The 66182-nt window shown below is 41.5% G+C and overlaps 2 protein-coding genes across 5 annotated transcripts; both read left to right on the top strand.

Annotated features, from left to right (window-relative positions):
- The first annotated feature begins 3395 nt into the window (after window positions 1-3395).
- Window positions 3396-15372, top strand: TAGLN3 (transgelin 3). 3 transcript variants are annotated; one of them, XM_063349070.1, is made up of 5 exons: window positions 3396-3777; window positions 4153-4382; window positions 5243-5417; window positions 10532-10634; window positions 14823-15372. In XM_063349070.1, exons 2-5 carry the CDS (start codon window positions 4203-4205, stop codon window positions 14962-14964), a joined length of 600 nt encoding a protein of 199 aa, XP_063205140.1. In that variant the 5' UTR covers window positions 3396-3777; window positions 4153-4202; the 3' UTR covers window positions 14965-15372. The 3 variants fall into 3 exon arrangements, with proteins under 3 accessions (XP_063205140.1, XP_063205125.1, XP_063205132.1); XM_063349055.1 differs by having other exon boundaries at window positions 3397-3777; window positions 4201-4382; XM_063349062.1 differs by lacking the exon at window positions 3396-3777 and having other exon boundaries at window positions 4020-4382.
- Window positions 15373-27812: 12440 nt separating this feature from the next.
- TMPRSS7 (transmembrane serine protease 7) lies at window positions 27813-64760 on the top strand. 2 transcript variants are annotated; one of them, XM_063318950.1, is made up of 19 exons: window positions 27813-27869; window positions 28144-28205; window positions 36788-36980; window positions 37844-37974; window positions 40427-40494; window positions 41281-41474; window positions 42372-42410; window positions 45779-46007; window positions 47406-47536; window positions 48771-48883; window positions 50541-50647; window positions 54819-54955; window positions 56168-56275; window positions 56916-57026; window positions 58177-58293; window positions 59786-59963; window positions 60142-60410; window positions 62213-62349; window positions 64557-64760. In XM_063318950.1, the coding sequence occupies exons 3-19, from the start codon at window positions 36809-36811 to the stop codon at window positions 64725-64727; spliced, it is 2412 nt and encodes an 803-aa protein (XP_063175020.1). In that variant the 5' UTR covers window positions 27813-27869; window positions 28144-28205; window positions 36788-36808; the 3' UTR covers window positions 64728-64760. The 2 variants fall into 2 exon arrangements, with proteins under 2 accessions (XP_063175020.1, XP_063175106.1); XM_063319036.1 differs by lacking the exons at window positions 27813-27869; window positions 28144-28205 and having other exon boundaries at window positions 36870-36980; window positions 37849-37974.
- The last annotated feature ends 1422 nt before the right edge of the window (window positions 64761-66182 follow it).

Here is a 66182-nt window from a genome sequence, read left to right as displayed (position 1 = left end):
CTCTGCAACTCTAGAAAGCGTGACATCATGACACAGGCGTATATGCAGGGAGCATCTTTCAGCAGCCCTTCAGAAGTTTCCCTGTGAAGGGAGGTGCTGTAAACTGTTCTATAGCTTTGGAAAATTTCATTACTTTTTTTTTTTTTTTAACTTTGTTATGAAAGGTCCATTATGGCACAGTGGCAGACCTGGGAAATGAAACCTGGACTTCCCAGGTACTCTAATTGCTGAATAGCTTTATCTGTTGGGAACTGACCCAGCATACCTTGATAGACAGTGCTTTAGGATGGCTGAAATACCAGGCTCTTTCTAAGGAAGGACTTGCCAAACAGCCATCTAACGAAGGTTAAGGGTTGCTCTGTAGCAGTATAAGTTTTGCTTTTCCCTCTGTGTTCCTGTTGGAAGGCATTGAAAGCTATCGAGTTACCCTGCATCTAAACATGAGTAGTGGGCTAATTAATATCAGTTTTGTTGTTGTTGGCAGTGTTCCTGCCCATGGCAGGGGGCTTGGAACTAGATGATCTGTAAGGTCTCTTCCAACTCGAACCGTTCTATGATTCACGAAGATTTTTAAACTTATAGGATAATATTGTGATTATCTGAAAGCATAAGATGAGCCATAGTGCTTACAGGCATGAAATCCTACTTCAAGTATTCAAGCTTCATCTCTGTTTTTAGTCATAAGTTCCAATGTCGTGTTACCAAGAAAAATAAGAGGACAAAATCAATCAGAAGCAGTAGGTGAAGTGTTCTAACGGTAGTACTTTTGCTGCTGAAAACCTACCCTTTTCTTCCACATCACATTTCTAGCCATCAGGCTTAAATATGCCTGTGTCCAACAGAAGGAACTCGAGTTCCTTCAGTTCTTCATTGCTTTGTAGCCAAATGTGCTGCCATTTCTTAACTTCTGGTTTTGGTGAGCTAAACGGATAATCCTTCTGAGGTGATTACTGTAAAGGCTCTAATTTTCAGTCCTCTGGTTACTGGAGAGACTACTTTAATTTGCTTACTTCTTTCACCACTCTTTCCTGGAGAGTGATTGTCAGAACTGGGTATGATATTCCCATTGCTGTTGTACCTCCCGCATTTTATTCAGCCAAGCTCTTCGGTTGCAGCGTTTTACTCGGTGTCTGTGCCCACCTGCGTACCTTCCATCATCCTCTACTGTTTTTTTTTAACATCTGCTTTTTCATAGGACAGAGTGCTACGTTCTGAAAAGCACTTTTCTTGACGATGGCTAGACTTTGGCTGCAATGAGACATGTTTTTACTTGCTTCCAGGTAGACTGTTTTCAAGGAGTTTTCTTTATCTTTGTTTACTTAATACAGCTTGCATGAGCTCAGATCTTCTTAGGAGTCTGGGCTTTTTTTGGTGACTTCTAATAACATATTAAATAGCTCAGGCCTGGGAACACATTCTGTACAAACTGAATAAAAATCTATAATCATGAATGATTTTTCAGTTACGGTCATGTTATAGGACCTACTAGTTAGCCAGCTTTAATCTCTTTAATGTGTCATGTTGTTCTGGAGTCAGTTTAGTTCCCTAATCAGCGTACCGTGCAGGTAGCCAACGCTAATGTATTGCAGAGCTTTTAGTAAATTGCATCAACACTATTGCTTAAAAAAAAATAATTCATTCCGTTGTTTTTCCGAGGATTGATGGTACAGAGGCAGGCTTATGATTTGATTAATCGTACTTTGGAAATATATTTGGGGGGGCGGGGGGGGAGGCTGGCATTTTTCCAATCCTCTGCAGCTTTGCTGGTTTTCAAATCCTTATTAAAAATTGATATTGATGGACAAGCTTGCTTTTCAGCTTTCACGGTAAGGAATGGTCCCTCGAGAACAGGTTGCGTAGCCAACATCTGTGAAGGGGGAGACCTCTGCTCTGCAGCTTAGCAGAGTTAAATTACCCATCCCTGCCCCTGAAATGAGGTCAGAGACTGATGCAAAGGTAGGTGGCTTTCATGAAATCCCATTGCTAGCGAGTACCGAAAACCCTGCTGTGACCAGAAACAGCCAAGTGACCTAGGTAGCTCCCTTCTAAACAGAAGAACGCAAAAAAATATGAAAGTACGAAAAAAAGCTTCATATTCTTTGTGGGTCTGGCCAACGACTGTAAGGCCTGGCCCATAACAGTTGCTTGAATGGAAAGGACGTCAAATTCATGTCCTGCCTTCTGCTGTTGCAGCTGCGGTTTACTCCTCCTCTGATCACCAGGCTTGGTTTACGGTCTTGGTTCCTGCGCATTTGCTATGCCTTCAACAGTGTGTTCGCTGGGACGGAAAGTGCTCAAGTGGTGGCCCTGTCACGTAGCATGCTCTGAGTTATGTAATCACATATTTCATAGGGTTTTAAAACTACCAGTGCAGCGAAGAGAAAGGACTAAATGAAATGCCTGTGGAGGACAACAATGAATTGGGTCATCTATTAGATTTTTCATCTCCTGAGTCTGCTCAAGCCCAGCAGCATCCGAAGCTGTATAAATCTGAGAGTTCATGGTCTTGAAATGAGAAAGTAATGGATGAAGAAGCCATTATGAGGTAGACAGATATACAACGAGCTGTATTCCTTCCCCCCCCGCTTTTTTTTTTCTTTATAAATGCAGCAGGAGGACTTTTGTTGGCAAAGCTGATTGTGTATCCACCTCAGGTTAATCAGCCTCCTTTCATATGAATCATTTGCCAAAAGGGAAGTATTTCGTAGCAGGTTAGGTAATGCAGCATGGATGAAAGATATTTGACAAAGTCTGATGCAACTCAGAGAGGAGCAAAATTATTTAATAAAGGATAAATCTGTACAAATGAGACTGGAAGAAAAGTCTCTGATCTTAAAGCTCCTTCACCTCTCATCTCCCACCACTGCAGTGGTATAATCAAAATTTAAACTACCGTACATGGGCATAGCTCCCTTGCTATCACTGGAAGTATGCTGACTCATACCAGCAGAAAATACGATCCTTGTGTTTTATGCTAGGTTTGCTAGTTTTCAGTGATTTCTCCTTGTTTTTAGTGGTTCACATTGTTTTCTTGGGACACTATTGCCCTATTTGATAGCCTAATATATGCTAATGATAGGGTAATAATAATATTCTACTACCTGCCTTACCTTCCTTGACTTTTCATCCTGTTGTCCTCTTGTTGAAACTTTTTATCAGCACTTGAACAAGGAAGAAGGGAAATTATTTTTCATACGGTAAGCCTGTTAGCATTGTGATGCAGAAGGGAGAAAAAGGGTTTACTTCTGCTTTGTGATTTAAAATAAACAAGATGTGTAGTAATTTCTGTTACCTTCATTTAACAGAGTGAAGTCTGGTGAAGTCCCTCTGTTTGTATTTCCAACTGTCTGGCACTGGGATGCTCGGTGCAGCTTGGGCTGATGCAGACTAGGTGGAGTAGAACGGAGCCTGTAGGGTGAACAGCGCAGGGCTGAGGAAGCGTGCATGAAAACAGACTGCAGATGGGCGAGATAAACAGGATCCCCAGGCTGTGACTGAGTAGGCAGGCCTCTTTAATGGCTCTTAGCAACGCCCCTGCTTTGACCCTCCTCATATGTGAGGAAAATCAAATCAATACACACTGTTCTTCAAACCACGATGCTGCAGCAGCAGCAGGGCATTGTGGCAGCCTTCGTCTCTTGAATTCATCAGCGCTTTTCTATTTGCTGATCTCTGGATATCCATCCCTGCATCTCTGCCGAGGAAGACTCTGACTGCATCTTTAGTCGGATTGCTTGAGCTCCCATGTACAGCCTTCTTCTTGTTAGCAAGTATTAGGTAGGCAATTTTAAAGTGTTTTTGGATTTGCAGGCAGCTTTAACATTGATCTGAGAACTCTATTGTATTCTCTGTAAACATAGCAGAAGCCTCTCTTTAAAACCTACTCTGTTTTAAATCTTGCTTTTCTTCTGTTTTTGTGGTTGGGCAGGGGGGACTGCTGTTTTTTTTTTCTTTTTAAAAAAAAATGCTGTAGCTGATTTGTGCTTTTGGAAAAGGATATTCCCTCGTTGATCCCTCCCCTGTTCTGCAGAACAGCTATAACCGGTGCCATACAGTTACTTTCAGTGTTGATGAACATCTGTTCAACTGTCTAACGTATAGGGCAGGCTGCTCACTCTTTTATTCTTTAATTTTCCGGTGCATACTTCAAAGCTGCAGATCAGGACTCTACCCACTAAGTAAGTTCTGCTTCGGTTCCAGAGATGGCTAACAGAGGACCAAGCTATGGCTTAAGCCGAGAAGTTCAGGAAAAGATTGAACAGAAATATGACCCGGAATTAGAGTCTAGGCTGGTAAACTGGATTATTGTACAGTGTGGAGAACAGATAGAACACCCTCCGCCTGGAAGGCAACATTTTCAGACCTGGCTGATGGATGGAACGGTGAGTATTTTATCCAATTGCATACTTGCATGTGTTTATATGCACAGTGTCCTTATTTTCTGTCCTCATCTAGCTAAATTGGTCAGAGCTCACGGCCAGTGCAGAAATCTATGCGTTAGTATTTGATTTATTTCCTTTTGACCAGGAATCTTAATCTTGGAAGATAATTATTCTACCAGTGTACTGGGATTAGTACAGTACTTATGATTCTTATGAGTCATGCATGTTATATATGAGCATGACTCATTCCTTCAGCACCTTTTCTCATACATTTAAATGAGATCTGTTCTAAAATCAGATGTATACTTTTGTCTTTAAGGAATAATCGGTGTTGACGGGGAAAGGTTGAGAGATATAGAAAATTTGGAGGATTGGATTATGTCATAACTGTTTTCTTCTTAGGAATAATTCTGTAGCTAAAACATTGTATTCCATTGGTTTATTGAACAACAGGCAGATGCTGCTGTTTGCAGTGGGCTGTAAGAATACGCTAATTGTTGAATCTCTGCCAAAGTGACTTTAACAATATTTCAATTGACATTGCTTATTTTTTTTGGCTCGGGCATGTGGTTTCTTCTCTGTCAGTTGTTATATAACCTTTACCAGTGATTGCTTTGTTGTTTCTAGCAGATTAGGATTTATATGCTCAGGCTATTGCCATCAGTTAATGAAAGCTTTAAAGCATTTCTAATATACTTTGATTATTAAACAAACTCACTTCTTTGTTTTTAATTGAAGGAATTATGTCCCTGACAGAAACTGGCCAGGTCAAAAGCATTTTGCAGCATCATTTCATGTGCAGAAATTGCCTTCCAGTTTGGTGACTGCTTTCTAATTTTGTGTCTGTATTTATCTCTCAGCTGTTATGCAAGTTAATAAACAGTTTACATCCAAAGGGAAATGAGCCCATTGCAAAGATCTCTGAATCGAAAATGGCTTTCAAGCAGATGGAACAAATTTCTCAGTTCTTAAAAGCTGCTGAAATCTACGGAGTAAGGACAACAGATATTTTCCAGACAGTGGATTTATGGGAAGGTAAAAATAATAAACTGGAAGTCAGCTTACAGTCTTCATTTTACTTTGCTTTGATGTGTTGTGTTGGTGCGTTTTGTCTAAGGCATATTCTCTAATGTAATTATCTTTTGTTTCTGTTTGCCTTACCTCATTACCATGTTCTTCCGGTGGTGCATTATCTCCTCTGGGGGATTTATACTGCCCTGAGGACAAAACGGAGCCTTTCCAAGCTCATCTGTTATCCAAAAGCCCATCATTCTGATAGAAATCCTCAGACCTCATAAAACAAATGTTCTCTATGCTAATTATTTCCAAGTAAATAGCTTCTAATAGCAAATATGGAGACCCCTTATTTTCAGATGACAAGATTTTATTGCAGTTTTCAAATTATAAGCAAAGCTTAAATTAGAGCTATAAAAGGCATTCCCAGGAGCATATATGCCTCTGTGAAGCTTATGAGGGCTCATTTATGACTAGCGAGAAGCAAAACTCACTGCTATCACCATGTTAGCTGAGCATCTCTCTCTAAGGATACAGTCTTTTAAGAGAGGTCACTATGGTAACAGCAAAAAAAAATCAGAGGGCCCCTGTGGTTTTGCAGTAGCCCAGGTGAAGGCTACCTCCATCCCATGCTCGAAGGGGAAACTGCCTGTTCTAGTTCCTGAGGAGCTGAGTCATTTGTGCGTTCATATGGCTGGTTTTGCCCACTTCTGTGGTGGTGCATCTCGTCCTGGCGCTCTAACCAAATACACTCTGTATCCCGCACCTCTCCAGACAAGGTGATGCAAAACGCTTTGTGTGAGGGCTCAAAACAAGGACAGCGGTAGGGTAGTGAAAGGGTCAAAAATCTGCCATGAGAATGAAACTGTGGAAAGAGGAAAACAATCCATTGAGAAAGCTGGTCATATAGTTTGTGTAGGAACACACATGGAGTGAAAAAAGTGGCGTCTGTTTTCACAGGCTGTCAGGATACGTGGAAGAGATCACTTCCCTGAAGGACAGCTCGAGGAAGGAAAGACTAGGGGACTCTGCAGATGGGTTAGAAGGGAAGGATATACTGACAGCTGGAGTTACTGGGATCTGTAATGTTCTCAGGGTGCCAGATTTGCCTGACAAATCCTACCTTTGGGCACAAGGGCACGCTTGTTTCTTCCAGTTCAGTCTTTAGTGTTTCATCCAAGCTACTGGTAAATGAAGGGATTTTCACTTCCCTGAACACCCTCCCCTCCCTCAGCCTAGCAGGCTACTGAAAGAGAAGCTCCATCTATCTTGTGAGGGATGATAATAGCTCATTTCAGATGCTGTTCTTTGCAGTCTTTTGCATCTCATAATGGCTTCACACCATGCAAATCAAAGTAAGGTCGATGAAAACGACTTGCTTTGGAGACAAGAAGCTCCTAATGATGGTGGCTCTCTCCTCGTTTCTCTTCCTTTCACTCATCACCTTTTCTCAACAGATGTAAGGAAAAAAGCTAGTAACTTCCAGAGAACAGGAAGTCAAAACACAACTCAGAACCTAGGAGGGAGGCATGTGAGACTTTTCTCCACTATTATTTTAGGACTTCACGAAACTTGTCTGTGTCTCCTCACTTTCCCACTCCTTTTTCATCTCTCCTGCTGCTCATTTCAGTGCTGAAATGAAACAGTATGTCTCCCCAGCAGTGAGTCACCACAGGCTTTTTGTGTCTACCATAACTCTGACCTCTAGCATCTGTATTGCTTCAGGGCTGCACCGTCTGAACCTGCATGCATTAGCTGGACGGAAAGGACAGTCTCTTTTTCACTATTTCATAGTGACAGCACTCCTACACTTCAGGCCATAACCTCTTTAGAAAGAGAGGAGATGTCAGTGTATGTTTATAGGGAAAGAAAAGTATGTGTGACTGACAAACAGCTTTTCTCTGGCACTAATTGTTTTCTGAAAGCTTTTGCTTTGAAATTCTTAGTAATGATTAATGAAAATGTTTTCGGATGCAATCTGCTGTTGGCTGTTTCAAACTCACTTAGTCCATCTGGTGCATTTTTCTTCACCTCTGCAAATTCTCGGGCCGAGAGAAGTATCACCTCTTTTTCAATCCTTTCTTACTTAATGTACTGTGCTGAGCAGCTTTCCCTAATCCATGCCCAAGATATTATGTTCGTTGTTTTTTACAGATACCTCCCCGGTATATTTCCGGGCAGACAAGAGGCAGCTGTACCTCTGGGTACTTGTTCAGCCTTTACAAAACAGCATTTCAGGAATACTGTGCAGAGCGCTTCTCTGCCTTTGGGTTTGAACCTTCCTCTTTCTGGACCTGGAGGAGACAGCCCTCCGGTCAGGTTTCCCCAAAGAGAGAAAGGCTTACTATGAGAAGTGACTAGAGGCCCCTTTCTCCTTGTACGGGCAATGGCGAGGTCCTCTACAAGGCCATGCTATTCAAAGCACGCTGCAGAGGACACTGAAGATGCAGAAGAAATGCCGTCGGCGTAGGTCCCTGCGGCATGATTCAGGGAGGCTGGGGGTCGGGCAGGCGGCCCACGTGGCTGCCAGTGAGCAAGTGCTGGAGCTGAGGGAAAGCACTGCCTGCGATTTTCTGCAGTGCCAGAGTCAAGCCTGGTTTCAGAGCATGCGGATTATCCCTTCTGTCAGGTAGCTGCAGTGTTAGCTGACTTTCTCAGTGGAAATTTTAAAATTTTCACCATCCTTTTTATGCTGACCACCGAGCCCCTTGTATCCTTTGCTGGAAGAGGGCAAATGTCACAAGACCGCATGGATTTGGGGTCTTCCCTGACCCACAGAACCCCTCATACGCACCAAGGAGGCTCTGTAAAGCAGAGCCGTGGCTGTGGCTTTGTTTTGTCACGTGGCACTCGGCTCCCACTCGGTCTGTTGTTCCCCTGCAGCATCTCCCACTCGCCACTGACAAATAAAGCAGCGCTGAGTGCGGAGCGTGGGGGGGCTGCCAGATGGCTCTGCCAGGCTGATTGTCATATTTTGCTACCTGTCTTTTGTTTCTTTTTCTTTTTTTTTTTCTTTTTCTGCGCTTGCCGTCATTATGCAGCTCATTCACTTTTAAATCCTTCTTGTCATCCCTCTTCATCCCAGTCAGTCACCGCGCTCCTCGTTGTACGGGAGGCATCCCAAGGACGTTGTATGTGGCATCTGTTACAGCATATGGTACATCTGCTGCTTCGGGGAGCTCTGAGTGTCTCTGCCTTGCGCTCTTCTGTGCGCCTGTGTGAGATGTCGGTTCTTCAGCTGCCCTCTTAAGCGAGGACCCCGTCTGATGCAGTTTGCGTTAACAAACACACTAAAACGAGGGTTCTGGATGGCTGACAATTTATTTTCTGAGCAAACAGTCCCCTGCAGATAGAGATTGCTGTAAACTTTAGTAGGCTGTATGACAGCCGCAGTTGGAAGCTGCGAGATGTTTTCAGCTTTGGGGTGGCTTCGTCACCTCAGCCAGCGCGTTACGCATTTAGGTTTGCCTGAACCGAAGCCCTGAACTGCATCTGCCTTTAATCAGGGTGATGCGCGGCATAAACACAGAATGTGCAACGCTCACTTCCCGCTGCACTCCAGCTGGTTTATAGTGATTTTCATTAATATTGGTCTACTGGAGGTATTTCCGAATTCTGTTACCGTAATTATGTCTCTAGTATCTCATGGACTTATTTTCCCATGTGAAGAACTCACGGTCAAAATTAGATCTGTTAACTAGATAAATTATTTTAAGAAAGAGGAAGAACCGGAACAGAAAGAAAGGGAGGGGAGTCGCAGAAACACTTATGGAAGGATTTCAGAGCAAAGGAGAGGCAAAAGGCAGATTTTCAACAGCTGACCACCTCACACAATGGAAATACGTGCTGCAACTCATTTTTGATAGCAAGTTTTTCACAAGTTATCGTGTCTGGATTGGGTAATGAGTTAGAGTCTATCCGACTCTGATGTCTTTATGTTCCCTGCCCTTTTCACTTCAAGTGACAAAGTGCAAGGGAAGAACTGAAAAAAAAAAAAAAAAAAAAGGAGTAATATTTATTTTTTAAAAATGTCTGGTGTCCTTTTTTTTTCTAATTCACTGGAGGAATCAACAAAAGATGTTGATTAGAAAGGAAAATGTATTTATTGTCTTAATTTTGGAAGGAGAGACAGGAGGAGGGGATACCGTTTTTTAAATGCAATCCCCTATTGAAAATGAGCCTAATATTTCAAAGGTGTAAGGTGCCCTCTTGGAAACCTGGTGAGTTTTCAGCTAGGTGGAAGGTGTGCCTATCATGCAAGTGACAGGCAAGTTCACTCCTCCCAAAACAGATAGAATAAATTATCCACTGAGAAGCTTTTCTCTCTCTGTTTTTTATGGAGAGAACCTAAAAAACTAGTGATGACCAGATACGTAACTTTTGCTCGGCTAAAGATGAGATGAGCCCTGAGTTTCTGAAATGAGGAATGACGTGAGGTAATATGGGGAGGGAGAAAGTGGAAGAATAGTGAACTGGCTGGCAGGAACTGGAGGTATGAAACTGCAGAGCATCAATTTTTGGCAGCCTGAGAAAAGAAACCTGTAGGAAGGATTTGGGAGGTGATCTGATGGTCAAATTGGGAAGGACTAATGCGAGTCTTCTGCTCAGGAGCTCCTCAGGACTGCCGTGAGCTCTGTTAGCGTAGGGACAGACTGTAAATAAATACCAGGGGTTAAACGGCGGGATCGGTCTTAACCAGTTTACAGGTGAAGAAACTGAGACACAGCACAGTTATTTACCACATTGTTCTCCTTCAGCCACGTTTTACTGAGTATATTACCGTTCTTTGTACACCAAAATGATCTCGTCTTAGGAGAAAATTTTGTCAAAAGGATTGTCTAGAAGGACTTAAATAGTATGGTGGAAGGCATTGAAATAGCCAGAGGCCTGGAAACCTGGAAATGTCTGAATTGTTAAGTTTTGCTTTAACACTGCCCCTTTGATGACTTTTAATAAGCTCTTGCATGTAGTACCTTCATTCAGAACTGTAAAGTAGCATTTATAATGCTGTTAATGCATTTTTTCAGGGGAGCTGAGGGAATTAGTTAATACATTGGATAAAAGTGTTTATCAGTGTGTCAAGCTATTTGTAGTGCAAGGATTTCTTACAGTAATTTCACTCTCTGGCTTTCTAGGGAAGGACATGGCAGCAGTGCAGAGAACCTTAATGGCTCTAGGCAGTTTGGCAGTCACTAAGGACGACGGCTGCTACAAAGGGGATCCTTCCTGGTTTCACAGGTAAAATACACAGCACAGCTTCCCAGAGCTGTCTTCCCAGGGAAACTGGTAATATGGTGTGTAAGGAAATTTAAAGGGAAAAGGAAAGGAAGGTAAGAATCTTTCCAAAATTTCCTTGTAATGGAGAGATTTTCTCTCTGGAATCTGGAGGAGGGAAGCAAAGACCCAACCAGGCAGCAACATTTTCTAACCTTCACCGGTTTCCAACTTTGTCAGCATCACTGCAAAGTCCACAGCTTGCCATAACTTGTCAGCCCAAAGTTAGACCACAGTTGCTGGTGAGGAGCTCTGTGGGAGCTGTGTAGCAGGGCTATGCTGCTGCCTTTTCTTATGTAGCCCCACCTCACCACACCTTACGTGTCCCTTCTGCCCCAGAGCTGGAAAAGCACTGCTGGTACAGGGATTAAGGAGCACATCACCCATGGCTCCAGCTCTGGTTTCCTCCTGGAGGCACGCACACATTTCCAACAAGGCTGGTACAGGCTGTGTTGGCGTGGACGTGTGTGTGCACGTGTGGGGACCCTACTGGAGCGCTGGCTTTTGGTGGTGCACACGGGTAGGAGTGCAGCATCCTGCTCTAGGCGCCTTTGTAGCATATCCCTCTTGCTGCATGAGGGGCCCATTCTGATCACTGAAGAAGACACGTAATTTTCTTGTCCGCTGATGTTATCCCTGATTTTTATTCCTCGGAAGGATACTTAGGACACTCAGGCACCAGTGTTGATGACATTCATCTATTTAGCAGCTTCAGCTAATCCTCTATATCCATTCATGAAGAAAAGGGAACAAAAATGGGAGCAGCCGTGCACATGTGTGTGTCATAAGAGTATCTGGTAGGAAAGGTGCACTTTTACCTTGCATCAGATAATGGACAGAAAGAGTCCTGAAGACAAGGCTGTCACAGATGTCAGCAAACCCCCATAAAGTGACCCCTTTACTGAGCAAAAGAGAAGGCAGGAAGCCCATTTCCATTTTTCATCAAACCAAAAATTATTTCATTTCCTAGTCATCTTTTTTCTTGGGGAGTACCACTTATCTGTAAAGAATTCTCTGCCTTGGCAAAGCTGTTTATTTGCTCTAAAATTCCGCTTGTTTTGGCTAGGGAGGCTGTGAAGAGGGGACAGGAGGAAAAGGAAATCCTCCCACAGTTATCCCTCCTGCCCCACAGGCATATTATTGACACGAGATTCCACCATCCAAGAGTATGTCTTGTGCCGAAATGCCTGAGACATGTTAGCAAAAAGAGTGCTGGCTGCTTGTCTTTGGTCTTCTTGATTTTTCCAATGTTTAGGTGATGCTCAGCAAAAGCAAAGCAAACTTCACTTGCTTTGCCTTAAACCCTGAGGTGATTTAACTGAGGCTAAGAGAGACTTGAATTTTAGGTGAATGAGTGCAAACTCCTATGCATCCTTTGTATGAAATTAGTTTAAATTAACTTAATACAGTCTACAAAGAGATTTGTATTTATTTAATATAATTGGGTTTCAAATTCAAATCCAGTTACAGGCTTTAATATAAACCAGACATGAAATCACTATGACCCAGACAGGCTTATTTGTTTTTTGTAACTAAAACAAAGTCCTACATGGAAAAATTAATTTTCATCTGGACTCTTAATTGTAGGTGGGAACAGTTTTCATTGGCATAAATGAAGATGTGATCACCTCCCTTCTCCCCTAGCTGTCTGTCCTCCTGCTTGGATAGCCAGTCCATATCTCTTGCAGCCCCTAAAATAGCATATTATAGCCACTGCCTTAAGGAAAACTGATTTTATTTCTCTAAGGAAATAACATATGGCAGATGAGAAGCTGTTTTCTGAGTAGCTTACCCATCCCTTCAGGCAGATCAAGCCCCCTCACTGCCACCCAGTGTTAGTCGTGAGTCAGGGCTTTCAGGCTGATTCTTAATCGCCTTAAATTAAATTGAAAGAAGTCTCGATTAAATGGAATGAGAGTATCCATGCAGGGATCTACAGTGATTAAGATGATACCCACACACAAGCTAAGCCGTTTAACTTTCCGTTGCCAGTGTCTCACATACCCAGTCCCACCAAGCCTCCCTTGCGTGCCCGAGCAGGTTCATGGACCCGTGGCTGTTTGTTATCATGCAGTTTGGCAGCCACCAGCGCTGGTGCAAAGTTGGCACGAGAAGTTAACAGATCTGCCTGGTGGGCTCAGATTGCAGTAAGGGTGATACCAGCTGACGGCAGACAGGCCAAACAGAACTTGAAATAGGGTGAGACACTGACGGTAATAGACTTACCCTCACCAATTTTCCTACAGTCTCAGTTAAGGCCATTTCCACCAACCTAAGAGCAAATCGTAAGTACGTGTTGTTATCTGTAAGACCATCACATACTAAATGCAGTGCTTATGGTGGTAACATAACACTGTATGATCCAAACTATTTATGTAATCAACTTTTATTAGCATATCCAGACTTCCCTTTGGTCTCTCTTTTTATTTCCTGTCTACAGTTCACATTTTTTTCCTGTTCAGAGTTAACTTTTCAACTTGCTGTGGAATTGCTCCACAACACAGCTGAAAATTCTAGGAGGAAGGAGAGAAAAATAATAGAATGTGTTCCTGGGATTTTAATTAAAATAACAGCAGACACAGTGAACCTGAGATTCAATTAGGTAATAGGGGTAGTTCTAAAAACATCCTCTCTTGGAGATCCTGGCAGTAGTTCGGTGCCCGTGTAAGGATTCTGGAAAAGAGATTAAGCAGCAGTGAGAGGGGGTTATTTTCTGAGGCGTCCCAAGTGCTGTGTGCCTCCCTCCAAAACAGCACGCTTTTCTGGCAAGAGCTGTGGGATCTGAGAGCCTTCTATAAGCCCTCTTGTTAGTCTGTACATTGGCACTGGAGACCAACGCTGAAAAATGACAAGTCGGTACTGGTTTTCTCTGGACCTTTCTGGTTTGCTGGGCTTTCATGCAGACGTGGGCTCTTCTGCAATGTCCTGAACACCCTGAGCCTAGCAAAGCGTTCAAGGGCTTTTTTGGACTCAAGCCAGGGCGCTCAGCACAATGCAGGATCAGACCCTCGCAGAGAGGATCATGTTGATGGTTTTCAATCACAGCAGGCACCTAATCTAGCATTCTCATCTAGTGATGGGGTGGGGAGAAAAGGGGAATTGAAACTCGATGCGATATTGCAGAGTAACCTGATCCCAGGACAGACAGACACCACAGGGAGAAGGATTGTACCTGAGTGGGAGTCGAGTCTGGTTGATTGAAAGCCACCCTCAGTCTGGGGCTCTGCCGATTCTTACGGCTTATTTGGCAGCAACAGACTGGTCCTTCTCCCTTGTTAATGACTTGTTTTCCCCACCTTGTATAAATTAAAGATTAATCTAAGATGAACAGTTTCTCTCAAGGCAGCAGAGCACAAAGTTTTATGCTGCTTCTTAACCGCCACTTTTGCCCTCGGTGCTATTTTCGGGGGAAGGAGACTCCTTTTAAACTCCAACAAAGGTTCATTGATCCAAAGGACTTTTGAGACCAGGGACAGCGATCAAAAGTGGTCAGTATGTTTTGACAGAAGATAAAGGACAGTCATACAGTTAAGACACAGGTGCAAAGGGCAAAGTCTGTTGCTTAGAGGAGAGAGATCTGTAAATGGCAAGAGAGCAATTGCTCTGTCCTGCAGGCACCCATCATCCACTCTGCGAAAATGAGCAAGTCACTTCTCCCATTGTTTCTCCGGGTACATTCAGCTCTTATTTACTCCACTGAGTTAAATGGTACCGATTTGTACCGTTGCTCTAGATGGGTATCGACTTGTGTTACAGCTCAGGTAAGTGTCTCTGATCAGATCCCATGGACTACAGCTTTTAAGGGCTATAGGGCTTAAGACAGATTAATCCTATCATGAGTGTTATATACAGCACTACATAAGCATTTTACCTGTCATAGCTGCTAGGGAAGTCCCCTGGGGCTCTGGAATAAGCGCTACAGTGAAAGTCTTAAGTGCTGTAGGCTTGACCAGAGCATTACTTCTAACTGCAGGAAAACCATTAGCCCAGCCAGTACTGCCCAGCCCATGGGATGGGGCAAATGAAATATTGCATTACAGGGGACACATCTGTTAACATGAGCCAGTTTCATGTTGCTTTTCATGATCCTCTGGGCATATGCAGACTGACAGTATGTGTATATTTGTTGCTTTTTTGTGTGCATCTGGACAGGAAAGCACAGCAGAATCGACGAGGATTTTCAGAAGAGCAACTTCGTCAGGGACAGAACGTAATAGGCCTTCAGATGGGCAGCAACAAAGGAGCATCACAGTCGGGTATGACAGGCTACGGGATGCCAAGGCAGATTATCTAAGAGCATCTCTGTCTGTAGAGAAAACACTCCTTCTGCAGCATGGTCTGTTTAAAAAAAAAAAAAGAAAAAAAAGCAGCTCATTAGTTCCCTTTCTGCCTGGTTTTTAATAGTTAATGCTCTCTACGGTTTCGGATATTTTTGGTTTGATTTGTTTTATTTGCAGCTGCAAGAGTTCATCTAGGAACTTGGGTTTTTGTGGTGGTGTGTGTCAGTTCACAGCACGTGCGCACTGCTGCCTCCTACTTTTCACTTCTGAACTATGCAACGACAATGATTCTGTATTAATTTATTTGCAAAGTGTTATCTTCCATATTTGTCTCACACTGCACTTGTATTTCAACCAGTAACCTCGTTCTTCAATTCAGTGATGATATTGTTTGACCTAAGAATAAAGGCAAAATAAAGACACCTCTTAGACTGGTTATTTAAAGGAGGTAAAAGCAAATTAAATTAAAACCAACAACCGCCTGGTACAGTTCTGAGGAGCTAAATGTTTTGCATGGTCGATCTGTCTCATCTCTAACCCAGAGTCCTCTCTGAGTGACTCCTTGCTGTAGCGTTTACAGTCTCTCTCACATGTTCCATTTAGTGTTTGTCTAAAGGCACACCCAATGTATTTTCCTAAAAAGAAGACATATTATCCACTGAGTCTGCTTCGTGTAGTCCCACCCAATTTAGCTCAGATTTCCCTTGACCTAGTGTGCTGAGTCGACTGCAGCTGGCAAACTTGTGGATTGAGATAAAACCAGTTGAATAGGGAAGGCAAAAGCTATATCTGAAAACAAAGCAAAATAAGGAATTAATTCACTACTTCCCATCGGCAGGCAGACATTTAGCCACTTCCTGGGAAGCAGGGCCTCAGCACGAGCAGTTGTTGCTGATCATGACGCCTTATGTATGGGATATCCCTTTGGTCAGTTGGGGTCACCTGTCCCAACTGTGCCCCCTCCCAGCTTCTTGCCTAGCCCTAGCTGTGGGGGCAGAATGAGAAAGGGAGAAGACCTTGACACTGTGCGGGCACTGTTTAGCAATAGCCACCACACCGGTGTGTCATCAACACTGCCTTGGTCACAGATGCAAAGCACCGCACCCTACGGGCTGCTGGGGAGAAAGCTGAACTCCATCCCAGCCAAACCCAGTACTCTCAGCAGCACGTGAGTCTTCAAACTCGGGGAATTCTTCACCATGAAAGGACAATCTGTCAGACAGAGGTGAGGACAGGCTATAGCTTGTGGTAGTTGATACTACAGCAGACAAAATGCTGCAAAACAAGGTGTGTTTTAAATGCAAAGGAAGAAATGTAAGAAAGGTGCCAGAATGCTTCTGATTTGGAAAACGCCCACAGGTCAAATTCAAATAATCTGTTCTGCTCACCTGTGATGGGCTGTAAATGCAGCTAGTAGTTCATTTTGGGACAGTTGGCTGGGGAGGCCATAGAAGAACTGCTTGCTGGCACAATCATCTGGACGCAGAAGCTTACCAGAGCAGGTTCACCAGCTAGACAGCGTGGGTTGACTCCTGGCTGTGTGGCACATACACTTGGCGGATACACGCTATTTTCTCTGCAGGGTTTTCTTCCCATTAACTGTCTCCGCAGGCTTCACTCGCAAACCCCAATCACTTCTTCCCGTCAGGCAAGTAGGAAGGGAAACGTGATAACTGAACTCTCTGGGCTTTTTTTTTAAATTCATGACAGACTTCTTAAAAGGCCTGAAAATGTAATATCAGGGCGGGTAACAAAATGAAGGATAATCTGTTCTGACAGCTGTCTGAATGCCTACATACATAGGTAGGGGTGACTTCTGTCTGAGTCTGAACCTAGTGACACATGGTGGCAGCTAGTTGTCCACTAAGTAGCCCTGGAGCCAGCGACTGATGTGGCTTCAGAAGTTTCTACCATGAGGTAAACTGAAGGGAGGATTCCCCCAGCTCAGGTGAATCTCTGTCCTCCCTGCCAGGAGAAGGATGGGAGTAACACTTCCCCACTTCAGTCAAGCTTTGCTGAAGCACTGTGGAGCACAGCAGGCGAGAAGTGATGTGAAGGTCAGGTTACGTGGTTGGGGCTGAGGGAATCTACAGCAGCTGCCACTGAAAAGGTCCTGCCCCCACTTGTAACTCCTCTTACATCTGACAGTGCATCTCCGCTCCGCCACTGTTCTCTTGTCAAGCACTTTTTTTTTCATGTTTCCTACCTGTTTAGGGCTATTTTTCTGTTACTTACATGAATTAGCTCAGTACAGGATTAGATGACCACCCCAGATGGTGCATCTCGGGCAGGAGATCACCTTTCAGCTGTGGTGGGGCATTAGCTCAGTGCAAAGCATAACACGTACCTTCTCCCTGGATATTACATTAGGTGTGATGTGAAGAGAATAGCAGTTTTTCTTACTAAAAAAAAATTAATCTAAGATAAAAAGCCAAAATCCCTGAACTTCTCTGGGCTTGAGGAATGACAAACGACTGCCGCCAGGAATTTCACCTTTGTGAATGTGAACAGCAACCATCTTCCCACAACAGAGACTAGAAAGTCACAGCCACAGCAGACAAAACATCTGCATGAGGGGAGCTGGAAGAACTGCCTTGCAGGCAGGAGGGCTGAGAGGTCACAGCCTGAGCCCTCTGCCCCACACGGGGCACACAGCCTGCAGGGCCCAGACCTGAGCTTGGTCACCTGGATCTACCCGCTCCGTCTGGCTGCAGAATTGCCATTCTGCGTGTCCTTCTCTCCGGAAACACCAGTTTTAAGTGTCACGTGCCAATTGCATTCCTAGGGTATCTTCCTCGCTTTCTGTACCCCTGATCCCACCTGCCCCCCTTCTCTGCCAAATTTTCTCCCTGACCTTGCAGCCAGCAGAGGGGACCTGGGCAAGTTCAGGTCCTAGCCATTGGCGTGGCTGACTCAGAAGAGCAGACAGCCCTGCTGGTCAGAGCCATGGTCCATCCAGCCCAGCGCTCTGCCTCTGGCAGCAGCAAAAGAAGAGGCTTCTCGGAGAGAGCACTTGAGCCCGGCCACTTTCTGTGGTCCCTGCCCTTCCTTTTCCATCAGCATTGCCATTGTTGCAGTAGGGCACATGCCAGCAGAAGAAAGGCCATGCCCCAGTTAAATGTTCTTTCATCAAAGCTGTGTTCCCTAATTAAACGTGCTTTCATTAGGTTTGGCATTCCAACAGCCTCATTGAAGTTACAGAAAACATTGTGTGCTTGAACAACTGAAAAAAACCCCAACAAACCCAACGTGATAATTTTAACAAACTCTGTTAGCAACAACAGCTGAGTGCTCCAGGGAAGAAAATCTGTACCTGTGGCTGCAGACACAGGACCTGGTTGGTGTGGGGGCAACAACAACTGAAAAGGTTTATCCCCAGGATCTTACCTTTGGTAACCCCTCCCCAGGCACACAATGCATTCTTTCCCTTCCTTAAACCATCAAATTAGCTGTTAATAGCTGGCAGAAGGTGCTGTGAAGTATTCTGTGGGCTAACCATAGCCTTCTGTATTCCCCTTTGATGGATATAGAAATATTAATGTTATTATTAATTAAATATTAACACACTCTGGCCTACTAATGTCCTTCTATTAAAACATCCTTACTACCAAGTTTACAAACTTCTTAAGCTAAGAAGTAAATTAACATCGTACCAGGCTAGTTTAGTAACGAAGTTAGCAGGGAACATTATCACTTTTTCTTTTATTAACAATAAACCATTGTAAGTTTGCTTCTACTACGTCAAAAGCACTTAGGCAGGTCTCCCAGAAGCCTAATTAATTTCTATGACAACCTTCTGCAATTTTACTACTAAAAGCCTTGATATACATTAGAATAGAGAGAGGAGGAGCTTTGAACGTATACTGAAGGGTATGGCACAAGCCTGTGCTTGGGAGGGGGCGGGCGTCTGGTCCCTCTCCTTGCTGAGGGGCTCTCTAGTGCTTAGGGGAGAGCTGGTTCCCTCTGCAGATGGCGAACAACAGCCCCCTTCAGGCTGTGGGCTCAGTTTGACAGGAAGTATGAGCTAAGATAAAAGACCCCCCCACACGCCGCTTATAATCCTTTTTTGAAGCCTGGCTGTAGCTTGGTCAGCTATCCCCCCTTAAAAACAAAATAAAATATTTTTGTGAGAAAGTGCTTTAAATATCCTCTCCCTCAACAGCTGTACCAGAGGAAGCCCCATTATAGCAGGCTGGACCGGGAACACCTCAAACATTGCCTCCCTTGTGTTTGCCATACTTGCAAACATTTATAAGGAGAACAAAATGAAAATACACTGAGCAGAAAGTCAATACTAAGTTCAGCCAGTTCAATTGAGCTGGAGCTTGAGGACTATTAGGCTGACATAACAGGACGTGTTTTATACAAAAGTTAATGGAGGTGAACGGCATGAACCGGCTTCGCTCTTCAGTAGATTTGTCTGTAGCACCACTTTGCAGATGCCTCTTCTGACAGCGTCCCCCCAGACTCCGCAGGGGGGCGAGGAGAAGGGGCTGCTGCGTCAATGGGCACCGGCCGGCCCTTCCCCAAAACCTGCGAGCTGCCCCCGTGGGCTGGTCACGCTCCAGCCACAGCCTGCTCAGACCAAGCTGCTGCCTTTGACTAACTGCTTGGGCCAAAGCAGGGCCCCCAGGGAGGAAGGGTGAGGACTTGGGATGTCAGAAGTTCATTGCTATGGCTGTAATCGATTGCGTTTGGCTCCGGCTGCACTGTTTGGATTTGTTTCTCTTTCACGAAAGCAGGGCTGATACTCATTTTATAGTGACAGCTTGAACAGCTCAGGCATTAATAGGATCAGTAATATGGTAATGTCTCCTAACTAGAAATAAGCTTTAAATATGTTGAGAAGGGACGTGCGCACCTTCAGGTGAAACAAATTCAGCCATCTACTCCAAGCCCCTTCTGTGGCTGCCACGGCAGTTCCTGAGCTGGGGAGCAGGGGGGCCACCAAGGCAGCATGTGAGCATGTGTTCACAGACACACCCCCAGCTATTTTGTCTTCCGTAAACTTAAAAAGAAACATAAAAGCTGATTTTGTAACGCACGCGTAAGCTACTAAGGCAAACAATCTGTGACACCGTAAATTTGAGGCGATCCCCAAACAGACAGGCAGAGGGACAGGCATTTTTGTCGGCACGTGTTTCACGCGCGGTGTGCTCATGACTGGAAACACGTGTTTTCCCTCTCTCTGGGAAACCGTCCTGCAGAAAAGGCAAGTGACACGGGCACGAAGACGGCACAAGTGATTGCTAGGAAAACACGAGCAGGCAGCCACCTCTCCCCTCTCTAACGAACAGATTTACCTGTTTAAACTTCACGGAGGTTGTTCTTCCCACCTGAATCTCCCAAATACAAACACCACAGTTCTGTGACTAAGCTCAAGCAATAGAAAACCACGAGGTAAAATGGGAGGCGGGGGTGATAAAAAGAAAAAGGTATTAACTATTACTATAGGGGGAAAATCACAGCCTTGGGCGGAAGGAAATTTTTCTACTCTCATCTTGCAGTGTTCATGTGACAGCACAGTGCACGATGCTGTGACATTCAAATAAAGTTATAATGCCATTTCTCAGATGCAGAAATGCATTTGTCGGTAGTCCTATTGGATTTATAGAGGAAATTAGGGAGGCGACCTTTCTCCCTAATGAAATTTCTGTTAAGTGTCTCGCTTTGGTAGAAATGTTACTCTGCTATTGAGCGGGAGTAAATCCTGTGCTCTCGTGAGCCAGTGCTGTGCAGAGCACATGGCGGGGTTAATGCTTATGTCTAGCTTGAGAAGAAGCGATGTCCAGAAAGGCAGGAGCGGGCTCTGGTCTCTGGTCCAAGGATCTGCATGGCCAGGCTGGCCGGGCCAGGGGGGAGGCAGCGCCGGAGGGAAGGAGCAGGCGCCCCCAGGCACGTGCCCTGTGGGGGCTCGAAGAGACAGACCGATGACTGCTGCGTATTTCCAAACTGGATTTGCAGAAACGATACGCATTGTCATCATGACAGTAAAGATGGGAGGTGGATGAAAGCTTTTGTGTTTGCACAAAAATCAGCTAAACGCTCTGTTTCATTTCTTGTTGAGGCACAGAAAAAAGAGAAGGGCTCAAATGAGCAGAGGTTGTTTTTTAGGAGAAGCTTTTGCATTAGTGTCATCATGAGTCAACAATTCATACTAAGTTTCTTTGTATTAGCTCCCACACATAATGTCGATGGGAGGGTAGCTCTGCTGCTTCCAGCTCTTTCCAACACGCAACCCAAGAGATGTTGCAATCACCAGGCTCTTAAAGATGCTGGAGTGCCCCCCCCATGGATGCGCCTTTACACCCCCTGAGCTGCTGGGCACCTGACCTGGGTTTGGCCCTTGGTGAAAGGGGGACAAAAACACTTCCCCATCTCACAGGAAAACAGTCACATAAATGCAGGTCTGGCTTTAAAGTGCTTAGGTACCATGGCAACATTGGTTTTCCAAGTGAAGAGAAAAGCTTTTCACACAGGGAGGAAAAATCAATACTTCAGGTAGTGGTTTGGAAGGACTGAGGGGGATATCAGGGGAATCTGTGCCTGTGCCAGGAACGATCATCACCTCCTGGCATCCTCTGGAGAGATCATTTTCCCTGATCTACCACAACAGCTCGGAGGAATCAAACACCATGCCACAATTCTGATGGTGGAGTTAAATCAAAGCAGCATTTCTTGGATCCCCCCTGCCTTAGAAGGGTATTTGGGAAGACGGGCCACAGCTGGGTCCCCACACAACGAGCAGCTGGAGAAGGTTTTGCTACTGGAAAGCAAGAGTTTGAGCTGTAGCCAGGTGGATTTGGTTGCTAGATTGCATTAAGGGACCGCAGTGGAAGGTTTAGGCCTTGCCTGAGGAAAGATAAGGTGGAGTAAACAAAACCCGGACTCATGTTCATAAGCTGAAGTGTACTTTGCTTCCCTGTTGTGGGAGCTTTCGCTCTGAGGCAGCGTCCCTGAAGTGGCTCAGCTTTGGCAGGAGCTGCTGGAACCGTAGCAAAGCAGCTATTAATCCTTCTCGGCTGTTTGTTATTAAGTGCGTTTTATTGCTGGATGTTGATGGAGCCGTTATTAAGCAGGGGCAGGGTGGCCCACAGCTGAAAGCGAGCTGTGTAGGAGTGCGGCTGTGTGGTGGCATTTGTCTCCTGAGCACACGTGGCCCGTGCGGGAGCTGCTGGGGGCAGAGGACAGCTGGCTCGCTTGGGAAAGGCTCGCAGATAAGACGTACGGACTGCCACCGTGAAGGTCAATGTAGTGAGTTTTAAGAAATAGACCAGCAGTTCCTAAGTCCTGGGAATTATTTTTCAGACTCCTGAAAACTGCGTTCAGTTTCGTTCTCTACCATTTGTACTGGAGATCTACTCTTTGGGATTTCTTAGTGTGATTAAAAAGCATTTCTGCTGGGATCTCAAAAAGAGACCTGCTGAAATCACAGCATGTATTTCTTAAGAAATTTGCTTAGCCCCAGAGGTCTTGCTTACAAACACAAGTTATTTTATTTTTCTGATAGGAAACGCTTAATTATGTGAATCCTTCCCCCAGGAGCCTTTCCATAATCCAAGCTAGTTTATGAGGTGCCAAATACAATGGCTGGAACAGAGATGAGGTTTTTTTGTATGTGTTAATAAGTCAAGCTATTGCCATAAACTTTCAAGAGAGAAAAGAGAAGTATTATGTGAATGTGACTGCTGTGGAAGGTTTCTGTGTCTTCTGGATGTGAAACAGCTGTAACCAGCTGAGTCAAAGTAAGTTTAAAAAAAAAAGTAGTCATTTGTAGTCATTGGCTATTTTTCTTTTTTCCTATTGCTTCTCTGTATTTTTCTCTTTCTTTTTATACGTTTGATGTAGGATGAGGATCAAAAGCAAAATTACTGTTTACAGCCAGATTCAGCAGTCTCTGTATTCTGTAAAATGAATCCATGAATGATTAAACAGTTTTTGCGCTGTTTGCTTTTTAAGTGGGAGTGGTGAAAGAAAAGCAAGCCGTAGTACTGTCAAGTCACTGAAGCAGGCTGCGTGAGCGACCCTCGCTTTGGCAGAATACGTTCTGTATTTTAAATGTCTGTCTCCGTGTAATATGATGAGTCCCTTAAGAACTACCTTCTGCAGTTGCTCTGTGAATTGCACTCCCACTAGACTCGAGTACATCCAGGCAAATTGGATTATTAGCTGGAGATAAATGGGCCCAGGGAGCACTTAACTGAAGGAGCGATGATGCTCATGCCCTTCAACTAAGCATAAATGCTGTCTCCTACAAAAGCAGGAGCTATGGAGGAAGGAGGTTTCAGTTCTGAACATTGTCTTCTTTCTTTAAGAGGCTGCGTACTACCCATAATGGGATGAATCATAAATCTTAGCATTCGTCTAGAATGAATCTTTAGTTTTGAAGACAATGAATTTCAGAAGATGTTATCTTCGTAATAATTTTGAAATAAAAGGAGTGATTTAGCTTTGTGTTTAGGATAATCTTCTTAAAGTGACATTGTTAGATTAATCTGTACTGTAGGTATAACAAGCGTGATATTAAGGTTAGCTAAGAACGGTTAGTGCGCTTTCAACTTCAAAACCTTTCCTTGCAGTGATATTTTTAGAGTAATGGAATTGGGAAATGGAGGATGGGAACAGCTGGATTTCCTTGTTCGCTTGCAGTGTCACGGTGGTGAGATGCGAGCCCCAAACAGCGGCAGAGTCCGCAAGGGACTGGACTGCAGTGGTCATGACTGGTGTAAGAGGGGGATGGTGCATGCAGCGCCTCACAACGGGCAGGGAAAACAAAGGTTTGGGTTTGTTGTTTTTGTTTTTTTTTTTTTTTTGGATTCCTAGACTCCTTATTTAAATCTGAAAAGAGGGATGGGGTGAAATACGGTCTAAAAACTAAAAGCAAACGTTGCCTACCTGCTACTGACTTTGTGTTTTATACACGTGGTGGGCCTTTAGGAAAAAATGCAGATTAGAGAGTAAATGAATTGGAAGAATAGCTAGATGAACAGCTTGAAATAACCCATGAAATAAAGGGCAAGATGGACAGAATAAAAGGTGCTTTCAGGAAAAAAAAAAAAAAAAGACTAGAGTGGAAGGGATCCCTAGGAGAGGGGGACCAGCTGCTCTCTTAGAAAAAGGAAGATTCCCCTCATTTGGGAGGAGAAGGAGACGAATGACCTCTACAAATGGAAACATAACCCAGTGAGACTTAATGTCATCAATATTGCTCCTTCTGTCACCACAGGTCAGCAAGGGTCTCGAATTTTAGTGGTCCCTTTGGTCAACGTTTGTATATTCTCAGTTAATATTTCTAATTTAAAACCTATATATAGCAAGTGAAGGTGGAAGTTCTGTCATCTTGGCTGGGAAGAAGGGAAGGCAGATCTTTATTCGCATTAGTAGGAAGTTGTTCATAGCGGAGACCGGTAATGTACATTGCTTAAAGAGAAGTGGCATTTGCTTGTTTACTTGGCTGTCTAAAAATAAGACTGAACGCACAGCAAAACGCACACGCTCTCTTCAGAACCTCACCTCTGCGCCGGCAAAGCTGCTGCACTGGGATAAGCTGTTCCTGCGTCCTGATCTGAAGAAATGAAAGACGGTGTTCCTGCTGAAGTCTCTTTATTCTGAGACAGATGAGTGTCTATCCATCAAAAGGAAACTGGCACCTCCAAAAGAAAAGGATTTTACTTTTTTTTTTATTATTATTTATTTTTTTGAACTGTTTTGCTCCTTGGAGCGAGAAAAATTAACTCCAAAAATAGCTCCTTATGGAACATTACTTATGGGCACTTGTAGCTACACTTTGAGATAAAGGCTGTGGTTATCGCCATTTGCTTGGCGTTTTACAGGATGAATCATGTTTCCTCCCTCGAGATTCATTACAAATGCAAAGCACTTCTGAGACTTATCACAGTGTCTGGGAGTCCTTTAAAATCCTCAGGAGGAGGGCTGCGCAGAAAACGCAATGTATTCTGAAGAACCGTTGAAAAATAACACTTCTGTAACCAATTTAAACAATAGGAATCATGTTCTACGTACAGAGTCTCCCTGCCCACCCCTCCCCTCCTCTCCCTGAAATACAGGGAAATTGGAGTCTAAATCTTCTATTCTTAAAAATGTCACTAGAGAAAAGTTTGAGAAATGATCAGCCTGAGACAAGTCCAGAAATTTGGTCTCTGGAACCGGATCCCAACAATGTGATGGGTTCAGCGTGGGGGTGTAAGGGTAGCAGGGCCCTTACGGCTGCCTCCCGGCAATGCTGCTGCAGGAGAAATATTGACAGCCCTGCATGGCACTCGCAGGATTGAGTTGAGGCTGCACAAAATCCTAAACTAGGTGAGGAGGGGTTCAGGCTGTCCATGTGAAAATGTAGGCGTTTTTGGTCTTGTTTGTATGGTTATGTGGCCACGGCAGTAAAAGCTCTTAGGAGGGTGGCTCTGCCAGCATCTCAGATGATCCTAAATTAGCTCTCCCCTCCTTTTGACTTGGCAAAACAAAACACCACAAGGAATCCATCTCGCCTGTTAAAATAATCCCACTACAAGTCTGGACAGGCAAAAGGTAGGAAGATGACTGGCTAACACAGAAGTGGATATAGGGAGTTCCCTGTGTCTGAAGGTCGAGGCACACAGACGTTCAGCTCTGCTCTGTTACACGGAAGAAGCGCAGAGTCTTGGCAGGTTCCGATGTTACTGTACACAAAAGATTTAGTGTGGGGATCTTAGCCTGTGCTTTCCAGACAACAAAGGATACCGATATTTTGCTGTAGTAGGCAAGTGCAGCTTATGTGACCAGCTATCTTTACTAGGCACCGAACTCACAGGCGTGTGATCAGCTTCTGTTTCCCATGATAACTTCCTGATCCTCAGGTACTGGTCCTTAAACAAATCTCAGCTGGCTTCCCCAGTTTGGCAAACTGCTGGTCAGACTGATTTCCCCAATGGTCTTGATTAACTTCATTTTATCTTTCATGAGGTGATCAGCTCTAACATTGAGAGGCTTGAGCCTGCTGACATAGGACTGTTTATCGGAACAAATATGGGGTGGTGTCTGCTTGTGGAAAAATACAGTATTTAAATCCCAGATGAAGCTTTTGTCCACAGAGCTGGCTCAAGGGGCGTTGCTGTGAGATGTTGTGTGATGGAACTAGCTAACGTGACAGTGCTGGAGGTGGGTTCACAAGCTCTTTGAGTTGAGTCTGTATGGAAACCCAAGGACTGGAAAGGGTGCTTCTTTCTGCTGAACTTCCACGTAGCAGACACAAAAGGTAAAGCCCCTCAGAAACCCCTCAGCTGTAGCTCAAACTACGGTAACACTTTTTTAGTCGGGCCCTTGTGATGACATTGCAAATGGAGCAGACAGGGCTGTAGCTCTCTCCTGTTAATAGCTCTGTAGTTCTTGCAATTTCGTTGTGTGTCAGTGAATGCATACGGGCACTGCCATATGCAGATCATGACCACATCCAGCTCCTTGAAGTCCTGCTGCTCTAACCAACATGCAAACAGCAATGCCTGTCGTGCAGAACCTAGAAACAGGTGGGAGAAACAAATGCAGCTGATGTGAATCACAGTAACAAGCGTTATATTTAGACTTTCATTTTTGTTTCCACCAGTCCAGATTCTCTTAACTTCTGCCTGTTATTTCACTGCACTCAGCCCAAGGGCAGGAGCAGATATTCAAGCTGGTGATCAGCATCTAATGAAGATTAGTGTTCCTGCAGCTGAGATCGAGCTGTTGCCTGCAAGTACTCAAAGTTGTCAAGGTCAGAGGAGACTGTGATGACCTAGCTAGAACGTCAGGAGCATCTCTGAAAAGACATTTGAACAGGGGACCGTGCAATTTGGTGAACGAGGGTCAGTGCAATCCTTGGTTGGTTGTATTCATGGTTAACAGACTTCACTAGTGGTTCATCTTGACTGGTTTGTCTGTGCTTGTGTGTGGTTTTTATTCTGAACACCAGATTTCCTTTGTAAGTTATCTGGTTGCACTGCCCTGCCTCTGCTGGCACTTACAATTTTTTTGTCTTGGTGAGGAGCCTGCCAAGAACAGAGCTACGTAATTCAAACACTAAAAATACTTTTGTTTAAACATTTCCTTGTTGAATTAACTGGACTAACTTCCTGGTGTCCCTCCCTATCAAGTATAGTTTTTTTCAGTCCTTGAATTAACCTCTGTAGGCCTTTTGGGTTCTCTACTTATTAACACTTTTGGTGGGTGAGGGATGACACCAGCAGTGTCAGTCGCTTCTAGGGTGTGGAATCCTGACCTGCCCCATAACCCCCGAACAAAGAAATTGAAGCCCCAAATTCACCAGACTGAGTGAAACACCTTGCTTAACACTCAGAAGTGCAAATAATCTAACTGTTTGATAGTAGGTTAATTCAAGTTCCTTGCTTTAAAAACAAAAATTTAAAAAAACCCCACATTTAATTCCTTAACGGTTTAAAGTTGTATGTGCTTGCTGTAGTCTATTGCTGCCTGGATGGCAACATCACAGGACTCTGAGACCTGATAGAGCAGGGATAAAACAGGCACAGGTGGCCTGAACGCCCCACTGAAATCTTTCAGGTGGAAGTAATGAAGCCAAAAAAACTCCAGTTTTGTTTGTTTTTTCTAGGCTTTTTTTGTTCTGTCCTCCTGCTTAGAAGATAATAAGAGAAACAGAAATTAGATGAAAGGTGAAGACTGAAAGGAAGGGGCATGGGTAAGTTTTTGAAAGACGGGAGGGAAGGCAAGGAGTTAAACTTCCAGTGCTGGTTTTCTTCCAGGGTATCAAAGATATTATCTGCTTGATTGCAAGGAAAATGCAACTGTGGAAAGGGCAGGACATTAGCATTTTATAGGGAAATTTATTTGCGGCAAACTGGGGCTAGGCTGGCACGAGGCTTGTGGAGGCCTTGGGCACAGTGTCCTGGGGGAGACGCTGCAGTCCTGCGTACGTGAGTGAGCGAGCTTCGGTTCACTTGCACTGAACAGTAGTAGTCTCATTTCGGCTGCGCATCCGTTATGGCAGCTGATTGCTATGAAATTGTGGGAAGGGAGATGTTTTCCTGTTTGCCTACCAGGTGGTCCATAGAGTTTGATGATAGAGAATGGGGTGTCCATTAATCATAACAGCTTCTGGGTGGCCTTAGCCTCGTGGACCAATGCTCTTGGACAGCTGAAGCCTTAAGGAACTTACAAATTTCATCTTTGTTCACGTTCAACAGGACCAGGTCACCAAGTGACGCGTGATTCGCAGGGAGGAGCACAGACACATTCACCAGTAAGAGTAAGTGCTTTGACTTGGCTTCTCAAAGTCTGCTCAGGCCTGACCTATCCAAGCACACGTGGCTGAGCACTCTGGCAGAGGGGAGTTTGCACATCAGCACGTCTCATCACCTGAAAAAGCCACAAACGTTGCTTTTGCTTGGCTGAAGTGCTGCCATGACTTGACTTCTGTAGGGGGTGTTATCATTGACTTCAGTGCTGGCTCAACTGGGACAACCCCATTATTGTGGAAAATCTATCTTTTTCGTATATTGTTTACTTCATTTGAAATGCAGCAGATTTCCTAGCGTTGTGATTCTCCTAACAAGTTATATTCAATCTAGTAGTATGATTCACGTACGCTGTGTCAATATTACTTGCCTTGCTGCCTGCCATACATAGCTGTCCAATTTCATGTAAGCAAGAAAGAAATTGAGAGTAAAATTAGCTAGTGGCCCCAATAAGAGGCGAGTGGTGCGAGACCATTAGCTGATGGAATAGCAGGGCTTGTCTGTCCTTAAAATGCCACAGACTGATAAATGGATGCTGTGCCCAAAAGACGTGCTCACTTAGCCTTTTTGTTTCAATTTAAATTGATGGGGATACAAATAACTAAGCTGTTCTCAGTCCACACAGGCGAGGCAAAATAGCTCTATTAGCGCTCAGGGAGGCTGCTTTGCAAGGTGGTCAGCCGCTTCGTTTCAGATGATGTGCTCTGTCAGTGGCAGTTATGCGTCACGTCTGGATCTTTGAAGACAGCTCAATTGCCTGTAATTTTCCAAGACGATTTTGTCTGTTGGAAATGATTTTGTTGCATCGGAGGCCCCTAGTGCATAGTGCATAGCATTGTCAGGAATCAGAAATTAAGAGTTTAAGGAGAAGGAAAAAAAAAAGAAAAAGCTGCACGTCCAGATGACAAAGATCTTGAAGGCAAGCAGCGTGGTATTCATTCAGTGGGAGAGGAGAAAGAGATTCAAAGTTGATACTGAAACATAAGTTGGTAGTCCATTATTAGTGAGTTAGTATTTAGTAGTCAATTGCTACCCACTTCCATACTTTTATAAAAGCCTCATTTCAACTTGCTCACAAGTTTGACTTAAAAATAAAATTAAAGAAACAGCTATTCTGTGCTGGTTTCGTCTCCTGTGATGGAAGAGATGTGTTCAAAATGTTAATGACTTGCCTGTGTGCATGCAGATCTCCGCAGGCTGTTAATACCATACCAGTTATTGTTAGTACGTGCTTATCAAAGGTACTTGGCCTTCTCTAGGTTCAAACTAAAGCTGAATTACAAATTCAGCTCTGTTATTAGGAAGGACAGCCAAAACTTTTTCTTCTCCTTTTGGAAGTAATCTTGGCTGTAATTTGAAAAACTATTCAAGGGACAAGATGTGCAATTGTACAGTGTTAGTGTCAGCTCTGATGAAAATTGATTGACTTTAGAGGCCTTATGAATGCCTTCTCAAATGTTATCGTAAGTCATTGTTTAAACCCTCATTTAGCTTTCACAGACATGTTAAGACCTTAGTGCTTTGCCTGAGTTTTGATTAAAGAAAAACTGATACAAGCAATATGCGAGAGAATTCTTATAGATACCAAAACCAGGTTTTAGTAGAATTAACTGTGCGTTGTGTATGTACTCTTCTTCCTCCCACATTTTTGTGCAGCTTGTTAGACATTGCTGCTTGGCAAAGGGAGATCCTGAAATACAAGCAAACTGTCACTTTCGATGTTCAGTTTAGGAAAAAATGACATGCTGAGGTTAGTAGTTCTCTAGAGCACCCTGATATGTTAGTGGGCTTACGTTGGGAAGCTGGTTCTAGGCTCCAATCGGTTAAAGAAGCAAGAAAGATTGCATCCAAACTGACATGAAGGCAGCTTTGGTCAGAGGGGAAAGACTTGTATTATACAGAGATTTTTGTAGATGATAGGTTTATTCAAGTCTAAGATAAATGCTTTTTTTCTATCTCTACTCAGTGGTGAAAATGTGATTCATCTTCTCTGTCTTGAATGCTTCTCCGTCACCATTGAGTCTAGACTGAGCCCAGAAAACAAACCTGTATTTATATACCTAACTTCTAGACAGCCTGAGACAGGTGAGATGAACGCCAACTCTCTCCTACCTTAGCACTAGGTTTGTGCGGTGCAAGACAAGCTTTTTCTCTTAGAGAGCTGAATTGTTCGTTTGTTATCTGTGGCTATCAGCCAAGCTCCCACCCTGCCATTCCATCCCTCCCTCTCCTCCTCCACAGGATGGGGGGAGAATACAGGAAGGACAAAAAATTAATGGGTTGAGATAAAGACAGAGAGATTACTTGCCAATTACTGTCACAGGCAAAACAGACTCAACTTGGGGAAAATTGACTTAGTTTCTTGCCAATTAAAATAAAAATGTGACTACTAACTTGGGTAATGGGAAACAAAAAGGTAAACATTGAAAGAACACTGTTCGTCCCCCCTTTCCCAGGCTCAACTTCATTTCTTCACTCCCGACTCCTCTGCTTGCCCACCCCCCTCCACCGCCCAAACCCCGAGTAGCGCAGTGGGGATGGGGGGTTATGGTCACTATACAATGGTTTCTCTCTGCTGCTCCTTCTTTCTTACTTTTCCTGTGCTCCAGCATGGTCTTTCCATGGGCCACAGTCCTTCAGGAATATAGATCTGCTCCAGCGTGGTCTCCTCCATGACCTGCAGCCATGGATCTCTACTCTGGCACCTGGACGATCTCCTCTTCCTTCTCCACCACTTTATTTTTTGCTGATTTATTTCATACAAGTGGCCCATATACACCTTAGATAAGTGAAAGGTGCGTAATGATGTTATTTACCTCATTGAAGGGATGGAAATAACTTCCACCTCAGCTTTTCTGTGTAATCTAGAGAAAATGGCATATAATTTTCTTACTCAGTTTAAAGCACGCATTTAATACTATACCTTGTGATTGACTCTTGTTGCTACTTCAGTAACAAACACCATGGTTATTTTTATCATCTCAGGAGAAAATATGTGAAGTTAAATGGCTGAAGAAAAGTGAAATCTGGAGATGATAACTGTGCTTCCTCAGAGTATAAAGGACTTATTGAATAAACATGCAAAACACTTTGATACTGACAGAGGGAAAGTATTTTTATGTATAGTGCTCTTTTAATCTCTGGACCAGCTTCTGAGATACCATTTATATCGTAGTAAATCCCCACGCACAGAATAGTAGAAGGCTTTTGGGAGTTACATGAACACATTAAGAGACCACAGCAGTCCCCCCCAAATTAAGTGTAATTAAAAAAAAAAAAAAGTGGGAGTTGGAAGCAATTCTATATAGTAATGCAGAATAAATGAATATATTTTCCTATGCTATTAAAGCATTAATAAGGCCCAGAGCTTAACGTGTCTCTTCATATGGTTAAAATATATTGCAGTTCTAGAACAAATAATAATGACTGAGAACATAAATATTGTGCTTCAGGGCAGAAGCCAAAGACTAACACGCAGACAAGAAATAGTTTAGATTACAAGTATATTATCTAAGTGTAGGAATTTTTTACCTTGTAGTTTAAGTAAGTCAGTCATCTATTGTTGGTTACAGCAATGGAGTGTAGATCACGCCTGGAGCTTGCCTGTTGTCGGGTCTGGCTACATCTTTTTTATTGTATACCTCTACACTACTATGTTGCTAAGGTTAGTCAAGGTTTTATATCTTCAAAGATAAATGAATAGAATGTGTATTTCTTATAATAAAAAGTTGGCATTTCGCCAGTGCTGAATTTGACCCAAGGAAGGCATTGAGATTGTTAACCACTTAAAAGTAAAGACAGCTCTATAGTTAGCATCCATTGAGGAAAGTGCTGTTTTACATCCTCTATAAATATTTAATTATCAAAGAAAATACGATGGCGCTGTTATGGTACAAGTGACTTCCTGCATCTGATTACAAAAAGGATTCTCAGTGTGTAGCCTGATCTATTTTAACAATACAAAATATGTTCCCTGGAGCCGCTTATTTCTGGGTTACAATAAAATAACCAAATTTGAGTGTTCAAGAGACATGTTACAAAATTCTAGAAAAGAGCCAAAATGCTCTTCTTGGTTTGCAATTGTTATCTGCTATTTGCCGCACTCTTACTCAAGGTGCTTAAATTTATTTACCTTCTTTTAGTTGCATGATGTTGCACTCATATTTACATTGTACTTGATACTTTTCTTCTTTATGGCAAGTAATTTTGTGAGGTTTCAATGATATATAGATTTTAGCACTGTGATTTTTTTTTAACAAGTTGGAGTCCATTTCAGCTTAAAAAGACTATCAAAAGTCTGTTTATTCTCTCCGACTTTCATGTCTAAAGTTACTTGATAGTATCCTTCTAATAGTCACAAAAGAGCAACAGGGCAGATGAGATTACAACTGGAAACTCATCAAAGTAAATTGATGCCTCTCTTGGTCCTGGACACTGCTGTGAGCTGTCTTCAGCTTCAGAAGCAGAAGTGGTGCCTGAGAAAAGGTGCAAGGCTCTTTTTCAGCTGGGACGAGCAATAAAATTAACTCTGCTGGAATGGATGAAAAAAATGATCCCCCAGCAGCTAAACCTGAAGAAGAGCTAAGTGTAAGTAGGTGACTTAAGCATTCTTGATTTCATACCCTTCTTGACACTATTAGATCTCTTATGATCTAATTCTCAAATATTAAACGGAACATCCCAGTTAATTTGTTATAAGTTTCTGGTTTATAACTCAATCTGAAAATGCCAACATATGTTTGTATATACCTTCAGTTTGCTAGTAACATGTATTTTCAGGCAAGTGAAATAATGGGAATGTCAGTGTGACAATAGGAAAAGCTTATATTGGTGTCATGGCAGCACGTTTTTCGAAAAAGAAATCGATTTCTAGGCAAGAAAGGCAACATTAAAGTAGGTAACATGTTTTGCTTTTCCCTGAGAAGATACAGAAGGGGATTATTGCATGAGCATTAACTGATGACAAAGAAGCAATTAAATAATTCAGTGTACGGTGATAGTCAAATTGCAGTTTTAGCTGGGAACAAGTTCTAGAGCAGAACTACATTGCAGTAGAGAGGAAAGCTGAATTAAGAATTGTGATCCTTATTGAGAGAAGGGGACAGCTTAACTGTGCCTTTTTTTTTCCTTACTATAAAGTGTTTATGATAAACTAATATAACCTAGGGAAATATTTAAAATGTAGAACATAGCTTTCAATATTCCTATGAATCCTGTGTAATAGAGAACTTTCCATGCAAGCCTTGATACATGAAGGGCATTTTTAAAAATAAGATTAGAATTGCGGTAGATGCAAAGGAGGCATTAGCTGCTTCAAGTGCATACTTAAAGTCCAGTGATGTCAATCTTGAGCAGTCTTTAAAGTTCCTTGACAGGAACTTTGTATCCAATTTTTAAGAATAAATCTGTCTGGTTAAGTCTACAGTTACAAAAATGAATGACATTTGAAAATTTAAATGTAAAATATTCTTGGGAAAACCTTGATGAAAGAGCCCCAGATTTCAGATGTCAGAACTGAACATTCATTCAGCCGTCTCGAGCTGTCCTGTTGAACACCTGAGCGTATAAGGGAACTTTACATGACAGAGCAGAGCTTTACACAAACAAATTTATACTTAACAAGGTTTTAAAAAAAATACAGAAGACGAGCAAATCGAATCCTTCTTGAGAACATGCAAACCGAGTGCAGCTAATTACCTTAGGTAGCAGATAGAAGTCTGAAATCTTCCAGTTCAGTGTGTTCGCATTTTGTTTAAGGAGTTGTAAAGTGTACTAGTGGGTCTTATTACTCTACTTGTTATTACTCGTATTACTTATTACTCATTTTTCTTCTCATCTTTGAATATCTTCAACTCTGAGGTGAAAGATTGCTAGCTAGATTGTATTTGGCTATGAGAATGGCAGGGTGTTTGTGATGATGTTGCTTATGCTGTCTCTGTGAGGGTACACAAAGCGCTCTCATTGAAAGGGCACGATACTGAGTACATAATACTCAGTACATAATACTCTCATACTTTGGGCTTAGTATCAGAGAATCATAGAAAAATTTACCTTTGTGGGGACTTCTTAAGGTGATCTACCAACCGTTTTTAAAAGTCAGGGCTAATATCAAGCTCTCAGCTTTTTGCTCGACACCACATCCTCCAGCCCCTTGCCTCCTGTGGCCTTCCCCTGGAATCACTCCGGTTTATCAACATGTCTGTTCTACTGATGGGCCCAAAACTGGACACAGTACTTCAGATGTGGCTTTACTAGTGTTGGGCAGAAGGAAACAACCCCTTACTGTAGATTATTTCACAGTATTGCTTTTGCAAATGTCTAGTAGTCATGCTTGGCATTCCCTGGGTGTCAAGCTCCACCAGCACGTAGTTTTTGTAGTCACTGTATTAAGCTTAGCATCCCACGTTGATAACTTGGGAGTGCAGTTCTTAACTGGTACTTCTTGTCATAGTCTTCCGCCTCGTCAAACGAAATAGAGTTAGTAGGAATGAAAAATGGGTCTTGCGCCCACATATTTTATTCGGCAACAGGCCACACTCTTGCAGTGTACCTTCTGAGAGGCTTCAAAGGAATGAAATGATGGCAAATAGCCTGGAAGCTTGTGGCAGTCTTTCTCCTCACTGCCTATCCTTTCTAGCTCTGCAGAAAGTAAGAAGGGTCTATTGAGCATAGGGAACAGCCAGATCTGTCCAAGTCAGGGTCTGTGCTGTTGTATGTGCATCTGTTCTAGAGTGATTGTGAATTCCTCGGTGTTTTCCTGTGTGGGCACAGAAGGGGATAGGTGATGGGACAGGGGTTTGTCCCTCAGCAGAGAGAGGCTATCCGCACCTTGCGCAAATCATAGACCAGTCATCGTCGGTCTTTGTCAGAGATTCTTGATCTACATTACTGAGAGATGGTGTACCTCTGTGCACATCCTAGCCCCCAAATGACATCAAATCAGTGGTGAGGCAGGGGAGACCTGCTTTGCAAGTGTCCTTAAACCTACAACTTCTTAGGGCAGCCTCTTGAGAGCCTTCCCTCTCACTACTATCACCATGTTTTTGGAATATTTTTCCTGAGTGTTCCTTATTGTTGTGGCAATATTGCATAACTTATGTTTTAGTTGTGATATAAGGAGGAAATACAAGGCTTTTTATAGTTCTATTTCTGGTGCAGCTGTGTATCACAGCTATGCCTGTGTTCATCATACCCAGTGCACTTGGTCATTAATGCCCTGAGTGGCCCAGGAACTTGCCAGCTGTCCTCTGGCATAGATGAGACAATGAATTGACTTGAGAAAAGGTGATTGAACCTCTTGCTGATCTCACAACAAAGTGTTTGACTGTCACAAGAGCACTCCAAGTGGGAATTTTATGAAGTCCCAGAGATTCCCCCAGGTAGCTCTTGCTATGCTTACAGCAACTGATAGACATTATTTGTATGCTTAAATGCATTATCTCCTGCAGAGGAAAATGCCTGGGGGACTGTCTGGTACAAACAGATTTTCCAGAACAGACCAAGCTGTACATAGGTAAGATATGTATAGAAAGCAGAAACTATTCCTGCAAGAAATGGTCACATAGTAGTTTTTTTGTACCTAGATAAGATGGTCAGGTGCTATTTTGAATCTAGGTTTAGAAAATGTGGGACTGAAGTTCAAAATAAACCATAAAGGGGCTGGGTATCCAGGTGACAACCTTGTCCAGGTCCCATCCCAGTAAGACCTGTGCTACGTCCTCCTGTTCACTGGAGAAAACTTTTCAGAGGGAGCTGGACATGCAGGAGGAGGATGTCTGTACCCACTGGTCCTCATCCTAAAAGGAAGTGGAGACTCTTTTTCTGAGGAATGAATGGGTTGAGCCCGCTTGTATTGGGATAGATCTAGTCTGAGAAGAAAATGGGGCTTTTTTTTCGAACAGCAGTGACATTCTGACAACGGGTTGGGGGGAAGCAACGATAGCATGCGTATGACGGCCTCTTGGTTCTTTAGCAGGGAAAGGACAAGCTATAGTATTGAAAAAAGGATTGACTATTTGAATATCATGCTAACCGCTCCCTCCTACTTTGTACAAAAGGCATGATATTGACTGAACATGTGTCTACTTCTGCACCAAACTTGCATAAACATAGCAACTACTCGGGTCATGGGACACCTTGCTAGGTTATGTTACCGAGCTGCTGGTGAAAAGCTGCTTGATGTGCAGCACGTGTCTGCGTATGCATCTCAGGTGCAGATAGTGCAAGGTAATTCAGTGCTGTCTACCCTTTGGACTAAAGAGGGCTGTTTTACACTAATGAGGGATGCATAAGGATATTAGCATTCATCCAGATGGTTAATGCTGGGTAGCTGTTGCATGGTGAGCTGTTATCCTAGGGTACATTGGGGTTTTACATCCTTACACAATAGGGACTGACTTTGTGGTTATATCAGCAAGTGTCTGGAAGAAAAGGACCTTACTTTCTGACTGGAGTTTTAAACTGCTACTAAGTTAATTACAGTTGTGCATATGCAGTAACAGATCAATAAGGGTGTGAATCTGGTTTAGATGTCAGTCAGTCAATCGCTGTTAGAAATGTTCCACATTTTTTGTTGTCTTTCACCTTATTTTAGGTAGCCAACATCTCAGTCCAAATGGTAACTGCAGAAGATAAATTGGCAAAGAGGATTCTGGCAAGGAAGAAACATGGCAAACCGAAGAAAAAAGATAAGTTGCTGTGGAATTTTCACAACAAAATAATTCTCTTTACCCTCATTCTATTCATATTAGGAGTTGTAACCTGGACGTTACTGTGGCTCTTCATTGGTGAGTTGCTGAACACTCATGCCAATTTCACACATCACTGTCCCCAATAGCACTTTCAGTTGGGTTTAGGATTTCCTGAAGGCTGTTTCTAAAATAAACATGAAACTTATTTAAATGGGGCCTGAAAGACTTTTGGGCTTCTTTGTTAAGACTTCAGAGAGTTGAATTAACAAGCAATTATAAGAGCAGGCATAGCCGCTGGCTTTAGGAAGTGTGACTTTTTATTTTAAGTGTTATGCAAAATATATATTTTTTTTTTTCACACATGCTAGATAATTGTGCAAACCTGACAGTCCCTATGAATTTGATTCCTCAAATTTTGACTTCCACTGTGTTTCTTGGCCTGCTGAAGGCCAGTTAAGTTCTTTGTTTCTCATGCAGAATAGATTTAAATAAATTAAAGGGAAATAAAATATAGAAGGCAAATATTTATTTTAAGCTCTGTAAAAACACTGGACAGGTCAAGAAATTATCACTTCTGTGGAGTGTTCCCTTCTTTCTTGACGTGTCTAAAAGGGCAGTAAAAGCTACGTTCTCCTATTTAAGCCCCTAATGCTAATATTGCCTAAGATTCCTTAGGGATGCTCCAGAATCTGGATGTTGATACTGCCTTTGTTATGCTGGTTCATTTGTATGGTGGTATCTTATCTTGTGTGTAGGGAACAGGTGCTCAATTAACCATCATATTGTGGTGCTCATCTAGAACAGTCTGGTTGTGAAAATGTAGTGTTCATTTGGTAGTCCTTTCCACTGTAAGGCTGAATAGATTGATTTGGTTTAGAATTTAATCAGAAAAAAAATCTCATTATTATTAAAAAAAAACCTCAATATTGGAGGCTAACTGTCGTCTTTGTTTCTTGCAGTTCAGGCAGAAAACAAAGATGCATTATATTTTGTTGGATTGTTTCGTGTTGCCAACATAGAGTTTCTCCCAGAATATAGGCAGAAGGAGTCGAAAGAATTCCTCTCCGTGGCACAGAATGTGCAGCATGTGGTAAGACGAGTGGGCTGCTTGGCTAGCAAAAAGATGAGAGCTGTGAACAAGAGGTGCAACTTTCAGGTGCCGTTGGGTCTGCTGCCGTGTTCTGCTTCCCCTCCCCCAGAAGACTGTGTACAAAGGGTGGCTATCTGGAGGCAGAAAGGAACTGAGTGCTTTCAGCCTATTAATCACAAACTGAGTTTTGAAAAGGTCTGTTTGACTTTTACATTTACATTTGACATTTTTTTTACATTTAAATTTTACCTATCTCCCCCCCCCAAACCAGTCTATTCATAGAACTCTACATAAGCCCTACAAAACTTAATCGCCGCTTTTGTGACTTTACGCCGATAAAGTCTTTTGCATTTAAATTGGTATCTGCTGCCAGTCTTCTGCCTTAGAGCATCTATAATTACCTCAGAGCTCTCAAACATATTTACATTTACATTTCCTTCTGATGCCAGGTATTCTAAAGACCATTATTCTTCCCAAACACCTTGCATCAGTCAAAGCAGAAATAGCACTCTGTTGTAGGCAGTTAAGGTTGCTCTAGAGTGGGAAGAGAAGCGTGGGAATCTCGGTTAAGAGCAAATTTGACTTTAAAGACATTTGATGTGGGGAGTAAAAAGACATTAATGCCAGGAAATGCAGCGCTGTCCACGTAAGGATTCAAGCAATAGTAAGAAAACTGCTAAACAAACAACAACAAAAATTACATCAGATAGAAGCAAGGGGTTTTTTAATAATTGCTAATTTTTTTTCATCTTATAATACAAACTTATGTTCCTGTTTCCCAGCTCTATCTTTCCCCCCCCTTCTAAGAGCTGGATCACAAGAGATTTGAAAGCAGATAATTTAGTTTTCCTAGTCCTGCACCTTAATGACTGGAGTGCTTTCAGGCAGGGGTGACAGACGACGAGCACAAGAAGTGTCCTTTCCCCACTCTCCATGGAGCAGATCTAACCTGCTGTGAGCCCCGTGCCTTGCTCTTGTGCCGGAGTATCCTGCTGTTGTGACGTGCAGTGGAGAGAGGTGACAGACAGCAAGTTGTGAACTGCCAGTGTCACCACCTCCTACTTGAACGTAACTTGGAAATCATTTTTTTGTCTGTAAACTGTCTGAACTCACCGATGGATTTTACATTACTGAAACTGCAGTTCTTGTTGACATGACTTGACTAAAATTGCTAGTAGGGATGTGGGGGATTTGGGGTTTTGTTTGTTTTCCTCCTTAAAACCCTTTTGTTCTTAGCTCCTGGCCCAGAGACGCCCAGAGTGGTAGTGGAAGAACCTCTCAAGATAGGCTTCTTTCTCCTTTCATAGTAACAGTCATATACAAAATCCCTTGTAGCCTAATCTGGAGAAAGATTGAGCTCCACCCATTTTATTTAGGCTCTTAAAATAATTGTTCAAACTTCCTGTGTTAAACACTAAAAGTTAGGGACTAATATTAATGTGATTTTTTACAGCCTTTTCTTCAAAATAATCCATGTTACAGTCCCTTGGCCATTAATTTTAACCATTAAGCAGCGGGATGAGGTCTGAACAGCTTGAGGTACATGCCACCTTGTGGCTTTAGAAGTGTGCCTCTTGGAACAAGAGGAATGAAGGTTATCGTCACACTGGTATCATCACACACATACAAAGAACTGCTGGAACTGAGAGCTTGCTTTCCCCAAAGACAGCCCCGCAGCATGAAATCAGCAGATTTTTTCTTTCTCCACATTATTACACTGTGTATTGGAAAGAAGTATGTTAATACTAAGCTGTTAGTGAAGAAAATAGACACAAACTGAATTTAAATGCAATAAAATTCCACATAAACATCAGAAAAAACTGTTTAACCGTGAAGGTGATCAAACACTGGAGCAGGTTGTCCAGAGAGGTTGTGCAGTCTCCATTCTTGGAGATATTCAACTGGATGTGGCCATGAGCAACCTGGTGTAGTTGATCCTGCTTTGGGCAGGTGGGTTGGACCAGAGGCTCTCCAGAGGCCCCTTCCAATCTTAGTATTTCTGTGATTCTGTGGGGAAAAAGCTCTGTTATGAGTTAACTACACCTTAGTACCAGCACAGAAAATGTTATGAGTACGTGCTTATTTCCTGAAGACTGGCCCTAAGATTCAGCATCAGGATAGGGAAGCCCTCTGTGTTTGGGGCTTGCTGGGCAAAGAATGCGCACTCTTTCCAAAACTCATTTATTTGGAAAAAGCATTGCTGTATGCATCAGCTGGCTATGGGCAGAAGATTTAATGTTTCCTGGGAATATTAGACTTGTTATGGGTGCATTGCAGAGCTGGTCTGTTCTTGTCTACTGCTCTGCCATGGCTTCACTGCTGTATGTCTGGAAATGTGTGCAGATTGCATATTCTTGGTGGAAAAGAGGATGGTCCTAGGAAAGCCTAGGCATATAACATCTCTAGGTATGGCTGATTTTCAGAAATGCTCATTCTTCATCTTCTCTTTCAGATGAACTTGGTCTACACAACCTCCTCTTTCTCCAAATTTTATAAGCAGTCCACAGTTTCAGAAGTCAGGTAAAACTGTGGTTAATGTAATTGTATTTCTGCTGGGTAGTATATAACGTAATGAGTCCACAAGAGAAACCTCTTGTCAGTGGTTATGATTTAATCTGTTTGCTATGCACTTGTACCGCTACCAAAATACATTTATAACGTCTACCAATTCATTTCACAAAAGTAAGGGTGAACTAAAGTCATATAAGCAGTTCCTTGTCTGCCAGGAGTATAATCTAAGGTAAACAGAAATAATGTCCCTTAAGAGGTTCAGTGATGCTTTGGCTGATAGCGACACAGAAGTTTAACCACTCAAACATGCTGTTAGAGCACAACTCTGTATTATTGACCAAGTTTCACATATTTTATTGTTATAAAACTATTTTCTACTGACAGAAGAAGGGGAAAATCCCTATCCTGCAATAAAATACGTTTACTCTACTATTATGTATGCCATTAATGCTAGAGGATTGGTCATTCCAATCCAATGATCTGTAGGAGATAAACCAGCTCTAATTCAAGTAGATATGATGATTTCCATAGATCTCAAAAGTCAGGAGCCCTCAGGAAATCTGCCTAGTGAAGATCACCAACCAAGTGTGAGGAATGCGTTTTTGGTTTTGTTTTTTTTTTTTTTTTTTCATTTATTTTTTTAGGAGAGAAAATACATTCAGTATGTCAAAGCAGCAAGGCAAGACAGAAATAAGCCATACTCTTCTAAAATTGTACTTCAGAAGCTTGTGTCAAGAGTCTAGTTTTCAGAAAACTTTTAACATGATGGTAAACTGTAGGACCTTTTTATTTCAGTAACAACAACAAGGGAGGCCTCCTCATTCACTTCTGGATCGTATTTGTGGTACCACAGGCGAAAGGCCAAGTGCTGTGTGAGGATTGCGTGGCTGCCATTTTAAAGGATTCCATTCAGACAAGTATCGTTAACCGGACCTCGGTGGGAAGCCTTCAGGGCCTTGCGGTTGACATGGACTCCATTGTACTAAGTGGTTAGTATTAGCACATACCCATGACCTTGAGGAAATACTTTGTTAAGCAAACATTTTTATCTTGGAGTAGAAAATTCTATAAATAAACCAAAATCTTTATCCAGCTTCTTTAGCTTCTAATACTAAAATTATTGGGGGAGGGGGGTGAAGGGGTGAGGAAAAGGAAAATTAAAATGAGATTTGAGGTCAAATCAAGGTACAAAGTGAACACCGACTGCAAAACTTTCTTTACTTGGAGTGCTTATGTTCAAATTTAGGAGATGAACCTGACACCTTGTAGCCAGCTCAGACTTGGGTTAGTCTATGACTTTAAAAGTATAAAAAGGTGAAGGGTTAAGATTTCAATCAAACTTTAGCCCTTCCATTGAAAATGAGATTCTTGTCACCCCTTTATTAAAGATTAAGAAATGGATTATAAAGCTGCCTAATCATTAAACAATTCCTGTGCCATTCCTGTCTGGGGAAGAAGATCGTAATGTAGAATTCAACTATCTGTTTAATCTAAGTAGCTACAAAATATATGATTTTCATGTCTATGAACAAATGTCAGAACAAGCTTCATTCAACAAGTCTGTCCAACTGAAAACTGGAAGAGACTGTGGCCAAGGGTGAGAAAATGACCTCCTGGGTACCTCTCAGTCCTTCAGTTAAATTTGATTGCTTAATTGACATGCAGTCTCTTCTTGCGTCGTGCACTAAGATGTCTGGGGACATGATACCTCCAAAGCTGCTTGCAGAATTTGCAGAAATGAAGTGGCCTCGGGCAGCCTCCCTTGCTGAGATAACTGTTTTGTTCTGTGTGTTTATTGTTATGATTAAAGTAGTGCAATTAAATTAAACCCTGAATTCTGTATTTTGAGCAATTGAAAAGACTCACATAACTCTCTTTCCACACAGCAGGTCTTCGATCAGATTATTGGTCAACCACGGGAACAGGTAATTCACCATTTTGGCAGCTTCCTGGCAGAGGAGAGGTAGAGAACAAAGCTTTTAGTTCATGTCTTAGACTCAAAGATACTGTTCAGTGTTAATTTAAGAGGGTTAAATTCAGCCTTGGCATTTATGTCCTGAGCTGCTCTAAGAGTGGCCAGGAGTCTTGCATATGACAAATACAGAAACTACCTGTCTTTAGTCTGACTGGTGTATGTACCTGGTGGCATGATAGGAAATAAAATCAGTCAGTCAGTTGTTTGCTATTCACTGTGTTGAAGAGAAGATTAAGGTTTTCCAAACTGGGCAGTACTGAATTTGTTTATTGGCTTTTGAGATAAACAATAGCAATGCTTTTGTTCATCCTTTATAATCCATTACTCCCTTTTCTCCAAGGTTAATGATGAGTTTTTTCTTTTGAATGAATTCCCTAACAGAAATTAGTTTAAGCAGTTCAGTTTTGCCAGGTTTATGGGAGACACTACTTATGTAACTGCTTGGTTTCATGTTGTAAACCTCCCAGCAGGGTTCTCTGGCAGTGTGCAGAGACTTTACAAGCAGTTTGAAAGTACATTATATCTATGTTCACTAGTCTGTGGAGTCGGTACCTAGAAAAAATGTGCTACTAGGCTAAGCAATGGTATGCTGATCGCCTTTGATGCAGACACCTGATGAGTCTGTTGGGCCAGCAGCTGTCAGTCAGGTAGGAGGGATGTGTTGGCCTCCCTTATTCCTTGACACAGGCTTACTTGCACCCTTTCGGTTTTTTAAGGGCTTTATACCTTTCCATGTCTGTATTTGTCTTTTCTGAGACATTAACTGGTACTATTTCAACAATTACATTTCTATCTGTGACTTCCGCTTCTGTTATCTCGCAAGGTTTTAGCTTGCATACTTTCTCAGAAGTCAACAATGACCTTTGTCAGCGCAGCCAAGTCAAGGCCTCCAAGTACTGCTGCCACAGGTGGACTTTGGGTCACAGACCCTGGGCCGTGGTTTGCAACGGTTACATTGATATCGGCCCATAATTTCTCAAAATTCAGGTCAAGTTTGCTGAAGCGTTCATTTGCTCAAAAGCTTTCCTGACTTAAAACTGCAAAGCATAGCAATATTGGTCTTTGTCACACCTCCTTATGTCACACCTTCTTACATGCATTTTAATTATATAGAAGAATTTTGTGTATTGGTGCTTACTTGCATAGCAATTGCATCTCCCAGTTCAGTGTTGCAGGGCAGAAGAATAAGTACAGTCAGATCTTGTGTTTCAATTTGTTCCGGAGTGCAGTCCCTAAAAGAGAAGAAAATAGGGAGAAAAGTGCAGCACAAATATTGATGTTAAGGCTTTTTTAGGACTTAGATAGTACCTTTCACACAAAGGGAGAAGGATGACCTTCCATATTGTCGACATCTTTCAGAGACTTACAGTGTAGTCAACCACAGGTGGCAACTGGTATTTATGAGAAGCGCAGTGCTGGCATGCAAGTTGCAGGGGAACAACAACATGGTTTGCCACAGGAGCTGAGGAAAGTCTTATACTGGCGCCATTTCATTTGTTGCAGTACCTTGAGCGTGTCTGCTTAGGACTGTAGACTATGGTGGAGAGGTGAAAGTGTTAATGCAGCAGCATACAAGGAAGGTGCATCGCCTCATTAGGTTTTGAGAGCAATGGAGTTAACTTTGGCATGAAGCTACACCTAGTTGTTATTTCAGGCACAGCACTGGAGTACAGATTTCTTGAAGAATGTGTTGGAAAAGGGACTTGTAGAGATTCAGCTGATGTGAGTGACTTGCATTGCCATGGTACCTGGCTGTGCAGGGTCTGTTTGGGTAAAGACTGTATCCAGCTTTGGTTTCGAGCTGCTGTGCTTGCATTACTTCTAGTTCCAGAGCCAACTCTGAATCCTCTGCACTGTGCTCCACACCAGCAGTGAGCCAGTCACATTATTATTTACTTAGTAGAAATAAGGGTAATCACATAATTCTAAAGATTATGATCAAAGCTGGCTTTGTTAAGGGTGCAGAAATAAGCTCAAATAACTATTATAAAACAAATGCTATTGGGAAGAGATAAGAACAAGAAGGAAGAACAATGGCTCAAGCAAAGCTTTAAATAGTTTTAACTGTAATTCAGTTGAACAGTATGTGACCCCTACGGATTGTTCATGAACATTCATAGCATTAGTTTCGAGATTGTAAATTAGAAGTGGAAGTCAGACAAAGCCTGCCACTTCCTGTCTGGATTAACTGCTAGTTAAAAGGCCAACATTTAATTTGAGTGAACATTCACAATGCTCTAATTGGTGTTCCACAACAGTAACTATTTCAGAGACTTGTCTTTTTAATAGGCAGAAATTAATGCAAATGTTTACTTTGGATCTTATTCTCCCTTATTTGCATTTTCCTCCTTCTCACCTTTCAAAAAGCTATGTTAAGAGTTTTAGATATGACCAAACAAAAAAATCCCTAAGCTTTTTGCTGAATGGGAGCTGCGATATTGAATTGAACAATATGTTTGACTTGAAAGCAACAATTTTTTGAGCTTAATTGGAAAATTGGATTAAGTGGGGTAATTTTCAGGTGATTCTTACCTAAATTATGACACAGCCCTTCTGCCCCTGCCTGTTTGTTTTGTTTTTTTTTAAATGCAAGTGTTTTGTAGTCTAGGCTGTATCATTTATATTTCACGGTACTTACTTCCATTTCTAACAGTGATTTCTAATGCTGCAAATGTTTTCAACACTTGGCAGGACAGAATCCTGGTCTGAATTAATTTTGACCCTGCTTTGAGCAGGATGTTGAACAAAAAGGGTCCTAGCATCCTTTCCAACCTGAATGAAGTGGTGAATCTGAATTTAGTGGTAGAACTTACAGCTCAATTCACAATAAAACATTGAAAAGCCTGATGTTTGGACAATAATCTAAAAAAATCAGAGTAATAAAAAAAATGTAGTTTGATTTTTATTTGGTTTTTATTTTATTTATTATAAATATCCCAATATGCGTTGATTTCTGCTTTGATGAACATTTCCTACTGAATAATTATTTGATCCTCTGGGAGATCCACAGATCTTTGTTAACTGCAAATACCTGTTGTACAAAATGTTGGTGCTTTTGTGCAAATACTCTACAAGGACTTACTTACAGCACTGTTTGCCAAGATCTATGGTTTTATGAATAGACTTTTCTTTGACCACAAACTTGGAACTAAGATGCAAACAAAGAGTGGCATAGACTATTTTGTTTTCATATTTAGCTATTCTTTCTTATGTTGCTTTAGTTTAAAATTGGTTTTAGGATTATTTTTTTTTAAAGTGCATGAGGATATAACCATTTTGTAACGAGTGTCCAGTGTTGAAAATGTGACATTTCCACAGGAACAAATTGTATGTATGATCTGTATGCTGATCACCTACATGAGCACTTTCCTCTGGATATCCATGCTACCTCAGGAGGAACAATCTGCTATTTTAAGCTGACTGCATCAGTGGGCCATCTTATTCGCCTTTCAATAGTATCCCTTCAGATCGAAGCAGATAACTGCATCACTGACTCACTAACCATTTATGACTCTCTGATGCCAATCAAACATAAGATACTGTACCGGTGAGTATAAATTTTCATTGAGAATTCATTGACAATCATTCGGTTTTTTTTTTTTTTTTCCCTGTAGATTTGTCAACTGCATTTTTGGTGGGTTTTTTGTTTTGTTAAAAATACTCTGATCTCCATGCGTTATGCACAAACACCTGGCAAAGTGGAGAAGTTTGTTTTTCTAATAAAAGAAACACTTAAATACCCTTTAAATTCTTTTTTATTCTTCAGCTGGAGTGCACCTTCACCTAGCTGCAGAACCTTGAGAAGTTCACACATTACTGGGTGGAATTTTCTGTTTCTTGTCAGGAAACAGATGCTAACTAAAATAAAATATCATCATTTCCTCCCCTAAGAAAACTCTTCTTCCATATGAAGCTTAGTGCTCTTCATACGAAGACTGAAATTCTAAAACTAAGTCTTGTGATTCTTTGGATACTTACTGCCCCTGACCACTTCAGCACTTTTTTTAGCTGCTCTGTTTGAGTAGTTCAGAGCGTTATTGAAATCTAGAGTTGAAGCTCCCGTGCACTGAGATATGCAGACTATTATTTAAAAAAAAAAAAAAAAAATTCTGTTTTTTTTTTTGTCTTTAATGATCCAGTAGGCTTCTTTGGGGACTTTTTTGTTTGAAATTCCTAGTAACTAATTCCATAGAGGCCTGTCATACCAAAAGGTGAAGGCAGCACCTCCACCAAGTAGACGAAGAACTCAGTGTTTTGACCCATTAAATCCTTTTCTCTGTCCTGTCAGTGTGTGTATAAGCCTCAAAGAAGAGCACTGGCTTTTCAGTCCTCTTCGGGAGCTGTCTTCTAGTAATCTGAATCACTCACTGGCTTGTCTATAAAAGAGCCATTGGTGTTCACTCACTTGTTAGTATCTGTAGAGGTCTGAGGGTATCTGCTAGGTAATGCATATGGAAAGCAACATATATATATGTTTGGGTTTTTTTTATGAGACTAGTTGATTGGCTCAGATTCTTAATTTCTGACTTGAAGAATAACTTCTTGCCTTTCCCACTCCCCAAACTCAAGCTAAATCTGTTGGTCTAATAAAATAGTTGGTCTCTTTCTACAGGCCCTTCTTTACTATTGGCTTCCTTCATTTTTCTTGGAGTGAAGGCTGAAAGTCAGTATTATCTCCTATGGCTAACCATTCCATCTTCCTTTTCATGTTTGCAATTTCTTTTTTGCCAGAAGTGGCTTTCCAATGCTGAGTTTCTAACCAGCCTTGAGGTAATTTTGTGTTTAAGAGCATGGAGTTTTCACTAGGTTTGAAGTAGGTAAGCTCTGCCCCAGTGGAAAACTTATGCACAGAATGAGAGCATTGTGTTTGGGTTTTGTTTTGGGTTTTGTTTTTTTTGTTTTTCGCTGATTGTTTACACACGTACTCTCCTTTCTTCCTCCTCAGAGCTTGTGAACCAGTCAATTCATTGGTGTCACTTGTGTCCACAAATAATCTCATGCTGGTAATGTTTAAGGCAGCACAAATAAAGGAACAGAAGGAATTCCATGGCTATTTTGAGGTCATTACACAAGAAAGTACGTTTGTTTTGTGTTTGGATATGTGTTCATTGTATCGTTTCTAAAACCTCAAAGTGGCTGTCATGTTCCTGATGTATGGATAAATGACTCCTGAATTTCAGTTTCTTTTTTTCTACACGCCTGTCTCTCTCCTTCATCTCCTCTGCATTACTGAGTGTCTGCCTTCCTCTTGATTAATTTAATCCGTGTAGATTAGCTGTTCTTAAATGAAATATAAAGGGAGAAGTCTGAAACCAGCACTCACTGTATTCAGTTGGTCAGGACTGAAATGTGCCAGTAGATGGAGTTGTTATTCCAGGTGTAGCATCGCTCTGGCCTCTCTCCTGGTTTGGGACTCGGTGATGTTAAAGGTGGAAGGAGTTCAGCACTAAAAACTACTTCCAGAAAATAAAACTTCCCTTGCTTTGTCTGCTTTTTCTATCGGTCTCTGCCTCCTCATTAACACAAAGGAGTCAGTTATGTTTGTGTGTCAAGTCTATTATCTGGTTTTTATTGCTTTAAGCTTTAAGAAGTGGTTAGATAATAATCACGAATAGCAGAAGGAACATCTCGCTAGCAGCACAAGGAGAAATATCTAACACAATCCAGAGCAAGGAAATTCAAGCTGCTCAAAAAAGATGCTGTGTAGTTTCCATGTTGAGCATTAAAATACTATTGTAAAAGCATGTGATAAATTCTCCATCATAAGTAACTTTCAGTTCAGGGCAGTTATTTTTGCATGTTTCGTTAGTTTAAATTCAGGGCTGGGATTTCTTTGTCGGGGTGGGGGTGGAGGTCGTTGATTTTAACAAATTCTCTAAATCCATTGAGCAGTCATAAAAGGAAATTTTGACTTCCAGGAGGCTGATTAGATTAGCACATTGTCCATTTCTCTTCTAACTGGCTGCATTTTAAGACTAGAGATCCTCAGGTATTCCACTACTGTGGATGTATTGATGTGCAACACTGTTCACGGAGACTTGTTTGCAGAGCTGCCTTCAGTGAAACAACCAATATAAAACCTCACAATGTTTTATCCTGGTCCTGCAGAGCCCAGAGAGTACTCCTAGATTTTTACATCCCTTGTCTGTCTGCCTGCATCTTTTACAGCTTGAACCCAGATAAATATAATTCCTAAACTGCCCTGTTTTACAGCGGAAGAATTCTGATAAATTTGGATGCTTAGCCCACTGAATCGCTTTGCTGGAAATATATTAAGGTTTAACAACTTTTGCTTCCTTTTTTTCCCTAGGGTGTGGAAAAGCAATAGTGACAAAAGAGAAAATTGGCTATGAAGGGAGAATCACAAGTCCCTATTACCCAAGCTATTATCCTCCAAAATGTCTTTGTGTATGGAACTTCCAGGTAACATGGATTTCTTTCTCTCTTAGGCACTGTTACAGGTTCTGTGTGCCCAAAACGCACAAGCATAGCAAAAACAATCGTGTAGGGAGTAACCGGCATCCTTAAAGATGTGGCAGTTTATAGAAATGACATACCTGGCTGTGCTCGGGTTTTTTGTGTTAGGTTTTTTCTTTTTTTTTTTCTTATTCTTTTTTTCTGTGCACTTATTCTTAATGAAGAGAACATAGCTCCTAAGCTGTCCTATTATAAAGGTAAGGAGCTGAGATAAGTTTTGATGTTTACCCTGCAGAGTTACTTCACAGCAGAGAATGTAAGACTTTACTGGTTTTAATTCCCCTCTTCCCACCTCGAAAAATTTGGAAAAAAGTATGTACAAAACAGTCCTCTAACCTAATTAGTACTGCTGCTTCTCTGATATCTCTTCTCAGTCTGTTTAGTTATGCTTAATAAGTTGAATTTTTGTCTTCTAAGATGTTATGTCCTATCAGCACAATCCCACAGGCTGTTTTTATTTGGTATCCTTTTTCCGAATCTTTCTCAGGTACTTTCTTGAAAGCAAATGACCAAAAGTTTACCTCTTTTTTAAAACAGTTTTGTCATGCCTTGTCTGATGACATTAGTATTTCCCTATTGATGCTGCTAAAATAAGATCTTTGACTTATGGTTTGCCTTAGTGTTTTCCTCTCTAAAGGATCTGGCAATGGATACAGTACAGTCCACTGGTTACCCATCTTTCTGCTTATGCTACTCATGTCTGGTTAAGCTAGTGGTTGCCCACATTGAATCACACCGATCTGAATGGAGTCCAGCTAGCCATGACCTCAGCTTCTTCCTCTTCTAGATAAGGCGATTACTTTCTTGTTAAACTTTAGGTCTTCAATTCATCCTGGAGTTCTGAGGGAAAAGTTTCTGGACATTTAACATGGGCAACACACAAGACTTTTTTCTCAAAACAGTTTAATTTCCCAGTACATCAATGCTGAAACTTCCCTTGTGTCCCAAATCATGTTTTATGTGAGAGAAGGAGAAATATCTCCATTTCTGGATTCTTGTCCTGAACCAGCCCTTTTTTCTAAAGGAACATTGCCTTGTCTTGCAAAAAGGTTCTGTTCCTCTTAATAAAGGAAATTCTAATTAATTTTGAATCCTCACAATACTTCTGGGCTTAAAAATCCTTTGTAAAATGCTAAGGAATGCTTGGCTGAACAGGTGCTAGCAGAAGAGTACAATATTGTGGTAGAAGTAACTCCTAGCATTGCAGAGGTGACACAGGTATTCAGTACAGTATCTTAGCTAATAACCCACTGGGGCTGTTTGTCCCTACACAAGTAAATTTGGATGTTTGAGTGCTTTGATCTTGATACAAAAGCTGCTTTCTATGTGTGGCCAGCGGCCTTTTGAAGATGAAAGGCTGTTGGCTAGAGGGGGAGAAAGCCTGCAGCTGTGGTGGCGCTCTGCCAGCATTTGCTTTCACTCGGGACTGAAGAGCTGGCAGGCGTCTCAAGTGCTGGCTGTTGAGCTGGCGAAGCCAGCACACCTCCCAGAGCGTGGCATTGCCAAGCACCGTAACTGCTGAAATAAGTCTAAAGACTTTCCTGTACTATGTACGCAAAAGGAAAAAGAAGACTGCTGGCACTGTCTTTCTTGCTCACAACAGACTCCGCAGAAGAGCCTCGGCATAGCTCTGAAGTTTCATAACTATACCATCAGTGAGAAGAATATTAAAGGCTGTGAGAGAGGATGGTGGAAAATTAATGAACACATGTAAGTACTTCTGCATGGGTTATTAAACTAGCATTACCAAAATAAACCTTCCCATCACTACTGCAGCTCAATCGGAGAGCTTCCACAAAGACAGAGGTACTTCACTGGTGTCTCTTACCATTTTTCTTTCACTTTGGCTGATGATGTAACTGAATCTTCGTAAAACACACGCACGTATTACATATAGGTATGTTATATTTTATATATACAAATTCTATTGGAAAATACCAGATGGATGAAAATAAAGTCCCTTGGTACTCTTTGAAGAGAAAGAAATGGAAAGAGTGGATGAAGGTGGATGTCCTGTGAACCCTGAAATAATTCTGGGTTTTCTGGGACTGCTGAACGAAGTCCGTTTAAAAAAAAAAAAAAAAACCAAAAAAAAAAAACCCAACCTTTTAAGTGTAACTTAATTCTATGATTGCTCACGAAGACACCAAACCTAATTAACTTCTCAGTGAAAGCTATTGCAATGAGATTATTGGGAATAGAAGAGTAATTGCTTCTGTATTCCAGTCACTGGCTCTTGAAAGAGAAACCGCACAGAGTGGCTGCCAAGGTACACTGTATTTCTGAAGTGGTTTTTATTAAAATATTGCTGTGTTTTTTTTATTAAAGAACTGCAGCTTTACCACACATATTGGCCACCCATTTTTTCCTCAGTTCTTTCAATCTTTGGGTGATGAGGCAAGGTTAGATTTAGGATGTCGGAATCTTTTTTTTTTAAACTTTGTTCAAATAGAAACCTTGGTAAAATCAGAATAGAAATTGAATTTCTAAACTCACTACTGAAACTAAGTGAAGTCAGTCAGGCCTTTAATAGCGTAACTGAAAGAATTACAGAGGGGAGAAAAAACTTCTTCTATTCTTTGCTACCATGTTGTACTTATATAGAGAAAATTCTCTATAAAAATTTTGTCTGAACCTCCTAAGATTGTTCCTTGATGGGAATTGTTTGCTGGACTAGATGGGCACATGAAAACACCACCCAAAACAGACAACACTTGGTGTGTTTGTAGGGTTTCTTTGGTGTTCTTCTTATGATGCCATTGGAAAGATTTGAGATATTAGGGATGTCTGAGATATGAATCAAATAAAGGCAAAATCTGGAAAAAAATGACGATGGGTTCATATTGTAAGAATTCTCTATATGAAAGAGCAGCTTTTAAATAAGCATACCAATTACACTTCCACAGAATCAAATGTCAGTGTATGACCCTTAGAAATGCTGTCAAGGTTACTTTTGAAGTACCACACAAGAACACGTGCTCCTGATTTCTGTTGCAAGTTGTCGATGATGTATGTAGACCAAGACAAGCTTTCCTTTAAAAGTGTCTTTTTCACTGAATATAAGGCTTTTGAACCTCTGTGATCTCATGTTCTATGTCTACTTTCCATGGGGGAAAAAATACAATTTAAAGCATGAAAAATTTTGATATTTGATTATTCCCTTCCCCCGCCCCCCAAATTTCAATGGTTAATGAAATGGGCGAGGTATACATCCCACCTTTTCAGCTTCCTGCATTTACAGTTTACAGCACGTGTATTTTGCTATATTAGGTAAAAAGGGTTAAGAAGCTTCAGGAGAATGACCTTGGTAAATAAAGACTGCTATCATGAAGATGGTGTAGATAAGGTTCCTTCATACCTCTAGGGACAATTTTATCTAACCGGAGACACTGAATGCAACCATGCAGTTCTTCCTCATCTTTCTTTCAGTGGACATGCAAATGTTCCTCTGACTAGTCAGATGATTTACAGCTGATGAACTGCTTTTGCTGAAATTCTCATAGGCAGAAATATCAACAAGTCTCTGTGAGCAGACCGTTAGAGGTTTATGTGAACAAAGAGGTTATCAGTGTTTTATTTTTCTTAAATTCATTGGTCCAACATCCCATTGTCTCTGCTACAGGATGCTTGTAGCTACTCATCCCCTGAAAAGTCACCCCACTCCCTGCTTCAACATATGGAACAGGATCCCCTTAATTAGTTTCTCTCTGTAGCGATGGCAGAGAGTTCATAGATGGTGCCTTGCAACCTCCATTCACCTTGGACCTGGAGAAATGCCTACGCTAGAACTGAAAGGCTCCCAAGGATCTGTATGTAGCTCTGTCTTGCAAATCCAACAAGCTATGGCATTTCTCACTGTGTACAGGAGAGAACTTCCTTGATGTAGCTGTCGCAGCTCTTCCACAGATGGGCAGGAGCTTCCTCTACTTCTGGTGAGATGAGGTTGCTTTACGTGTCTGAGAAGTGGTCAGTGAAGCCTGCATTTTTATTTCTTTTAAATGGTGCTAAGGTTTGTTGGAGGGAAGTTGTCTAAGTCATTGACAGAAGGAGAAATGTAGAAAATGTCTGTGGGCTAATTGAGAGGAATCAGATGGTTAGGTGGCATTTTGCTATGCACTTTGGTAGGACATTTTAGGTTGGGAACATTGACAGACACACCAAAATGAGTGAGAATAAGACTTCCTGTAGCAGGAAGTCTTCACTCTTAGCCCTTATATATTTTTTGGTGGTGGTTGTTTTTTTTGTTTGGGTTTTTTTTTTTTGGGGGGGGGGGTGTGGTGTTTCTTTTTTTTTTCCCTGATTAACTTTTCTGTAGTAGAAAGCTGTTAAATTAACTCTCTTCTTTGCAACTGTTTTCAGGATGTAGAAGAGAAGTCTATTTTTTTAATTATTTTGTTCATTTATTTTTCACATTGCTATGATAAAACCTCCAAAAATTGTTAAAAGTATGTTTCATTTTCATAAGGTGAAGCAAAGCACATACGCAAACATGTGAATGAGCATGAGCATTCCTCAGTGGTGTGCACAGGACACCAGGCAACATCTATCCACATGGGAATCACTGCCCAATTTCCCTGCATTCATTGACATGAAGAGCAGTCCTGGTGCAATGCCTGGTGTTGTCAAAATAAACAAGAGAAATATTTACCTCTGGATAATAGTTCGTTAGTCCGTTTAACAATACAATAATCCATTTTCATGTTCTTCAAGTTTGTTCTAATTGCACTGTCTGACTTCACACTCTTATCAAGTGAGTGTGTGCCAAGTGTGCTAAGAATCAATACAGATGCTTCTGCTTTTCAATCTATTTAGACTGATAACTACTTTTCTTGACAGGGGTCTTAAAGACAGATGTTTTATGTCATAGGTGCTGCATTTTTGGGGTGCTTCAGTGGAACAGAGGAGAGGGTCCTTATTTCTACTTCTAGTACAACCTGTGCTGTCAGTGTTCACTGTTTTACTACCTTTAAAACTGTCTCCAATTTTTAAAGCACCATCCAGCAACCTTTCCCTGTTAAAGAGTTGAGTGAATGGTTTTTTTGGGGGGTGGGGTCGTTTGTTTTTTATTTGTTTGTTTGTTTCTTTCTTTTTTTTTTTCCCCAGCTAGAGTAACATCTAGATGCCAGTTACAACATCTTTGGCATCTTTGATGAAAGGGGCAATACGAATGCATTAGCAATGGATGCAATAAATGTTTCCTGGCATCAGGGAGCATTTAGGTTTCTCTCAGTTAAGTGGTATCGAGGCAAAAGTCCAAGGAAGCTCTTTGCCAAAATGGCAGTTTAAAGTAGATGCACACCCAAGGGATTTTTTTTCCATCTGGACTAGTTATTTGAAGACATGACTTTAAAAGCTAAAATTCCAGAATGTTGGTGGCAGATGAAGGCTGGGTGACCACTTAGAAATATTTTCAGTTTCCCTAAATCTATTCCACTCTACCCCCAAAGTACTTGGACCAATTTTATCCTAATACCTTGTGCCCTCTTCTTAGGGGCAATCCTCAAAATCTGAGCAGTTAAATTTGCTGACTTTTCCCCTCCCACTAAACTTGCTTAAGTCTTCGCAAAAAATCCAAATCTTTTGAAAACAGATATTGGAAGTGGTGACAAAAGTACCCATGTTTGTCTTGATAAATTTCTTCATTAAATCTCTGTTCCTCTAGACTTTCTGGCAAAACATTCTGCTTGCATGTTTGTAGTCATGAAGGATTACGACCAGCATTTTGGGGAATTTGGGTACTGGTTCAGATTGGTTCTTAATTAAAGTATGGCAGCTGACTGCATTGCTGAATTTCAACGGTGTTGGCATTTAAATAGTATGCAAGGCAATTTTGTTGTGAAGGCTGCTCTAGATGCTCTAGAACTCCACTGAACATTTTTAGGTACTGCGGTTACTATGTTGATCACCAAACGGTCTTCCACGTTGCAAGTTCTGCTGTCAACATCGAGCTTCAGTGCAGTTCGAAGGTATCAGAGAAGCCACTTCTGGTGGAGTATGGCAGCTATAACATCAGCGAGCGTAAGATGGATTTTATCTTTTTCAACCCATCTTTGCATTTCAGATGTGTGAAGCAGCATTTTTCATGTCCAGTAGGACTTAATTATGTTTATGCAGGAAATTCTCTGTTGGGTTTTTGTTTCTTCTATTTTCTTGTCTTACTAAAAGTCAGGTGACTAGTAAACTAAAAGCCTTTTCTCGCTCATCAAGGCTATGCAGCTTATGTTTGCGGGCACGCGCAGCATGCTCTGGTTTCCTGTACGCACACAGACTGCTGTCTTCTGCACAGTCCTTAAAGCTTGCTGCGTGGCTATGGCCATGGTGCCATCAATTAAAGTCTGCTGTTCCTCTTCATTTTCATCCTCAGGGTTTTGTTTGCAATGCTTCTGGTACTACAAAGCCTTCCAGATAATGAACAGAGAGTACCAAATAACTAACTGCTTATTCCAGTGTTTCCATCAATTTAAATACCTTGTGTGCAAGTAGAAATCTGAGCAGAAAAACATCTCAAAAAGTTGATAAGTCTACCGATTGTGAGTGTTTTCAAGTCCTGAAACAGACAACTGTTTACTGATACTTTCCCCCGCTGTGTTAATCTTATACATTCATGTTGTTAAGGTAGTAGAGAAGCAATGGTTTCTCATCACATTAGAGCAATTTTATTCAATGCATATATGTGGAGTATGTAAAAAGATGGCAACTTCATGATTTTATTTTAAAAGGCAAATGTTTATGTAATTCTTAAGTCACCTCAATACAGGTTACTAACTGAAGTTGCAAAGTGCTTGCAAAGTTTGGTTATTGGAAGTGAGACTGTCATTTAAAAGAAGATGGTATTCTGTCTTGTGTTGTACCATAAAACACCGGCTAATTTGGCCCAGTCCTAGTGTAGAGCCTGCAGCCCACATTGCAGTAACAGATGAATTGAAACTTTAGAGATGTTTTTTATTCTCTTTTAAATCCCATTTTTCACCATCTGAACTCAGTTTAAGTGCCGGCAATGTATACAGACTATTAAATTTAGATCAACTTTATCATTGATAAAGTCTAGTGGGAGGCGTCCCTGCCCGTGGCAAGGGGGTTGGAACTAAATGATCTTTAAGGTCCCTTCCAACATAAACCATTCTGTGATTCTATGATCATTCCTTAGAACAGCTTTGTGACTGTAAATTGAAATGAGCTAGCAATATTTGGGAAAAGGAAATTTTTAAGTGGTTTCTTTTTTACCTCCAGCATGTCCACCTGGACATTTCAAGTGTTCTACTGGCTTATGTATTCAGCAGATGGAGCGCTGTGATGGGATAAACAACTGCTTCGATGAAAGCGATGAACTCTCTTGTGGTTTGTATTCGCTTACTAGAGATCTTGACTGGAAAATTCAATGAATGCACTCTCTAGTCTTAGAAGGCAGCTGAAACAAGGTAATACTTGTTTTTGGGGGGAAGACATTTCCAGCTTCCTTTGCATCTCCAGGTACAGACTATCAGTCAGTCTCCTGAGTGCTTAATTCATAGTTAATTAGCAAGGGACAAAACTAAGAATGAAGAAGGTACGGTACTGGAAAGCACGAGCAAGAAGGTTAGATATGCAAAAATAGCTGTAATAGTCTATATTTCAGATTTTCCTCATGTGATAAATGCTGGTAATTACAAAGTTGTGTTCTTATTTGAGATGAGTTTTATTTTATTCTCATGTCATTTTCACAATGACAAATTGTGGTGCATAGAGCAGATGAGAGTGACAAAAATTGTCTATGGTGAAACAGGGCTTGAGTTTGGGCCGCTCCACTTGGGGCAATGTATGAACTGGGACAGATCACTGAACTCTTTTGCGCTTTATTTTCTCCATGCATAAAGAGGCATTCGTACTTATCCTTGTACCATGCAATGAAGCTACGAAAGTGGTACCTGGGCATAGTCAGAAGGGTAGTGTTAGCATTACAAGCAGGCTTCTGCAGCTAATTTGGTTTATGTTTTTAAAGTTGTCCCTGAGTGGAACTGTAGCTCCAGCTTCGCCATCCAGGATAACCTGCTTGCCTGCAACGGAGTAAGTGACTGTGAGAATGGGAAAGACGAGCAGAACTGCACCCACAGTAAGGCTACTCTCTTGATTAATTTTTTTTTTTCCTCTCTTCCATCATCTATCCAATTCTGACTTGAATACTGGATGTGTATTCAGAGAGTTAAGAGGCACTATCAAATTTAACTCAGGCTATATAATTCTGTTCAGTTTTTTGATACGCTTATAAATAAGCCATTATTGATTTTAAACTGTTTCTTTTTAATGAGCTCATGAACATCTGTTTCAGCAAAATACTGGCAGAAGAATTAAGTACTCTGGGTGCAGGATGGGTATCTAGGGATTTAAAGCTTGAATCCCAGATTTTATCCCTTTAAAGCATAATCTGTGCAAATTATTTCCTGGATCTGTTTTACCATCTGCAACATAACTATAAAAATGATTGTTTCTCTGGAGCGGTTTTCAGGGTTATAAGGTTAACGTGTTTAAAATGCTATGGAAGCTATAAATTTAGCATTAGGCATGTGAAAGTTCTGGGTCAACCATTTCCTTAACTTCAAATAAATGGACACCATGACATGTGCAAGGGAGCACAACTGGGAAGTGGTGGAAGTAACTTTTTTAAAGTTAATTTTTTAATGTTTAATGTTTTTTTTAACCTGCTTGACTAGATAGTCTCTGTAAATGGTTACATGATACTTCTGTGTGTTGACAAGAAAAATATTTGGTTTGAGGGGCCTCGTTTATTGCAAGACACATGGAAATAGGAAAATGCCAAGGTTGGGGTTGCAGTTTAACTGAATACAAATAGTAAGACTGCTTCACTATGATCTTCCATTTCATGTTTAATACTGAAATATAAAGGGGGGCTTCTTTCCAGAGTACTGGATGTTTTCTCTTTTGAGCCTAACACTTGCTCTACAGCTAATATTTTGCTGCTATATCCATGTTCATTAGTGTTATGGGAAAGGATGAGAGGAAATTCTTGCTCAGACTCAGACAACGTGATGCAAGCCTTAGTATAGATGCAGTTATACATGAATAGTTTATTCTACTTAGAGATTTGTTTAAACCATCCCAGCCAAAGTGCTCTTATTGCTATGTTTCCTCCTATCTCTTAATACATGTATGAATCTTTTATCTGTGCAGACGTGTCTTCACATGTTAAGCAGAGCCAATAGTCTTTTTTTTTTTTTTCTTTTTTCCCCCCTCAACTATTTCAGGTATTCCTTGCACCAAACACACATTTAAGTGCAGGAATAACATTTGCATTAGGAAACAAAACGCAAAGTGTGATGGGACTGTGGACTGTATAGATGGAAGTGATGAAAGCAGCTGCAGTAAGTCCCTCTCAAATGCTCATCTTTTTGAACTTTGAACTTTTTACACAATAAAGCCCTTTATTTCTTCCTGTTTTGGAGTGGGTACAACTCATGCAGCAGGTATTGAGTTTTTATTGCATACTCTAGCAGGGTAATGATCAGCTATCAGTTTACTTCAGGTCTGGTTGCAGAATTTCCTAAGTTCTTGTGGGATAGTGAGTTACTGTTATGGGGAGTCTTAGTCAGCTGTACTGCTTATTGTAGCTATATTAAGGAGCAGGGAAGCAGGGTTAATTGCAGACTGAACTTGGCAAGCTGGTAAGGCAGCATTTTTGTTGCCTGCAACAGTGTCAAGTACTTCTGTTGGAGTCAAAACTGTATTTGGACTTCAGGAGTGACATAGCTTTGATGAGATAAAAACCACAAACTTTTCACTTCTCTGTCTCTTCAGGATGGTGAAGATGCCAATACTTCATAGTATTAAGGCAGATTCTAGTCTTAAATCTTCCTAAAGTAACCTCTGTACAAGCTTTTCAGTTTGTTTTGCTGTAAAGTGAACAGATGATTGCTCCTGAAATAGCAATAGAAGTGGGGTTAGGATTAGTTGCTTAAAGTGAATATTTTCAGGTATTTTGTCTGGCCTTCAGCTGTTTCTGGCATGCTACCTGTATGTCAAATCTGCCAGCACCTGCCTTGGATCCAGTAGGACATCTTAAAAGACTAGCTGTATGCTTATTTGTGTTTGGAAACGTTAATGCTGCTATTGACTCTTTGGATGAGTTCTGCAAAGTGCCCAGAAGTATTAGCACATGTGTGTGGGAGCGTGGGACTGAAACTCCTGAGCAGATGCCTTAAGTGCACGAGGCCCCACAGAGGGGTCTTTCTCCATTGATCTTCCAATTACAGTGTGCTCTAATTTTTGTGCTGAGACATGACTTCTTCACTTGTGAGTAATACACAACATTTTCAGTCCTTAGTTGTTTCCATGCAAATTAATGATTGGACCACTTCGTTTCTGAAATAATAAATGACCAAATTCCACATATGTGGCTGCTACTAGAAGCATTTTTCTTGTATCGTTCCCATTGTTTTGGCAAGAAATAAGCACCCTGATGATGCTGAACTTCCTTCCTAATAGAATCCTTTCAGTTCAGGGCTGAGAGTATGAAAAAGAGATGAGGGATTGTCTGGTTTTTTATATTTATTTTGACGCTTATTAAATCAATGGATCCTTTGACATTTCTGACAAAAGAAATATTTGGAGGTCAATTTCTGCATCAGAGCTAGAAAAGAAACTTAAATTTCCCAGGCTGGTGCCATTTTTAATGGAGTCACCTCTGGTTTCAGGAATAGAGTAGCCAAATAGAGAAGTTTTCTGATTGGAGCAGGGCAAGGAAGTAGACTTCAAAACATTCCAAAGTGCAAGATTCTTTCATGCCTTGTGTGGGACGAACTCTCATTAAAGGAAAGCACTGGGTATGGCGCTTATAATCTGGAATATCCTTTGCAGGTTGTGGCAGCAGCAAGAACAGCAATCTCATCTCTCGGATTGTAGGTGGTATGAACACTGAGGAAGGTGAATGGCCCTGGCAGGTCAGCCTCCATTTTGTGGGAGCTGCTTACTGCGGGGCATCAGTGATATCAAAAGAATGGCTTGTGTCTGCAGCTCACTGCTTTCAAGGGAGCAAGTAAGCAGTCTTCCCCCCAACTCTGTCCCAAACATCACCTGAGTCCCCAAACACCTTTAACTTCCAGAGTTTGAACGACACCGAGGTGGGATGTACCCTCATCTTTCACCTGCCCTCCTGTCAGGGAGTGTTTGGGGTACTTTTTTAAGAGATGGCTTGTTTCTTTGCTCCCAACCAGGCTGGCTGATCCCAGAGCATGGCGTGCTCACCTGGGGATGCAAACACAAGGCCGTGCAAAGTTTGTATCCGCAGTGAGACGGATCATCGTCCACGAATACTACAACAGCAGGAACTACGACTACGACATTGCTCTGCTGCAGCTGAGCAAGCCGTGGCCGGACACGATGAGCCATGTCATCCAGCCCATCTGCGTGCCTCCCTTCTCACACAAAGTCCGCGGTGGCGACAAGTGCTGGATAACAGGTTGGGGCCAAAAGCAGGAGGCAGGTGAGTTTTATAGCTGCAGGTGAGCAAATTTTGTTCCCAGGTGAACAGCAGCCTTCGCAGCTGTGGGTGTGTGTGCGGGACACCTCCTTGTGTTGCATGGCTGAGTTGTGCACAGAATCATGCTGGTTTGAGTTTACTGTCCTATGCAAGTAGTTCCTGCTGCACATACCTTCATATGCTCAGGAAAATTGGCTGCTGTTCCTGCGGATCTGAAAGTCCAATGTACTCCTGTTGTTTGGGGAGCTATGCTTACTCTGAAATAACATGGTATTGTGTTTCCCCTCTGTTACTCTTGGAAGCGTGTTAGCACACCTCAATGGACCCTTTGCTGCTTGCTGCAGGAGGATGAAACTGCTAAGTGTCCCTCCTCCCTCCTTCAGCATCTGCAGGCTGAACAGCCTTGTAGCGCAGACCCCAGCTGCGAGCTGCCAGCTCCGTCTTCAGAGCGAGGTTTGACAAAATGGCCACCCTAGTGACAAAATGGCCACCCTTGTAATGGCAGGCTGCCCCATTGGCAGGGGTAGGCCTGGCCCTCCCACCACCTAGTCCTGAGCTGCCTCTTCCCTGGTGCGGATGCTGGTAACTTCTGCCCCTCTTTCCTAAAGACCTTCCAGTGTAACTGTAGGTGCCATGGCTTCCCTCAGCACAAATAGCGTAACTGTCACCGCACCAAACCCTGTGTCTGCCGTCACAGGCCTGGCCTGGCCTCACCTGCCCTCTCAGGGCTGCTGGCCTGGCCACCCCTCCGCTCGCGGTGGAAAGTAGGAGAGGCAAATGCGTGGCCTGATGCAGGAGCAGGTATTTAACCTCCAGCATTTTGACTCAATTCTCAGAATTACCGCCTGCCACATTGCATTCAGCTTCTCTATAAACAGCTGTGAGAGAATATGTGGTTGTGAACTGAGTGCAACCACCTTACCAGGAAAGGACGGTGGTATGGGGTGGTGTGTTGTCCCTCCTTGTCCTACTGGTTAGTCATCTGTGAAATTTAAAAGCTGGCTATTAGAAGAAGAAGAAGGTTTTTTTTTCCTTCTTCCCCTTTTTGCCAAATCAGTCTTTTAGGTATTTTTTTAAGTATACTTTATTACATACCATCTTTATCAAATCCTGAAACAAAGATTCATGATGTAAACCAGTACTTGCATATTTGAATATGTTGGTGAAGTTTCTTTGGCTATATCCAGACTTTGAGACGATTACCTGGTGATATTATTGGGGGTGTTGTGTTGTAAGGAGGGGACAATTCAGTTTAATCCTGTTTTTCTGGAAGTAAGTATCTTACAGAAAAGATAAAAGTTTTGGTAAAATTTTAAGCCAAAAGACCAAATTTTGAGATATGTCTGAGTTCTTTATGCTGCCAAAAGAGCTATTTGCATTCTGTAACTCTGACTTATAATTTTAATTTGGGATTCAGCACCTTCAGAGACACCACCCTAATTGCAAATCTGTCTTGTGATGATCGGAGTACCTTTGTAAAACCCTGTTTCTTTTAAAAATAAAAAGAGAACAAATTAAGAAATCTTGAGACATTTTGCAAAAGGCATTAGAAAAAGCTTTTTGGCTGACTCTGGTGATTATGCCATTGTATTTGGTGCAGCCAAAGGACCACAATCACATTACGCAAATGCCTGATGCTTAGAAGAGGCTTTCTGTAATGTTGCAGTTGTTTGGAATCTGGAATAACTTGGAGGTCAAAAGTATTTATCTGTGGATATTTTCTGAAGACTTCTTGTTTTGTATTTCAATAGGTGAACGAAATGCTAAGCTCTTTTGAATCATCCTTCTTTCAATTTGTTTTCCAGATGATGAAGGTTCAGTAATTCTTCAGAAAGCAGAGGTAGAAATTATTGACCAAACATTATGTCACTCCACATATGGGATTATCACAGCTAGGATGTTTTGTGCTGGACTAATGTCTGGGAAAAGAGATGGATGCAAAGTATGTATCTTAGCACACTTCACATAGAGTTTATCTTGTCTTTCATTATTGCATGATGAGGTATAAGAACGGACTGCCAGACCACTTTGTGGTCCATACACTTCAGTTCAGAAAACCAGCAATGTAACAGTTCTCTATCAGCAAATCCGTCATCTAAGTGTTTTCAGAGTTTTGATGCTTTGTGTGCATGACTTAGCGTCATTAAGTTTCAGTTGCAGGCCAAGGGCCAGACAATTTGCAAGTCCCAATAGTGATCTGAAATCAGGCAATTTTTGGCATAAGAGTGTCCCAGTAGAAAAACAAAAACAAAACCAACACAAAACCCCCCTGAGAAACTAGCTTGTCTCTTTTCAGGATCCCCCCTTTCCAGCCCCTCCAGGGCTATCTGATGAGACGCAGTCTACTAGGCATTAATTTTCAAATGTATAATATTCTGATCTCACAATGTTGAAAGACAATAAACATGAAGTTCTGAATTTACTTCTAGTGAATAGCAGTAAAACTATATACACACACACACACTATATATATATTTATATAACATATCAAATTTTATGTATGTCATATAACATATACTATATCATATTATCTAGAACTTATATAAACCATATATATTTTTACTAGTCAAGTGGTAGTAAATTTACTGCTAAAATAGTAGTAAAACTTCAATTTTCTTATGATGGAGATCTGGAATCTTCAAGATTATCTAGCTTTCACTGACCTACATAAAAGAGAGAGAGACCACAATGGCTCTCAGGGCAAGCAATGCCTGAGGGCTTTCTGAGGGAGTATAATGCACCAGCTGCTTTTTAGAGATTAGCAAAACCATTGACATTAAGCATAATTTTCACCAACTGAAGAATTTTTTTCTGCAGTTGTCTGTCTGGCCACTCAAGATATAGCCAAGGGAAAGAATAATTTACAGGTCTTTTGGCTGCTCTTCTGTAAGGGCAAATGATGCGTGACTCTGTCTGGCAGTTGTTAGAGCTGATCGAAATGTGAGATTTTGGTATTGTGAAAAATGCTGCTGTTATACCTTTCTTTTGTCCTAGAAAATAAAGAAAAAAGTTGAGAATTGGAATCCAAATGCAAAATCTTAATTGTAAAGGATGGAAAAAAAGATTTTCTTTTTTTTAAGTTAAATCTAACAATTTTGTGAGGCAATTCAAGATAATCCTGCTTTGAGCAGCAGATGGCTTTACTAGATCATCACCTGACATCCCTTCCAACCTGCATGTCCTAAGATTCTATAAAGTTAAAGCAAAATATATGTCTAGAAGGAGGGCACTTCTCTTGCAAAACACTGAAATTTTAGCAACTCACCTTTTGCTTTTGGAAATCCTGGGTTTCAGCCAAAGTTTTGGTAAAGTTTAATTTGCTAATAGCTGTCTGTTTTAGAGCGATTATGTCTACAGCAGAGATAATACAATACAGCAAGAAAATACAATTTTCGTCCAAGAGATTTTCCTCAAATGGTGTCACATTTTTTTTTTTTTCCCCTGAACATCTGCCAATATATTTCTACAAGAATACCATATAAAGGAAGAGTACTATTTGCATTGTCCTGCATTATGGAATTATGCCATGCTGTATAAAACTTTGAAGTCTATAACAGACTTCATTTTAATGTCCTAATTACAAAGACATTGAGTGCCCCTAAACATTACCTGCTGGCTTGTATCTGCTAGAGGACAACACTTAGGTTTTTTTTTCCTTCTTAATAAAAAAAACTCAAATCAATTGAGGGATCCAATCTGTTTCCATTCACTTTTAATTTGAAAGAAGTTATATCATTATTAAAAACTAATTGTATTTTCTTTTTTAATTTCTTTAAAAAGCTTACTATTTTTTTTAACTTATGTGTGTAACCTGTAAATCAACATGCATATTAAGTAGCAGATTTGGGGGTTAACTGTAAGTTTGAGGCTAGAAAACCAGCTATGAATTTTAAACCTAGTCCATGAAATATAATATCTTTATTAGTGTCTTTAAAGAGTAAGAGCTAGCATTCTCTCTTATGAAACTTTGGTACAACCGTGCAATCCCATCTACTTCTAGAAAAAAATTGTCTGTCTGATGGTTCGAACTATGTGAATGGGAAAATATAATCACTTAGAATTACTAAGGCAAAATATCTTCTGTGGAATTTTGTCCCAGTTTTAATAATTTGTACTGTAAACACATACAACTCAATATATCCTTTTTAGGGTGATTCTGGTGGACCATTGTCATGTCAAAGCAACGGAGATGGAAAATGGTTTTTGACTGGCATTGTTAGCTGGGGTTATGGATGTGGAAGACCAAATTTCCCTGGCGTCTACACAAGAGTGTCAAATTTTGCACCGTGGATTCACAAATATGTGCCTTCAGTCTTGTAACTTGAAAACTGAATTGCTGGGAAAAAAAAATAAATGTCCTGTATATCTTCATTAAAAAAATCATATTTGATAAAACTGTTCAGTGGTGGAATTTCTTTGCACGTCGCCTGGCTTGCACAATATTTGATTCTGGAGTACAAATATGGAAGTAACAAATACCCTTTGTTCAAACCTTGGTGAAAGAGGAAGAGACCGACCTTGTGGTGGTGGTTGTATGCAGACAGCTGGAGACACAAAAGGATGTGCAATAATAAACTTCTGCGACTTTGTGTTTGTTTTCCAGGCACAAATTAAGTGTATGTGCAACCATCTGTCGGGAAGCTGAAGATACAATTGACCACCTAGAGGCAGAGCATAAGTCTTACTCAGCCATTTCCTCTGAGGTGTGCATGGCCCAATACAGTAGTAACTATGAAGCAGCAATCAACAGTTAGCACTCTTGCTGATCCTACTTTCCCTACTTCCTCCAGCAAAAAACAGGTGACAGAGAGAGAGGGAGAGGAGGGATTGTGAACTCAGTCTTCTCAAATCTGTAGGGCTCTCCTTTCTGGAGATCAGAAGTTCTGCAGTTAAGCATGGAAGAGAGCATTAGTCTTATTCCTTCTCCAACTTCCATTTTAATTAACTGCATGGGTTGGACATACTAACTCTTTCATTTCTTGCCTTAATTTCCCCATATTCGAGATCATTCACAGTTTATCCACTTGAGAATTTGAATTCTTTTACCTGCAGGCAACCTTAACAAAATAAGTAAATATTGTGATGTGTGTTGTTGCAATGATCCTGTCCTTGCACAAATAAAACCAATGCTTCTACCATCTGAGAGGTATTTTAAACTGTGATGGAATTAGGTTCTCTGACTGTATATAGTTTTAAAAAAATCTTGATATAATTTTTAGAGATGAAGAAAAAGAGGTTTTATTTCCTCTAGGCTTTTTCTGTGGGTTTCTCTTCCATGAAGGAGGGGGATAAAGTATCAGTCAACCAGCAGGTTGTGTGTGTAGCGGAGATAGGCTGTTGAAAAAAAGAGGACTAGAACAAAGCAGCCTGTCTACAATTGTAGTTTGCATCCTGAGCTGTGAGGATTGCCTTCCAATTAATCCCTTTTGTAGTCTCCCTGTGATCAGTGTTGGGGGTTTTTTTGTTCTCTTTCTGTTTTCTGGAGCTGAGGTTTCTTGGGCCTGTTTTGGTTTTCCGTGTTTTGTTCTTTGTGCACATGCATATTCTCTTTCTCTCCCTTCCCATGTATAAAATATGTTGTTTCCCCACACACATCCTTGGTTTTCTTATTTTACAAGCAGAACTTGGCTTGATGACTTAAAAGTGCTTTAATTCTGAACAGGAAATGTGAAAGTGAATTGCTTTGCAATTATGTTTATTTTGTGGTACCGGTTTGAGGCTGGAAAATTCAGGTGGTCTGTAGAATTGTGCATTTCTTCTCTCTAACAAATGTTT

The sequence above is a fragment of the Chroicocephalus ridibundus genome, chromosome 1 (assembly GCF_963924245.1).
Source record: "Chroicocephalus ridibundus chromosome 1, bChrRid1.1, whole genome shotgun sequence".
Taxonomy (NCBI): domain Eukaryota; kingdom Metazoa; phylum Chordata; class Aves; order Charadriiformes; family Laridae; genus Chroicocephalus; species Chroicocephalus ridibundus.
Note: the sequence above shows the minus strand (reverse complement) of the source record. Positions and strands in the feature narration are given on the sequence as shown.

What these genes read in the sequence shown, in the direction of transcription:
- TMPRSS7 (XM_063318950.1), top strand. Translation starts at nt 36,809, where the DNA reads ATGGTAACTGCAGAAGATAAATTGGCAAAGAGGATTCTGGCAAGGAAG. An exon ending in TGAGGTCATTACACAAGAAA is followed by an intron (nt 47,537 to 48,770) that starts GTACGTTTGTTT and finishes TTTTTTCCCTAG; the next exon opens with GGTGTGGAAAAGCAATAGTG. An exon ending in CACTGCTTTCAAGGGAGCAA is followed by an intron (nt 59,964 to 60,141) that starts GTAAGCAGTCTT and finishes GCTCCCAACCAG; the next exon opens with GCTGGCTGATCCCAGAGCAT.
- TAGLN3 (XM_063349070.1), top strand. Translation starts at nt 4,203, where the DNA reads ATGGCTAACAGAGGACCAAGCTATGGCTTAAGCCGAGAAGTTCAGGAA. An exon ending in GACAGTGGATTTATGGGAAG is followed by an intron (nt 5,418 to 10,531) that starts GTAAAAATAATA and finishes CTGGCTTTCTAG; the next exon opens with GGAAGGACATGGCAGCAGTG. An exon ending in GATCCTTCCTGGTTTCACAG is followed by an intron (nt 10,635 to 14,822) that starts GTAAAATACACA and finishes GCATCTGGACAG; the next exon opens with GAAAGCACAGCAGAATCGAC.